At 38.2% G+C, this 50,805-nt stretch overlaps 2 protein-coding genes across 3 annotated transcripts; one reads left to right on the forward strand and one right to left on the reverse strand.

Annotated features, from left to right (window-relative positions):
* Nucleotides 1–204: 204 nt before the first annotated feature.
* Nucleotides 205–23,869, forward strand: Pgk1 (phosphoglycerate kinase 1). Its single transcript, XM_047536286.1, has 11 exons — nucleotides 205–363; nucleotides 6,757–6,807; nucleotides 12,257–12,412; nucleotides 12,527–12,671; nucleotides 15,712–15,815; nucleotides 16,697–16,816; nucleotides 20,261–20,375; nucleotides 21,219–21,398; nucleotides 22,571–22,748; nucleotides 23,005–23,103; nucleotides 23,479–23,869. The coding sequence occupies exons 1-11, from the start codon at nucleotides 299–301 to the stop codon at nucleotides 23,517–23,519; spliced, it is 1,254 nt and encodes a 417-aa protein (XP_047392242.1). The 5' UTR covers nucleotides 205–298; the 3' UTR covers nucleotides 23,520–23,869.
* Nucleotides 23,870–26,007: 2,138 nt separating this feature from the next.
* On the reverse strand, nucleotides 26,008–35,502 carry Taf9b (TATA-box binding protein associated factor 9b). 2 transcript variants are annotated; one of them, XM_047536287.1, is made up of 8 exons: nucleotides 35,303–35,483; nucleotides 34,589–34,670; nucleotides 33,952–34,088; nucleotides 33,739–33,873; nucleotides 32,811–32,886; nucleotides 29,711–29,791; nucleotides 28,866–28,976; nucleotides 26,008–27,969 (listed from the first exon to the last, which is right to left on the reverse strand). In XM_047536287.1, exons 1-8 carry the CDS (start codon nucleotides 35,351–35,353, stop codon nucleotides 27,806–27,808), a joined length of 837 nt encoding a protein of 278 aa, XP_047392243.1. In that variant the 5' UTR covers nucleotides 35,354–35,483; the 3' UTR covers nucleotides 26,008–27,805. The 2 variants fall into 2 exon arrangements, with proteins under 2 accessions (XP_047392243.1, XP_047392244.1); XM_047536288.1 differs by lacking the exon at nucleotides 28,866–28,976 and having other exon boundaries at nucleotides 35,303–35,502.
* Nucleotides 35,503–50,805: the final 15,303 nt, after the last annotated feature.

Genomic DNA, 50,805 nt, shown 5'->3' on the forward strand with positions numbered 1-50,805 from the left:
GTGCCGGACGTGACAAATGGAAGCCGCACGTCCCACCAGTTCCCTCGCAGACGGACAGCACCTCGGAGCAATGGCAGCGCGCCGGCCCCTTTGGGCCGCGGCCAATAGCGGCTGCTCTGCTTGGCGCGCCCTGATCCGTGGCCGGGAAGGGGCGGTGCGGGAGGCGGGGCGTCGGGGGGCGGTGCGGGCGCGCTCCCGGTCCGCGAGGTGCTCGGCATTCTGCACGCGTCTGGACTGTACGTCGGTCGCATTATCCTTCTCTCAATCTGCGACCTCTCGCCCTCTCCTTATTGCCAAAATGTCGCTGTCTAACAAGCTGACTCTGGACAAGCTGGACGTGAAGGGAAAGAGGGTCGTTATGAGGTAATTTTACAAATCTGCCCGCGCGCCCTGTAGGTTTTGCCTCAGCCTTTTTGGCCTGGGCGGACTTGCTTTCCAGTCTACCCAAAGTTACTTTCACCTCTCAGCGGGATCCCTGGGGTCTTAGATTTGCAGGACGAGGCTGCCCTCCTTTGGGGCTGAGACTGTGCCCAAGTTTGAGGGTTCCTAACCATTTTTCTTTTAGTCCAGGAAGCGCCGTAGTCACCTTTTGGGAATGGATCCTACCGAGAAAGGGCTCAGATTGCCCAGATCTATTTTTCCTCTTTCCTGCTCCTGAAATGCACTTACAGCCCCTCATCGGCGAATGGGACCCAATTCTTACCCCCAAAATCTTTAGGCCCTAAGAAAGGGACCTTGAAAGGTCATTTGGGTAATCTCCCTTCCCCCACCATTCTAGACCTTCCCAGACAAATGAAAAAATGACCCTCATTTTAAAGGTCCTTGCACAAAAGTGTATGTTTCCCAGAGGATGTTTCTTTAAATGTGTAAGTATGGAACCCCCATAAAGAATTGGGGGTGGGAGGATGGGGCGCACCGGATGAGGCCCTGCAGAGTTTATGTAACAAGCCTCTGCTGCCCTACCGTGTGGTTGGACTTCGGGCCAAGGGGTTTGCATCAGGATTGTGACACATACTGGGTAATGGTAGCGCAGGGTGTGGTTGTTCATACTTGCTATTCTTCAACCTCTCTCTGGCATGTGGGTAGCGAAACAGGACATTAGAAGTGAGGAAGCCTCCCCAAGCACGTGGGGTCTCTTACCCTGCACATGTGGATCCTTGTTCATTTACCAACATGGCTTCTCCCTTATCTGCCAGAATTACTAGTAGGGTGTATGGAATTTATACATGTATCCTTTTTGTAATGCATGATACAATTCTGCATGCCAAGAATAAGGTGCATGAAGATGGGAAGATGGGTAGGGATGAAACTTGATAGTTCATGTACTGTTAAAAAGGGCCATAAGAATTTGATTGATTGCAGCCCTGACCTTTTAGGGAATGTTGGCAGTTGATGGGTATGTATGTGAATGGTGTGATTCAGCCCCTTTTACAATTGGACCAGTTAAATGAGGTCATCTTTTGGATATTAATGGATGCACAAGGCAGTAGGAGATCTTCTTTTACTCCAGCTTTAAACATATGAGGGCATTTATGAGCTAGAGAACTGTATGTGTACCCTAAAAGTCAATGTAGCTCTCCTCTTCTCATTTCATTATGGCCAGGACTAGTCTGCAGTTTGCCTTCTCTACCTTCCTACGGAAATAGAACCCAATAGGAATGTCCATGAAAAATCCTGATATCCATATTTCCCCAAATGGGATAGCCTTTGTAATCTGAACAAAGTAGGAATCCCAGCCATCCTAGTATTAGATAAGGGCTCTCTGTGGACCTTGTACCATCATCCTATGAAAAGGTGATAGTCTATCTGGAATACAGAACTGGTAGACATTGGCCTGCAACTACCTCTTAGGTTTTAATTATTCTTTTTCATTTTCACTGTGCTTAAGGCTGACCTTTCCAGATGCATGTATCAACAGAAAGACAAGGAATGGGGCATCATGCTAATCACTTGCTATAATGGCAGTCAGGAGCTTTATCTCCTCTCTTTGCAGGTAAACTGGCTTGAGGAATTAATTTGGCTGGTTGCGGGTGGGAGCGGAGGAGGAGTTGCTTATCTTTTTTGCCTCTGCACCCAATAAAGTTTCATTTAACACAGATTAACCCTGAGCCACGAAATGATTGGCTAGTCCTGTTTTGCTGATGGAAGATGACCTGTTCAAGGTTACTGAAGTAGCAAGTTGGTGGCAGAGCCAGGGCTACAATTTGGGTCTCTTTGGCTACCAATCAGATCCTTTACATATTTGAACATAATGAACTAGGACAGGTTAAAATAAACCTTTTGTCTGCTGAAGGTTACAGTCAATAATTTTCTCACAGTAAATTGTATTTATTTAGGCTGAAGACAGGAAGTTATTTTGTTTCCTGATTATTAATGTATCTCTTTTTAACAGAGTCACATTGTAGATTTTTTTTGGAGGAGCCCAGACAAACCCTGCCTGCTCAGCTCAATTCCTTTTTGTTTCAGTGCCTTTATGTGGTGGTGGCTGGCAGTGTTTCAGAAATGGGGACTCCTGAGTAGTGGCTGCTTAATTTGCCTCTTTGTCCTGTGGAAGGGACTGTGTGTTTGCTGACAGTCCCCTGGTTTGAATTGCCAAGGGAAATCAACTGTCTTGTTGGGGGAACTTTCCATAGCCAGAAACTTGACTGGTTAATTACCAGGTTCCACCTCAGTTTTTTAGGACTCCCATTGACTTTACAGTCTCTTTGAGTAAATTTCCTGCTTATTATTGCCATGTCATTTCCTTTCTTCTGTCTCATAGGTTGCCAGTCATCTTTTGCTTGCTTGTAAAGCACTTCCCCTTTCCTTGTTCCCTCCTGTTTTTTAAACCTCACTGGTTTTCTCTAACTTGTTATAACTTGTTAAGCAACAGCCCTGATGCTGTGGAAAGAGAAAAAACTGACAGCAGAAGAAGAAATGCCTCCAAAACAGCTATAATACCCCAGTTTTCTAATCAGGCACAGTGATACTATGATGGACATGGTTGCTTTGAGAGTTTTTAATGGAACTGAGTCTGGAGTCCTGAGATTTCAAGTCATAAGGACTTGATATTCATATTCCAAACAAATCAATGATTTAAAAAATTTATTTTGAAATAATTATAGTTACAGGAGTGTTGCAAAGATCATACAGTGAGGTATTGTTCATCCAGTTTCCCCTGGTGGATAGATCTTACATTAATTATAGTACAATGTCAAAAGTGGGAAACTGACATTGGTATAAAGTGTATATAGTTCTGTTATTTTATCATGTGTAGATTTGTGTAACCACCACCATAATCAAGATACAGATCTGTATCACTACCAAGATCTCCCTCATGCTATCCCTTTGTAGTCACACCCCATTCCTAACTCCTAGTCATTACTGATTTCTCCTGTTTCTAAAATTTTGTCATTTCAAAAAAGTTATGTAGTTGGGTGAGGCAGTGCAAACCTGTAATCCCAGCGGCTCAGGAGGATGAGGCAGGAGGATCGTGAGTTCAAAGCCAGCCTCAGCAACTTAGCAAGGCACTAAGCAACTCAGTGAGACACTGTCTCTAAAATATAAAACAGTGCTGGGAATGTGGCTGAGTGGTTAAGTACCCCTGGGTTCAGTACCTGGTACCAAAAAAGAAAAAGAAGTTAAATAAATGGAATTATATAGTGTGTAACTTTTTGGTATTGACTTTTTCACTCAGCATTATATCATCAAGATTTCTCCAAGTTGTCACATATATTGGTAGTACATTCCTTTGTATTGCTGAGCAGTTTTCCATGGTATGATTATATCATAATTTGTTGAAACATTCATCCACTGAAGGACATTTGAGTTGTTTCTAGTTTTGGGCTATTGTAAATGAAGTCAGTATGAACATATGCTGTAATTACTCTGGGATAAATGTTAGGAGTGGAATTTCTGGGTCATATTTAACTCTCCTCCCTTTTTTTTGTTTTGGGGATTGCTTTTCAAGTGCCCTGCAATTGAGATATGCTCCTAACTTGTATTTAACCTTTTGAGCGAATTTCCAGATTGTTTCCCACAGCTGTGGCACCACTTTACATTCCTACCAGCAGTGTACAAGTAATCTCTGCATCCTCACCGGCATTGGTGTGTCATTTTTTTTTTATTTTAGCCATTCTGATATGTGTGCAGTGATATCTGAATTTATTCCTGTGGCAAAGCTCAGGAATGTTTCAGGGAAGTGCAAAAGGAAGGGGTGCAGATTTTACATAAAATGGAATGAGTAGAATGTGTAGGCAAGAGCAGTTACTGTGTTGGAGTCTTAAGAGGAGAAGCTGAAAATAGACTTGCTGAGAGTATAGACGATGACGAGGGCAGTGAGGAGAGAGTACAAATCCAATTTTCATCAGTGAGCTGATGCCATGGCAACATAGATAGAGGAGACAGATTCTTGGGTGTTTCTGCCCAAAGGCATTACTTCCTGTAAGGTCTAGGGGTAGGGAACAGTGATGCAAGGGGTGGTTTGTGCTCACCCTCTTGCCATTAGCTCTTGCCTTTCTGGGAAGCTGCAGTGATGCAAATGACCCATGGTAACAGGATACCCGATTCTTCGGAATGCACTCTGAGGCTGGCAGGGGCCTTGTTCAAGATATTTAAAGAAGATGCTTAGAATCAGAATCAAGTGGCCTGAAACTAAGCAGAGTATATTTCTTTCTTTAGAGGCATACTGCCTTTTAGTTTTGAAGGCTTTCTTCAGAATGGTTGAATATAGAAGAAATATTTCCCTCAGTCTACCTTTGGAAAAGGCTCCTCAGGCCTAGTACATACAGAAAATGTAATGGTTTTCTCAGTAGGTCTGAAGAATTTCATAGTCATCTCTCAGCCCTCAGCTGTTGAGAGGAAGCAGGTGGTACAAAGGGCAGAAGGAAAAGATGGAGTTTTGTGATGGAGGACAGCAACAGTTTTCTTGACTATTCATAATTCCCTGTAGTCCCTTAGCAGTTGTTTGTAGTAATATCTTCCAAATCACAGAATTATAATTTGAAGAAGCATTAACATATATAAGAGCTAACACTAATAACACATAACTGTGTGCCAGATACTCTCCTAAGCACTTTACAAATTGGTTATTTAATTCTCTTAATGACTATGAGGTAGATACTATCACCCCCATTCTACAGATAAGAAAAAAAATATGATCTTGGCAGGCAAAACAGACCTTAAAATAGGAGCCACAGATTATTGCTTTCAGTCACAATAGAAGTAGGCCGAGGTTCCAATTTTAAGAATTGGTTCTTAAAAGTGGTAAAGCAGTAATCTGTTAGGTTAGAAGGGAAAGCTTGTGACATTTGACTACTTCCCTTGTAATTGTCTGTCAGGTGGGCTAGTGTACATGTCTCATGGTTATCTTACTTGTATTGTCTGCTTGAAGGATAATGTGTGAGCTTGGTACTTGACCCTGGGTTACTTCCTAGTCTTAAGGCCACAGGTTTTCTCCAAAATAAATGATTGTATCTTCTTGATTTTTTTTTTTTTGTTCCAGGAATTGAACCAGGGGTGCTTTACCACAAAGCTACGTACCCAACCCCTTTTTTAAAAAATATCTTTTTAGTTGTAGATGGACACAATGCCTTTATTTTATTAATAGTTTAATGTAGTGCTGAGGATTGAACCCAGTGCTTTACACGTGCTAGGCAAGCATTCTACCACTGAGCTACAACCCCACCCTCCAGACCTTTTTGTTTTTATTTTTATTTTGAGACAGGGTATTGCTAAGTTGCTGCAGTTGGCCTCAAATTTGGGATCCTCCTGCTTCAGCCTCTCCTGCGATTATAGGCATGCACCACTGCCACCAGGCAATGATATTCTCTTAATGTGTGTGAGTGTTTTCCAGTATTGGGGATAGAATCGAGGAGTACTGTGCCCCTGAGCTATATCCCCAGTGCCCCCTACCCCTATTTTATTTTGAGACCAGGATTTGCTAAGTTGCTAAGGCTGGGCTCAAACCTGAGATCCTCCTGTTCCAGCCTTCACAGTTGCTAGGATCACAAGTGTGCATTATCATTACTGACTCTTGATGTGTTTTTATTTAAATATTAATTTTCATTATTTTAAAAATTAATATATTATAATTATATATAATAGTGGGGTTCATTACACCATTTATATATGCACATAACATAATTTGCTCCATTTCATTCTTTAGTATTTCCCCTTTCCCTCCTCCAACCCTCTTCATTCTACTGATCTCCCTTCTGTTTTTAATTGGTTAATGTGTTTTATTCTTCTAATTAATTTTTCCTTTGAGTGATGTTAGTTTCACAAGGACCCAGAAATAGAATCAGAAGCATTAGAATCATGATTCATTTCTTATTTTTCTTCATCCATGAGGATGCTACTCAGATAGTCATTCCAGACCTAGATGGAAGTACTTTCAAATGGAATTGACTTTAGCTTCCCAGGTCTTCAGGTATAGTTCCTGTGATTTAAGTTAGGTTTTTTATTTTTTGAAATTTCTTTTAAAGTGTGAGGTCATACTTAAAAGGGTATAAATCATAATCTCAACAAAGTATCACATAATGAGCACATTTATGCAATCACTCAGGTCAAGAATAAGTAGAACATTACCAGAAGCCCCCTCTGGTATTCTATCTCAGTGGCTAATTATTATCTTGACTTTTAACGTCCCTGATTATTTTTAAGGTGAGATTTGAACTTCTGGCTTACTTAACTGGTTCAGTAAAAGTGCTTCTCTTGATCTTGAGGGAATGGTAAGTTGATCATGGTTCTGAAACTGAAATTTTGTTTCTTTTTTAGAGTGGACTTCAATGTTCCTATGAAGAATAACCAGATAACGAACAACCAGAGGTAATGTCTTTGCTAAATCTGAGCTGGGTTTAAGAGGTGTATTGGTGTGAATATATAGGATAAAATGGTTTTCCTTTCATATTGTTAAGTGATAGCAACTTAAGCCATATGATTTTGGCTTTCTTCCAATCTGCCATCTGATCTGCTTTCTTCTTTCTTTTTAAAAAGATTTTTTAGTTGTAGATGGACACAATATCTTTATTATTTTTATGTGGTGCTGAGGATCAAACCCAGTGCCTTGCACTTGCAAGACCAGTGCTCTACCACTGAGCTACAGCCCCAGCCCTGGTCTGCTTTCTTATGAGAATGTAAGAATTGCAACACTCTAAATTTTGTAAAAATATTTTTAGATGGACATAATAACTTTATTTCGTATGAGGTGCTAAGGATTGAACCCAATGCCTCACATATGATATGCAAGCGCTCTACCACTGAACCACAACCCCAGCCCTTGAAACATTCTAAATTTATGAGAAAATACAAATTGAAAAAAAAGTCGTCCTAAGAAAGTGATTTTCCTCTCTTCCCTATTTTTTTAATTTGAAGAATTTGGAGTTATTCCTTTTTAAATAATATCAAAGTTTTAGGTTCATTGACTTCTCTTGAGAAATGAAGAACGATACAAGAGGATTTTTAATACCAATAATTATTAAGCTTACATGTATTTTTACAAGATTATTCCAGATAGCTTTAAAAAGTCAGCTTTGGAGAATTTTGATTCATTTTTACTTTAAATTTAAATTTAATTTAATTTAATTTAATTTTGAGACCAGGTCTTGCTGTGTTGCCTAGGCTGGGCATGAACTCATGATCCTTTAGCCTTAGCTTCCTGAGTAGCTGGGAATATAAGTGTTCATTGCCATGACTGGCTTTGATTTGTTTTTACTTTTAAAAAATGAGGGAAAAGACTTTGAAAGTAATATTTTCAGTCAGTTTAGCTGTTTCAGTGTCTTGGATCCTAGATTCAGAAGCAGAAGTTCTTTTTTTTTCTTTTTAAAAAAATTCCACATTTTTTAAATCAGTGCAGAATAATTGTACACAACAGTGGATTTGTTGTTATCCACCGTTGACACAATATGACACAATATGATAATATAGTTTGTCTAATATCATTCCTTTGCAGTTCCCCTTTCACTCCCCTCCTCCTTCTCCCTTGTTCATTTCCTCATTTCCACTGATCTCCCTTTGATTTTTTTGAGATCCCCCACACACCTTGTTTTCCCCTTTTTTCCTCTCTAGCTGCTATATGAAAGAGAAAACATTCGACCCTTGATCTTCTGAGTCTGGCTTATTGCATTTAACAAAATGTACTCAAGTTCCATCCATTTTCCAGCAAATGCCATAATTTCAATTCTTCTTTGGTACTAGGCATTGAATCCAGGGCCACCTAGCTACCGAGCCACATTCCCCCACTCTTTTTTATTTTTATTTTGAGACAGGGTATCACTAAGTTGCTTAGGGCCTTGCTAAATTGCTGGCCTTGAACTTGTAATTCTTTTTCCTCACTCTCCAAAATTGCTGGAATTATAGGTGTGTGCCATTGACTCATTTTTCTTTATGGCTGAGTAAAACTCTGTTGTGTATATATAACACATTTTGTTTATCCATTCATCTATTGATCAACAGGTAGACCAATTCCATAGTTTGGCTTTTGTGGATTGTTCTGCTATAAACATGCATGTATTGCTACAGTATGATGACTTTAATTCTTTAGGGTAAATAGCAAGGAGTGTTCTAGTTGGGTCATATGGTGGCTCTACTCTTAGTCTTTTGAGGAACATCCATACTGATTTTTGATAGTGATTGTACTAATTTATAATCCCACCAACAGTGTAAGTCTTCCTTTCAGAGGCAGAAGTTTTAAGTGATAATATGGTTCTCGCTTCTAACGATTATAAAAGGTTTTTATTTTAAATTTTAAATGAAAATTTGATCTTGAAAGGTGCTTCCCAAGGCCAGTGTTACCCAAAAGAAATGTGATATAAGGCATATTTTATTTAATTCAGTAAGTCTAAAAAATTATTTCAATATGTAATCACTATAAAATTAATTAAAGGGCAGTTAATATTTTTATGGTAAGTCTTTCAAGATCCAGCATATATTTTACACGTATATAGCACATCTCAGTTTGGACTAGTCTCTTTCCTAGTAGTCAATAGGCACCATAATGACTGTTGGCTAATTACTAATGGCTACCATATTGGACAATGTAGGTCTAGATCCAGAATATTTTCAGGTATTGGGCCAAGAATAGGGCCTGGCATTTTATCATACACATCCCTGAATTATCATGGTGATAAGATCTTTGTACACAGCAGCTTTGAACCCTCCCCCATTTTTGTGATGCCGGTGGTTGAACCCTAGACCCCAAGCATGCTAGGCAGGCACTCTTACACTGTTCCACATCCTCACCTTTGACCTCTCTTAATTTTCATTATACTGCAGTATGCCGGGAAGATTGGACATTTGTCTATCAAGGTATTTAATGAGTAAAAGCAGAGAAACAGGTCTGGGTGCATTTAGAAATTCATGGGGTTGATTAACAAATGAAGTATTAGAAGCAGTAGAACTTATGTATAAGATAGTTATACATAGTTATGTATAAGATGGTTCATTGGGTCAAACTATATATGATACAGTTTTATTTATTTTATATAAACAATTTTCTATATCTGTTACATAGCATAAAATATTTTTGAAACATTACTTTTTTGTTTCATTTTTCCCTTCTTTGCTCAATTATCACTTTATCACACTTTCCCTGGGCAGCCTATATAAAATCTCCTCCACTGTTATTCTTCAGTCATTCTTATCTTTTATCCTCCTATATTGCTTTACTTTATCTATAACTCTTTAACACGATCTCAGAGATTACACATACACATACATTGTGTGCATGCTTTTACACATACACACATTTAAAAATTTTCTCTCCCTCCATTAGAATTCTACTTACATGAGAACAGAGACTGCTTATTTTAATTTTTATTTATTTTTTGCTACTGGGGTTTGATCCTAGGTATGCTTTACCACAGAGCCACATCTGTAGTCCATTTTTTGAGACAGGGTCTTGCTAAATTGCCCAGGCTGGCCTTGAACTTGTAATCCTCCTGCTTCACCTACTGTGTTGCATGTCTTTTTTTTTTAATTTACTTTTATATTCTTTGCACCTGGAATGATGACTGGCCCAAAAGAATCATTTAGTAAATATTGTTGAAAAATAAATGTTTTGTTTTGTTACCAGGTTGATTTTGTTTTGTTTTGTTTTGTAGCAGGGATTGAACGCAGGGGCACTTAACCACTGAGCCACATCCCCAGCCCTTTTTTTATTTTATTTAGAGACAAAGTCTTGCTAAATTGCTGAGGCCCTCACTGAACTGCTGAGGCTGGCTTTTGGACTCGTGATCCTCCTGCCTCAGCCTCCCGAGCCACTGGGATTATAGGCTTGTGCCATCAGTTTTAATTTCTTGTAAACTGGGGAAAATGGAAAGCAGCAGGTTTGTAACAAAACTTGTAAATGTTTAAAGGAAGCTGGGCAAGCTGGTGCACACCTGTAATTCTAGCAACTTGTGAGGCTGAGGCAGGAAGGTGATACGTTCAAGACCAGCCTCAGCAACGAAGTGAGACCTTAGCAACTTAGCAAGACCTTGTCTCAAAAAATAAAAGGAACTGGGGATGTATCTCAGTGGTAAAACACCTCTGGGTTTAATCCAAAGTAAAAAAAAAATGCTTAAAGTGAGTTTTTTATTATTGTTTCTGTTTTTGGTGGTGGGCCTCATGCAAGCTAAGTACACACTCTACTGCTGAGCTTCTTTTTACTTTTGTGGTACTCAGAAATGAACCCAAGGCCTACATCCTCAGTCCTTTTTGTTTTATTTTGAGCCAGGGTCTTACTGAGTTGCCCAGGCTGGCCTCAAACTTGTGATCCTCCTGCCTCAGCTTCCCAAGTAGCTGAGGTTATAGGCATGTGCCACTGTGCTGGCTCAGCCCCAGATTTTTAAATTAAAATATAATATAATAAATGTGATACATTATGGAAACCAAGTTCTATATGTGTTTATTTTGTCTACATAAAAAAAGTGACTTAGTATATATTATGGGTGCAGAAAAGTTGCTACAAATTTATTTTTTTCCAAAATTTCCTTCGTGGTTTCAGGATTTGAAATATTATGTCTTCTGCCACCACATAAGAGTGCTGTTTTAGGAGTCTCCAAAAATACCCACATATTCCATAGTGAGGACTTGGCATATAATCGTTCTAATGGCCAAACTATATTTCAGTGAAAGAATGGCATGACAAGATCAGCAAGGGGAAAAGACACAGGAGGAGTCTGGAGAATTCCATGGCACAGGCTTCTAACATACCATGAGGGGACTATCAGATGTGCTCACTACACAGTGTCTTAAGAATGTAGTAATTGTGTGCAGTGATTCTTTCCAGAGAAGGCCATTAGAGACTCATTCCAATATTTTTTCTTTCTTTATTTTAACAACCACATATTAGTTGTAAATATTAATGGGGTTCAGTGTGATATTTCCATATGTGCATATAAAGTGCACTGATTAAATCCAATCACCCTTTTCTGACCTCTCCCACCCTTCCCAATCTTTAATAATCACTATTCTACTTTCAAGATGATTTGTTTAGATTCCACAAATGAGAGAGAACACACAGTACTTGTCTTTCTGTATTTCATTTTATATGTTGTCTGCCAGTTCCATCCATTTTGTTGAAAATGATAGAATTTCATTCTTCTTTATGGCCAAATAATACTTTTTTGTTTGTGTATATACATATATGTATGTACATATGTATTTTTTTCTTTATCCGTTCATTTGTTGATGAGGGACCTAGGCTGATTGCCATATCTTAGCAATTGTGGATAGCATTGCAGTAAATGTGGATATGAAAAAATCTTTTGGATACAGATTTCATTTTCTTTGACTGTATACCCAGGGGAACTGGTTACATAGGTACCTTCTACCTAGCAACCACCCAAATTTCAGACTTCTAGAAGGGAGCAGATGTTCAACATAAATTACCTTGTTTATACAGTTTAGGGAAGGAGAACAGCCCTTGCCAGTTAGAGAGCTGAGGGAACATTTCAGAAGCCAAGTTCTTACATACCTGTCAAGGGCCAGCCTTCCAAGCAGGTCCTCCTGTAGATAGCAAATTCAGGCTGGCTTTGCAAACTCTTTTCTGCACAAGGGACAAATCCATGATGACACTATATTATCCTGGGTGGAAGATTGGCATCATATTTAATTTCTTCCCTGGACATGAATTTTAGGACTACCACTGAGTTGCTGACAGTAGATTTGAAGGAACTTAGAAAGGTAAAGGGGCTTTAGGTTTTTTTTAAGTCATGAATAAACTATCTCCGAGTAATCCCTAGGAATAACATTGCTCTGTCAACTGTATTTATTTTATTTTATTTTATTTTTTCAGGATCAAGGCTGCTGTCCCAAGCATCAAATTCTGTTTGGACAATGGAGCCAAGTCAGTTGTCCTTATGAGCCACCTGGGCAGGCCTGATGGTGTTCCCATGCCCGACAAGTACTCCTTAGAACCAGTTGCTGTAGAACTAAAATCTTTACTGGGCAAGTAAGTGTCAGGCTTTGGTGCTGGTTGGATTTATAGGACAGGTTGGTCAGGCATGTTGTTATTGGTTTTTGATTTTCAGACTGCTTAAGTGGCTTCATCTCTTGCTCTCCCGAGGGATGTTCTGTTCTTGAAGGACTGTGTGGGTCCAGAAGTAGAGAAAGCTTGTGCCAATCCTGCAGCTGGGTCTGTTATCCTGTTGGAGAACCTTCGCTTTCACGTCGAGGAAGAAGGGAAGGGAAAAGATGCTTCTGGGAACAAGGTGGGTCCTGTGATTTTGACATTATTGAGGATAAGGTCCTTAATCTGTCAGAGACTGTGATTGAAGAATACAAGAAGCTCTTGTTTATTTTTCCCTAGACACCTTTTATTGAAGTATAACATACATGTAAGAATGCACAAACACAGCTTGATGCATGAAATTAACACACCTTTGTAACTACCACCTGGGTCAAGTAATAGAATACTACCAGCCTCCCAGAAGTCCTCCTGGTACTCAAATGGTTTGAAACACATGTGAACACACTTGGGGTCTAAGATTATTCAGTGAATTTGATGGTCATGGTGATATTGGATTTAAGGTATTTTCCTAAGAATCATAAAATCTTTTCCTTTGAATCTGTCTTTAGAGTCAAAGGATTCTAGGTTTCATCCTCACTTCATAAAGAAACTAAGTCTCAGGAAAAAGATACTAAGTTATAGAAAGGTAATCATTTGACTAAAGTTAGTGGTGCTATTGCTAGACTTATAGCTGAGGCCATTAGATCAACAAACTTTTTCTGTAGTGGCTAGATAGTAAATATTTTAGGTCTTGTGGGTCATAAAGGCCATATAGGCTCTGCTGGCTCTACTTGGCTCTGCCATTGTCAGGCAAAAGCAGCCATAGATAACCCACAAACAGATTACTATGACTTGACAACCAGAATTCTATTATTAAATGATCTTTGAGCATGATTTTTTTCTTTATTCTTTTTAGTTATGGATGACAGTAGAATCTATTTTGATATATTTATACAAGCATGGAATATATCTTATTCTAATTAGGATTCCAGTCTTATGGATGTTTGAGCATGATTTTGAATTTGATTCAGTAGAAGGGAAGCTGAAGGCACTTTTCAGTACTTTCCACTCTGCTGGTCTTTAGCATCTGAGAACACATGCCCTGAGGCTGGTATCTCAGTCCCCTTTCGACTTCTGACATTTCTTAAGGTCATTGGGAGTGCCTGCTTTCAAGCAGTTTCTTTTCTTAGCAGCACAGGCCCTGGTTTTGCCTTATCCTGCCTTTGGCATGGTCTTGATGAAGTACTAGGAGTCAAATGCTGACCTAAAATTTGATGCCCTTTTAAACTGAAACTCAAGATGCACAAACTCTAGGGCTTAGAAGTGATGGGAGGCAAACTGGCAAATTGGGGCAAAATGTTTTATTCAGTATACGATGAACTGCTTAAGCTATTCTGTGATTTTTTAATAGTTAATTAATTTGGCATTTAGTGTCTAATGGCTTTCAATATCAGAAATTTCAGGAGCCTGCTGATAAATTCAAACTGGACACAAGAATAAAGTGAGAACATAAAATTTTAATTTTATCCAGAGTGACCACATTGATCTTTCAGAATGAACATCGTCTTCCTTTTAGTTATTGGCAGATTAAAAATGAGGAATGAGTTATGATTATTATTGTTTGATCGTGTGGCATTTTTCCCCCATTTTTCATACATATATATCTATTTATATATTTATATTACATCATTTATATATAAATATATTGTGTGTGTGTGTGTGTATTTTTTTTTTGGTACTTGGGATTTAGCCCAGGGGCACTTTACCACTGAGCTACTGAGGTACATCTCTGGTCCTTTTTAGTTTTTATTTTGAAAATAGGGTCTCACTGAGTTGCTCAGGGCTTCACTAAATTGCTGTGGCTGGCCTTGAACTTGCAACCCTTCTGTCTCTCCCTCCTTAAACACTGGGATTACAAGTGTGGGCCACTGTGCCTGGTGGCTCCTTAAACAGTTCTTAAAATGGAATGATTATCATGCCTTTTTGGTCGATAGGAATATTTGAAGGACAGAGAGTTCAACAGTTATATGGTGAATTAGTGTAAGAGCTAGTCCTAGAACCCAGGTCTCCTGATGTTTTAGTAGTGTTACCATTACTACATGTATCTTCCAGTCACTAGTGGTAGATGGTTTTCCACCCTAAAGAGATTATAGGGGCTCCACCATCCTTACTTTTAGTATTCATTCCTCTGTAATTCTTTGGGTCATTAGTGGAAAATGCCATTTTTTGTGGTGGCCTTCTTCACCTCTTGATACGTACGAAAATGGGAGTGGGCACTTACTAAAATGAGCATCAGTTTTGTGCCGTGTACCCCTTCATCTGGCATGTTTCCTGTGCATCCTTGCTTAGATACCTGCCAGAGACTTCGTTTTGCTCCCTTTGCCATTCTGTTTTCTGTCCTTTGGGGGAATCCCTGGATGGTGAGCTGCTACCTCATAACCCTGTGTTTTCCTTCTATTTTTTTTCCCTCTCTCTTTGTGGAAGTGTATGTCTTGTTTTCTCAGATGTCTAACTTTGAGGGAAGGCTATAAAGGACCTCCTTTTAAACCAATATAAAATTTTTCTGAAGTACTTTTCTATTGTCATGTGTAATTTGCCATCTGTGTCCAAGCCTTCCCTTGTTGCTTTTTTGAGGAATACGTATGAGAGCCACTTTGCCTTTGCAGAAGGGCCTTGGTAGTCAGCACCTTGAGTGAAGTATAATACTTTCACAAGGAGAATATATTAAAATGAGGAAATGAGTCAGCCATAAGGAGAGGGAAGAAAAGTCAGAATTTTGGCCTATAGTTTGGAGAGAGGCCAGTGGGATGTGATTAGCCTCATATGATTAGAGGTTAAGCTATGGCTCAAGAATATTAGGTTTGCAATTTTGATGGAGGGTGAGGGAGTGCAGGATCATGAAGAAATGGCAAAAGGATGTGGAATATTTGGGAGAAAAAAACAATCCTGTTGTTAAAAATTTGCTGTCCCATCTATTCAGGGTCTTTAGAGGGCTGGGGATATGGCTCAGTTGGTAGAGTGCTTGCCTTGCAAGCCCAAGGCCCTGGGTTCAATCCCGAGCACTGCACACAAAAAAAAAAAAAAAAAAAAAAAGAAAGAAAGAAAAGAGAGTTCTCTCTATATACAAGGTCTTTAGAGAAGTTCAGACAGACTCCTAGTGGCATGAAATGCTTTTACAGTTAGTTGTGTTTGAAGCCATCAACACTTCTGTGTTGGTTTTCATCTTTTGCTTTTCTTTGCAGGTGAAAGCCGAGCCAGCCAAAGTAGAAGCTTTCCGAGCTTCACTTTCCAAACTAGGGGATGTCTATGTGAATGATGCTTTTGGCACTGCACACCGAGCCCACAGGTACCAAGAGCCTTATTGGATACTGGGTTGGGAGCAGTATTTTTGTTTACTTGAGCAGCTCAAACTCTGGGCTGCTCTTAAAGATTGCTGTATAGTATTGTGATCATTTCAGCTTCTATCTCTAATTGGAGCCACTATTGTGGCTCTTATTGAGTATCCCTGATCTAGAGAGGAAATAAAGGTAAAAAATGTTGGGAATTGTCAAGCTTTTTATGTAGCTTTAGGAAGAGGTTTCTCTTTCTAATGGATATTCCTTTGGGAATGTTATGAGATCAGAATCTTACATTCCTATCAGCTGGTTGATTATTTATTGTGTATATATATATATATATATATATATATATATATATATATATATTGGTATTTGGGATTGAACCCAGAGGGGCTTGACCACCGAGTAACATCCCCAGCTGGTTTTTATTATGAGACAAGATCTTGCTAAGTTGCTTAGGGTCTTGCTGACTTACTGAGGCTGGCTTTGAACTTGGTGATCCTCCTGCATCACCTCCAAGCTGCTAGGATTACAGGTGTGCACTACTGCACCCAGTTTATTGTATACTGTAATTCAGCCCTTGTCTGGCTGAAGACTATTGGTGGTAGGTATGGATGCCACAGCAGATTGAAGGAAGATCATAGTATTTATTCCCTGGATCCCTCCCTACCTAAGTTCATTGCCTTTTACTCTTTCTGCTTGACCCTGTTTATCAGTCAAAAACCTTATCTTGTACCTATGTGTTTTTTATTGTAGTTTCAGGATGAAAACCATGATCTCTTGGAGACTTAGAAGAGATAAAAGCATTTTAGTGATGAGGAGCTGGCTACTAGGACTGGGAGAAATAGTAGGATTTGATGAGAATTTGATTGTCTTTGGTCTTTTCTAGCTCCATGGTGGGAGTCAATCTTCCACAGAAGGCTGGTGGTTTTTTGATGAAGAAGGAGCTGAACTATTTTGCCAAGGCCTTGGAGAGCCCAGAGCGACCTTTCCTGGCCATCCTAGGCGGGTATGAAGTATACTTCTGGATTATGTTTTAAGTACTATTTGCATGGTAGTAGGCCATAACTTGGGTGGTTTATTGTCAGATAGCATAGTCCTGCTGGGTAATTGTGTAGAATTTAATAAAGGGATATCTATACAAGTGAGGGTAGATTTAGGGACACTCGAAAGGGACGTTACAATAATTGGACTACTAATAGGCATCACCATCCCTAGGCCTGAGGGGACAAAGGAAGGAATCCAAAGAGGGTAGTATGTGGAGAGAGCCTTCCAGTTAGAATTATATAGTCTTTGTTCAAGGGATGGATGATCGTCTGGCAGGGAGGGATCCAGGGAATAAATACTGTGATCTTCCTTCAATTTGCTGTGGCATCCATACCTACCACCAATTGCTGAAACCCAACTGGAAGCCAGAGGATAAGGGAGTCCCTTGATGTGGTTCATGCAAGTCAGCCTCCTGGCATAGAGCAGGGTGGAGAAGGGTTGAAAATGGTTGTGGAGGGAAGAATGCGGAAAATCTGCTAAAGGTGCTCATTTCATAATTTTGGAGTTTTGGTGAGGCTCTTACATACAACCTGGCTGGGAATAACTAGGAAAATCTCCTATGTGTTCAATATTATGTCTTTATATCATTTAGACTTCATGTTGCACATTAGATACCTATGTGGATAGTGATTTTCTCATGGCTTAGTAAAGAATAAAAATTTCAGAATGGATGGTTGAGAGAATACACTTTAGGTGACAAAGGACTGGGAGTGCTTGGATGAGAGAGCATTGTGTTATTTGGCATGGCTGTTTGGTTGCAGCTTCTTTATGGTTACAGGACTGTGACCCTTCTGTAAGCAGGTTTTTTTCCCCCACGGGGCTAGACACACTCAGCATTTCCTGATGAAAACTGACTCTGGAGTTGGGTGTTGATTTCAGGTAGTATAGTTGCTCTCTAGGCTTTATGAGCCCAGTTTCAGAGTCCTAAAAATGATCTAGGTGGATTCAGGTTGTTGTGTTTTGTTCTTGCAAAAAGGTAAATTATTGGAGTCATTGCCCCTCTTGTACACTGGATTGTGAATGTCAGACTCAGCTTTTTTTTTCCTGGAGATTAGGATTTGAGCTGACTGGCTTTGTAGACTTTTTATAGACTCGTAATATGGGAGAGTGCTACCTAGTGGTTATGGTTAGATTTATATTCCCAGTGAATATAAATATGCTTGAAATCAGGGATAGCTTGGAAACCTCATATATATATATATTTTTTTTCTTTCTCTTATGTACCTATGATAGTTTAATTTATAAATTAGGCACATTGAGAGATTAATAACACTAATGAATTATAGCAATATACTATTATACAAGTTACTTAAAACTTACAAGTTGTTTATTTCTAGAATTTTCCATTTAATAATTTTGGATTGTGTTTGACCACAGATAAGTGAAACTGGATAAGGGGGTGCTACTGTAGCCATTTTGGTGAAGTTGATGTGGAAGATTTTGCCACATTCTTATAATGTAGTCTTCTGAGGCAATTAACAATTTCTGGGAAATTTTTACATTAAAACTTTACTGTGGAAACAAACATGTACAGAAGTTGAAAAGAATATCATCATAATAAACTCCTGAGTATCTGTTTGTTACATTGCTTTAACAATTGACATTTTTGCCAGTCTTGTTTTATCTGTGAACCCTATTTTGTTCAGAATTTTTTTCCCCCAGTGCTTGGGGTTGAAACCAGGATATTGAGCTATATCCCCAGTCATTTTTTATTTTTTATTTTGTAACAAGGCCTTGCTAAATTTCTGAGGCTGGCCTCGAAGTTGAAATCCTCCTGCCTCATTCTCCAGATTAGCTGGGATTAGAGCCATGTACCACTGTGCCCAGCTAGGAATTTTCTTTTAAATAACCACCATATTATACATAAGTTACTTTGTTAAGTATCCTTTATTCTATAATAGTCCCCTTCTCATTTTCATTCCAATAGTGTATTGAAGAAACAGGGACATTTGAGCTGTACACTGACCCTTAGAAGATGAGCATGTATTTTTTGTGTGCAAAGATGCCAGGATGGTGTGAAGATGATGTATATTCAGTAGAAACTGTACTTTGAATTTTGGTCTTTTCTTGGGCTAGTGATGTGCAGTATAATACTTTATTGGGATGACATGCTAGAAGTGAGCTGCAGTTCCCAGCCAGTCATGCAGTCATGATGGTAAACAACATTTAACTCTATAGTGTACTGTACTGCTAGGCTGTGGTGTTTGTCACGTTTAGTGTATTAACTGCATTTTCAACTTATTATATTTTCAACTTATGGTGGCTTTATTGGATGCAAGTTTAGGAGTCTCTGTGTGTGTGTACACATTTTAAACAAATAATCAATTCTTACCCTTAGTGGTGACCAGTCTATACAAGTGAAATACAGAGCCTCTTGCCATCCATTCCCCTGCATCATTGTTGCTTTATTCCATAGGATCTCTCAGGGTAGGCATCATCTTGTTTATTGAATGAAAAGGGAAACAGTCCTGAAGTGATTTGGCCATTTAAGTGGGATTTAAGTATATGGGAACATTTATGGAAGGTTGATTTTGTTTGTTTGTTATTTCCATAATCGCAGAGTGCTGGGGACTCGAACCCGGGCCTCCAGCATGAGAGACAGGCATTCTACGAGATGGGCTGTATGGCCTGCAAAATATATGGGAACATTTATGGAAGGCTAACTATTTGTTTCTCTTAGGATTTTTTTTCTCTCACAGGGAGGTAAGAGGTACATGTATTTATTTTCCTCCACTGGAAAATAAGCTTCAAAAGGGCAGGAATCTTTCTTTTGCCCACTGAGGTTTCTTAAACACCTAGAACAGTGCTTGGCACAGAGTAGGTGCCCAGTAAAGGTGTTGAATTAAGTGGTTCAGCAGAAAAATACCTTAAAGAAATTGTCCCCAGCAACTGAGCATGCGTGTGAATTGAGACTAGAAATATATTTTGTTCAGTATATATTTGGTGTACAATCTTATCCCTGTTCTAGGATTAAGACAGTTTTGAGTAGATGCAGGGATCTCATGATTAGCAACCTTGCTCAGGTACAGTTGGCAGTCTGGATCCTGTGAATTTTGAGGGGGGTATATGAGGAATCCATGGTTTATTTGGATAAGGGTTGGTTTTCCTTTCCTTTTTTCAGTGCTGAGGATTGAATCTAGGGCCTTGTGAATACTAGGCAAGTACTCTACTACTGAGCTGGATCCTCAGCCAAGGTTTTCTAAGTCCTTCTTGTTTTGGTGCCATATCCTCAAAGATTTCTTTGAAATGGATTGGGCTTTTGGGTTGGAGAAACACAGGGCAAAGTTATGCAGTACTTGTTCACTTTGGGGCATATTTTTGTTCCCTGCCTTAGCATAAAATCTCAAGCTCTGTTATTACTTCCCCAGTTGATCATTATTTTGGTGGTTTTTGCTTTCTCTTCTAGAGCTAAAGTTGCAGATAAGATCCAGCTGATCAATAATATGCTGGACAAAGTCAATGAGATGATTATTGGTGGTGGAATGGCTTTTACCTTCCTTAAGGTGCTCAACAACATGGAGGTAGGAAACCAATGCCAATGTGAAGTAGCTCTTCATTATAATAGCAGCTTATCTAGATTTAAAAAAGAAAACCAGCTTGATATGAAGCCTCCCTAAGAACTCCTCTATTTTTTCTTTTTTTTATTATAATTGGTTATACATTTTGACACATTGTACACAGATGTAGCATAACTTCTTATTCTTCTGACTGTACATGGTGCTGAGTTACACCAGTAGTGTAATCATACATGTGTATAGGGTAATAATGTAATTTATGTGTCATTCTACTGTCCTTCTCATCCCCACTGCCCCATCCCTCCTCTCATCTCATTCCCTTCTGCACAATCCAAAGTTCCTTCATTCTTCCCTACCCTCCCCACTATGGATCAGCATTTGCTGATCAGAAAACTTTCAGCCTTTGGTTTTTTGGGACTGGCTTATTTTGCTTAGCATGATATTCTCCATCTCCATTCATTTACCTGCAAATGCCATAATTTCATTCTTCTTTAAGACTGAGTAATATTCCACTGTGTATGTGTACCACGTTTTCTTTATCCATTCATCTGTTGAAGGGCATCTAGGTTGGTTCCATAGTTTAGCTATTGTGAATTGAGCTGCTATGCACATTGATGTGGCGGTGTCACAGTAGTATGCTGATTTTTAAGTCCTTTGGGTATAAATTGAGGAGTGGGATAGCTGGGTCAAATGGTAAAAACTCCTGTTTTTATCCTATCAAGTTGTTTTCTTTTTGCAATTGTTTCTTTATATTGTATCATGTCTGATTCCTATCCACTTTTGTGAGGCAATCATGTTCTTAGTATAGAGGCTAATCTTCATCATCTTGACCCCCCCCTCCCCGTACAGATTGGCACTTCTCTGTTTGATGAAGAGGGATCCAAGATTGTCAAAGACCTTATGTCCAAAGCTGAGAAGAATGGTGTGAAGATTACTTTGCCTGTTGATTTTGTCACTGCTGACAAGTTTGATGAGAATGCCAAGACTGGCCAAGCCACTGTGGCCTCTGGCATACCTGCTGGCTGGATGGTGAGTCACTTCAGTGGTTGGTAGTATGAGTGAACAGAAACTTTTGTGTCATCTAGCCAACCAACTAACATTTTTTGTGATGCTGGGATCAAATCTAGGAACTTGTTCTTGCTAGGCAAGTGCTCTACTGCTGAGCTACAACCCCAGTTGTCCAACAAACATTTTAAAACACTAGGCTATCAGAGAGGGCTCCAGATGTTGCAGTGAAACACTTTTTGTGGTAGAATTCATGGGCTGAAAGCAGTGGTATCAGATTGCTGCTGTCTTCAACCTGTATGAGAAAACTTACATGAAAACATTAACATAGAAGTATACTAATTATAATGAAAAATGTATGTATTAGAGATTAATATAAAAAAACTAATATAAATAGTCGATCATAGTCTTCTCCACATATTTTGATAGCTGTACAGAATTGTATCATGTTGGCATGGCCGTTTGCTGAGTCATTTTTCTTTTGTTAGGCTTTTGGGTATTATTTCTCAGTGTTAGGCATTTGGGTTCATCATTTCTCAGTGTCCCTAAGACCAGCAGTATAGGCATCATTTTTGGAATTTGTTGAAGAATATACTACTCCACACTTACTGAATCTGAAACCCTGAAAGCCTGGGAGAGGGCCTCAACAAATCGTGTTTGAACAAAGTGTCCTAGTGATTCTGATGCATGCCAAAAGTTGAGAACTACTGGTCTAGTTCAGTATTTCTCAGTCTCAACATTGTTGACATCTCCATTTTTATTGTGGAGGTCTGTAGTTTCATTGTGAGATGTTTAAAGCATCCTTGGCCACTAGGTGCTAGTAGTTTCCTGCCTCCCACAGTTTTATCTTTCAGAAATGTCTTCAGACATTGCTTCATGTCTCTTGTGGAGATGCAGGTCTGACCCAGGTTGAGATCCACTGATCTTGTTCTTGATTGTCATACATAGTGTGGCCAGAATTGTCTGCATTAAATAACTTGAGGTTTTCCCTTGTACTTGATCGTTCATAAAGTAGAATTTTTGAGTCAAGGGGCATGAATAAGTTTATGATTTTAAAGACTGAAGGGTACCTTTTGGTTTTAGAAGAAACTCTGGTGTTTAGCCTTGTGTTCGGACTTGGTGAAGGTGGTATTTGCTCTTCCAAGTAACTTTCCTCTCCTCGGCAGCTCATCTTCTCTTTTAACTCTACCCCTCAGGGCTTGGACTGTGGTCCTGAGAGCAGCAAGAAGTATGCTGAGGCTGTCAGTCGGGCTAAGCAAATTGTATGGAATGGACCTGTGGGTGTTTTTGAATGGGAAGCTTTTGCCCGGGGAACCAAAGCACTCATGGACGAGGTGGTGAAAGCTACTTCCAGGGGCTGCATCACCATCATAGGTAAGGTGTCCTTTACAAAACTAATACTAAGGTGAACTGGCAGAATTCTAATCAGAGGAAAGTAGAAGGGGGAATGGTTGACTTTTCTTGGCCTCTTGGTGTTAGGTGAATCTTTAGAGCCAAATGGGTATTGTAGGAGCATCTTCATGAAAGTGTTGGGACTTCATACAACTACTTTTGGGTTGCCTTATAGTTTTGGTGCTGATCAACTTTTTTTCTTTCTACTTTCCCTTTTTATCTGGCTTTCATTCAACAGGTGGTGGAGACACGGCCACTTGCTGTGCCAAATGGAACACAGAGGATAAAGTCAGCCATGTGAGCACTGGTGGTGGTGCTAGTTTGGAGCTCCTGGAAGGTGAGGTTCTTCCTTGGTTTTTGGCTTATTTGGTGGTAGGGGGGGACTCTTCACTAAGAAGTGGGTAGAATGGAATAAAGAAAGTTAATGGCTAGTACTGTCATTAGCAGTCATTATTAGCTGGGCAGTACAAATGGAGGAACTTCGAATAAAGCTCTTATATCCTTTTCAGGAGGGGAGGGGCAAAAAGGAATTTGTTCTTAAACATGTCACATTCTAGTAGACCTGGGACACAAAATGCAAAAGTTGCCCAATTCCTGGCTAAATTATCTTAAAGAAGAGCTGACATGTTATTGGGAAGAGAGAAGGGGGCAGATCTGGCTTAGTGGGCCCTATAGTAATGCTGTCTATGTGTATGTGCTCTCTCAAAAACAGGTAAAGTCCTTCCCGGGGTGGATGCTCTCAGCAATGTTTAGTACTTTCCTGCCTTTTGGTTCCTGTGCACGGCCCCTAAGTCATCTTAGCATTGGCATTAGCTAAAACCTCCCCCCACATCAAGATTCAGCTAGTGGCCAAGAGATGTAGCACCAGGAACCCTTAAACAGTTGCACAGCATCTCAGCTCATCTTTACTGCACCCTGGATTTGCCTATATTCTTCAAGATCCCATTTAAATTTCTTAGTGACTAAACCATCGTGCATTCTAGAGTGCATCTATTTATATTTTGCCTGTTAAAACAAAGCGAACTGTGTTAGCTTAGTTTTCTTTTTGACGTAGCTTATTTTGATTAGCTTGTCACTGTTCACTACTTGGCATGGAAACAAGATGAAATTCCAGTTTTAGGGAGAAGCAATTGATGATCTATTAAATAATCAATAAAAGTGTCCATTGAAACTGGAATTTTTTTCCTGTCATACTTTGTTAGGAAGGGTAAGAACAGAAACTTGAAGGGACCAAATATCTACATTTCTAAATGTAAGAAATGGGGTGGCAGCAGTGGGGAGGTGGGGGGATTAGGTGAAGTCTACTCCTTATTGAAGGGCTACTCTGTGGCAGATACTGCTAGTATTTTGTTTTAAAATATTATCAGTTTGACATAATCATAATTTAAATAGTCAGGGTTTCTATAGCAGCAAATAGAGCCCCAGCTCAACTCGCATTTGTGATTCCCATTTGCCAGAGGTGACCACTGTTTTTCTAGTTATTTACCTCCATGTTTCTAAATAACATCCTGTTGACTTCTTGAACTTTTAAAAAAGGTACCTATTAATTTCATACCATGGACGATTTAACTTATTTCTCTTTTTTTCTGTGTATCTATCATTGATTCATTCCCAAATCTGCCAGAAGTATAAATGTTTCAATTTATTCAAACACTTTAGACAATCTTCATTTTTACTGGAGACATCCAGTTGGTGCTTTTGCTCCAGTTTGTACTGGCTGCTCTCTAGGTTTGCTGTACAGCTGTTGCTCTGTTGTTTTTCTGGCCGCCCTCTGGTTTGAGCAGCAGGAATTCTAGTCATGTATTTGTAGATGAGACCCAGAGATGCTACCTACAGGTTCAGCAAATTAATGTTACAGCTGGGCTAGAACTTTAGCAGTATGATCACTTTTATTTCTTACTGATTACATTTTCTCCAATATTTTATTATTTCAAGTACATAGAGATATTGAATGAAATGTACAACGAACACCCATATACCCAGGATCTAGACTATGATTGCCAGCATTGTCCATCTATCCAATCCCTGATTACCTCTTAAGTACTTCCTACTAGAACCCACTTCCAGGTTGTCCCCCATTGATTTAGGTTTTTAATCTCAAGAATGGGGAAACTCCAGTTTTAAACAATTTGGTAATTAGCCAAATATTTGTATACCTGCTATGTGCTTAGGTTATGGTGGAAGGAAATGCGAGATAGCATTTATGTTCTGAAGGAATTCGTAACTTAGTCAAGACAGTAGATAATATACAACTTAAGAGCATATGAAGTAGAATAGTGTGAGGATATGTTTCCTGATTTAATATAAAATTATGCACTATTGATAAAAATAATTGCAAAGGTATAGGCCTTCTTTTTTAAAAAAATATTTTTAAATTTATTTTTATGTGGTGCCAAGAATTGAACCCAGTGCCTCACACATGCTGGGCAAGCACTCTGTCACTTAGCTACAGTCCACTAAACTCCCTATTAACTTCCACAAATACATATGTATGCCTTTATATGGGGAAAAAAAAACCCATGTTATAAATGAGGAATTGAAATCTATTCTTTAGCTCAGTGTTTTCCTGCTTTCCTTTTCATGTCCAAAATTTCCCTCTAGCATAGGGGTTTGCATGTGAACAAAAAAGGGTACAAAGAAAGAAGAAACCATCCTACCTCAGTTCCCTACTGGCTTTAAAACCAGTTTTGTTCAGTCTACAGCTACTTAATGCATATGAAGCACATATCCATGTATTATATATTAAAATATGAATGGTGACATACACCCTGCTCCAAACCACTCACTGGCTGACCTGTTAAGTGAATGAACACTCAGATTTTCCCCAAAGCTCTAGCAGGTCAATTTTTTAAATATATATTTTTTTGTACTGGAGATTGAACCTGCCAGGGGTACCCTACCACTGAGCTACATTCCTAGCCCTTTCTATTTTTTGAGACAGGGTCTCAGTTGCTTAGGGCCTAAGTTTTAGGCTGACTTCAAACTTGCAATCCTCCTGCCTCAGCCTCCCAAGTTACCGGGATTATAGCTGTGTGCCACTGTGCCAAGTGAGCTTAAGTGTTTTATAGGTTTAAACCTACATTCTTAACACTCATTTTCATTTTGCTTTATTATGAAAAGTCAAAAGCAAGCAATTTTCTGATATATAGTAATTCATCCATTAAATAAATGTTAATTGCTTTTTGATCCTCAAATTAGCATTACTCATTTTCTTTGAATCTCTTCAGTCAGAAATGAAAGGTCACTGATAAGCTTAAATTTTATTAATAACCTTGGAACAAATACATTAATAATAATTCATTATAGTTATATAGCATTTTACAATTTTGAAAGAACTTTCACATACACCAATTAAACCCTCACAACATCCCTGTGAGGTAGGCAGGGTAGGTGTTATTTTCCTATTACTAATGAGAACAAGGCTCAGAGGTGAAGTAAGGTCACACAGTTGGTAAAGATGGAGCCAGGACTAGAACTTAGGCCTTCTGACATGCTGCCTCCCTGAGAACATTCAAGTAATGATATCCATGCTATATAATGAAAATTTCTCTCCTATGATGTTGATCAGATCCATTTTTGTTAAGTTTTTTATCACCTTTCTCTAATGTCCCTAAACATTCAAACTGATAAAGACATTTTTTCCCTGTTTCTGAACTATTTCTTAGATGTGTCAAGCACCATCCTACGGTGAAACTTATGACTAAGTTTTGAGGATCCCTGGCTACAAATGCTTAGACTATGATATGAAGAATTGTTTTAGAAAATTCTGCCTAACTATTCCCAGGCTGTTTATGTCAGACTGAAACCAAACAGGCCTATTTTTATTCTCAAAAGCTTTGCAATTTTTCCCAATAAGACTTTTATGTGTATAAATGGAAAATATGGGAAGGTGTTCAGCAACATTACTGGGAAACCTATACGGAATGCACCTAAATGCAAGTCACATGACATTAATTTGTTTTCCTTGGCCTTAACAGAGAAGGAGAAGAACCATTATATTCTACTTTCAAGTTTGATCCCATCTCATGTGTGAAATCCTTAGCAACGAGCTAGGAAAATGATCTGAATTATACCAATAGGAGGACTCAAGCAGTAGTGACCAAACCATATATGCATGTGGTATGAAGAAAACACGTGCTCTTCAGTGGTTTGTCTAGGTCCAGTGTAAATTATCAAGGCAGATTTTAAGCTATACCATTTCTGTTAAATTTTAAAATGTGAAATATGGTGGAGTTATCAACTTGGACTACAACTGACCCCCAAACTACCTGTTAAGCACACTGAAGCTCAAAAGGCATGAAAGGCAGGGGATAAAGCCCTGTTGCTATAGTATGGAGTGAAAAAGAGCAAATGCAAAATTACAGGTTCAAGTGAATCACAGAACATCAAGCATGAAGAGCATGTTTTAAACACATGAAAATGACACCTGTATTATCAGGAATGATATTTTGAAAATTCCAGTTATGACCTTTTCCATTTAAGAGCAATGGGGATAAACTTAAGCCTGTGGGGGTGAGTACAGAAAATGGGATCTAGAGAGGGAGCTGGGGTGGGAAGTTAGGGAAAACTAAGAAGAATACATTCAACTTTCCAAAAGAAATGTTTCCTAAATAGACTTGGTCAAAAAAGTTAGTGACAATGAAAGTGACTATTTTATAAGACAAAGTAGAACTTTAAATGGAGGTTAGAAATTAAAGATTAGTTCACTGACTGGGCTGTAGAAACTGAAACGTAAGTGCTGCTGTCAGTAACACGTGGCAGAAAACTGCTTCCAAAAATAGAATTGCTGTGGTAGGACTCCATATTAATGAAACTATTAAGAAACAAGTACTTAACTTTTGCACTTGAAGCCTAATTGAAAAACATTTGTAACAATTCTTAATTAAAGAAATCTAACAGTTTGAACTAATGTGAAAAATACTGCAACTACATTTAAGTTTTCTAAGAAAAAAAGTTAAGATCTAGAATGTTCTAGTCCAGTATATCAGCTCAAAACCAAGTACACACTTTTTAAATGGATGTAGACTAGACTATACTCCTTACATAGTATCATTGTCATCATCATCTTCATGTTTCCTCTTCAGTGGGTTTGAGTCATTACCTGTGTTCTGTGATGAAACCATGTTGGTGGTAATAAGAATATTTTTGGGCCCAATCATTGAAGGATTAATCAGAACATTTTGAACTGCAGTTGTTGCAGGAACTGTAAACAGAGAAGAAAGCCCCCCACAAACTATGAATTACCCAGAATATAAAATATACAGTCAAAAGTACACAACAAAGCTGAATTTAAGTCTAATTGAAATTTCAGTAGTATGGAGTGCAACTACATCATAGAAGAAACAAAGGTAATTACATTGCACTGAGTTGAATTAAATTGTTAAAATATTTTGTTTTTAATTGGCAAATATGTGATTTAGGGTACAATGTGATGTTTGATGTATACATAAAGATTAAAATGTATCTAATGCAATGTTAAAGATGTTTTATTACATTTTAACTACATGAAATTTCAATTAGTACAGTGAATTGGTCATGAAAAGTACTACAGGCCCATGTTTAAGGCTAGGAAACATGCTTACCTCACAGGCCAATATTTATAAGTTGTTTATTTTAAGTAGTTAGGTTTAAAGGGTGTGCAAATCTAAACATACTTATTAGTAAACTATGCTATACTAGAATTCTATTATGCCAAACAATCTATATTTTATGAAGTGAGTAAAACAATTTCCATTTGAATTTACATTTACATTCTGGATCACACACACATTCATTACTAAGTTTTATCATTTTGAGCTTTTATTATATGTGCTTTTCCCTGAGGATGCCTTAGATTTGTGGATGCTGACGGTTTTTACTTCATCATATTCTTTGAGAATATGATAAGTATGTGGAATACTCTCCCCTCCCCTGAAAATGTATACACATGGAAAAACTTCATACAATTTTAGAGGACTCATACACCATTTCTGAAGAACATTGATTTACAGCATTACTGCCAACTTCCTATTGTGATCAGTTTATTTCTTGCCATAGGAACACTAACTGTTCTATAATTGCAATTACTCATGAATTCTGCCCCCCACCCAATTGTGTTACCTGGTTTGACAGGTGTGGACTGAGAAGGTGGAATCTGCACCGTAAATCTTTGGCTTGTCACTGACACTGGAGTTGCAACTTTATTTGGGACAGACACTGTTTGTGGGGTTGCTGTAGTTATAATCAACAGATTGTGTTAGATGAGTTTTCAGATAAATATTCTATACTCCTTAGCTTACAACAAATTACCTTCAAAGCACAGAGAACTAGGGTAAAGTGAGAAAGTATCACTAGAAATAAGAGCAAAGTGATTTTTATTTTTAAAAAATTGTGATTCTGGGAATTGGGCCAGGGATGATTTAACACTGAACTACAACAAGCCCAGCCCTTTATTTATTTATTTTTTTAAAAATTTTTGAGAAAGGGTCTCCCTATGTTGCTCAGGCTGACCTCAAAATTTTGTGATACTCCTGTTTCAGTCTCCCAAGTTGCTGGGAAAAGAGCAAAGTAATTAAAAGCTTACAAATTTGTACAGATGCTATAAAATTGGACTTGGGGTATATAGCTCAGTAGTAATATACTTGCCTAGTACGTGTGAGGCCTTGGATTCAATACCCAACATTGGGGAAGAAAAACCCAAACAATTCCAAATTCAGAATAGTGTAGTAAAGAATAGGGCTCTGGAGCTGAGCGTGGTGGCACATGACAATAATCCCAGCAGCTCAGGAGGCTGAGATAGGAGAATCACAAGTTTGAGGCCAGCCTCAGTAACTTAGACCCTGTCTCAAAATAAATAAATAAAAAGGGCTAGCAATGTGGCTCAGTGGCAAAATCACCCCTGGGTTCAATTCCCCACCCCCACCCCCACCCAAAAAAAGAAAAAAAACTTAGGCTGTGGATCCTACCTGCTTGAGATTGAATCCAGGCTCTATCACCTACTAGCTGGGTTTCCTTGGGCAAGTTCTTTTGTACCTCAGTTTTCTCATCTGTAAAATGGGGACAGTAGTACTTATTTCATGAAATTTTAATGAGAACTAAGTAAAATAATCCATGTAAAACTCTTCAAACATCATCTAGCACACAGTAAATACTAAATTTAAGCTACATGAACCCATGAAATAGTTTACCAGAACAAAGACTCAAATTTTCTCTAAATTACTTTAGGTGTCATTTTTAATATGTGTCACTTGCTGAGAATTAGGAAACGTCTACTATGCTTATGAAGGTAAATCAACATGCACCTAACAAAAAGAAGCTGATTAAAATCATACCTTGGGGTCTCCAGGTGGGAAAGAAACTACTACTCCTTTTCTATGTTCAGAGAATTTTTAGGCAGAAAGGGATCTTGGCTTTCATCATCTAAATTCTATTATTCATTTTTATGGTGCCTGGGGATCAAACCCAGGACATTACACATGCTTGGCAAGTGCTCTACCACTGAGCTATAGTTCTAGTCACCTACTCCTTATTTTAAGGTATACCTCACATAGTCACCCTATTTTATAAAACTTTCCTTGACTTGCTCAGTTATGTCCTTTTTTTTTTGGTATTGGGGATTAAACCTGGGGTGCTTTACTATTGAGCTATATCCACAGCCCTTTTTATTTATTTATTTTATTTTGAGACAGGGTCTTGCTGAGTTGCTGAGGGTCTCACTAGTTGCTAAGGGTGGCCTTGAACTTGGGATCCTCCTGCCTGAGCCTCCCAAGTTATGGGGATTATATTAGTTAAAAGCCTTATCTCCTGCCTCTGTACTTCCTCTAACATGTCACAGAAGTCATATTATTAGTATCTTATTTCATTCACTAGCATAGAAGCCTTGGCTAACATTTTTTATCCTCATGAGCATGTGGCTCTTGTGCCTTTCTTCTAACAGGTCTTCAACAAATGTTTGCTTAATGAATGGATTTTTCAAGATTTAATATCTATACTGGCAATGCCCTCTCAAAAAATGAATTTGTGGAAGTGTGTCTGCTTCCAATTTTTTCCTTTGGTGATGCAGGCTACCCATACATCCCTCCAGAACCAGTAGTCTACCCAGAGTTAGAGTTGCTTAAGGCAGTATAACTAGCATGATCTCTAGGGACAAAGGGGAAGAAGTCTAAACAGAAGAGAGCCCAGAGGTACCCAGAAATCTGGTTCCAGTGACTCCTCTCCCAAAAAGAATGTGAGACCTTCCTGATATATCTCCATTTTAGGCAAGTTTTCTCATGTTAAGTAGTCCAGAGAATTTGGTGAATCTTAATGAAGCAATATATTTTATTTTGTCAAGAAAAAATTTACAGTTGGTTGTTTTCTTGGTGATTAAGGAATTAAAACACTTAAATTAAGTATGAAGTTTAGTCTTTAGAACTGAGTAGATTAGATGCATAGATTTAAGATCTATGTTTATACAAGTACTTCTTAATTTTAAGATTAAAACTTGCATCTTTAGTAGTTTTTGAGTAGCACCCTCACTCTAGATTTTAAAAAAGTCTCTTAAGCATGTACAACAAATGACTAGGAATAAAAATCACAATTGATAACTGAAATTGGTTAACTCACATAACATATGTAACTGATTAACACATCCTAGAGGTTTAAAAAATTAGTATTGTCACTGGGTGTGGTGGTGCATGCTTATAATCCCAGTTGCTTGGGAAGCCGAGGCAGGAGGATTGCAAGTTCAAATTCAGCTTGGCAAGTTAGTGAGGCCCTAAACAACTCAGTCAAACCCTGTCTCAAAATGAAAAATAAAAAAGGGCCAGGGGTGTGACTCAGTGGTTAAGAGTCTTTGGTTTCAATCCCTGGTATAAAAAAAATTAATATTTTCAAGTGAGGTAGCATGGTCCTGTAGTACCAGCTACTTGGGAGGCAGAAGGCAGGAGGATGACTTGAGCCCAGGAGTTTTTGACCAGCTTGCTTAATATAGCAAGATTCTCCCCCTCAAAAAATTAAAAATAAATACACATGTATTCATAGATAAGAAGTATATGATCACAAAGTTATACAGATTATATATGCAAATATCTATCCACAAAAGTTATATGTAGGTAATTAGAAGTGTACATTTGATTCTATACCACGCTGGTTTTAAAATGCTGAAACTAAATTTATATCTTAAGAATAAGAGATGGTTCACACCTCAAAAATCAAATTGCTTATACTAGAGTTATATGACAGCTATAAGATACAAGTTATAAGCAATGAGAACCATGGAATTGGGAAAGAGATGGGGATTTTTCTGAAAATATTTAAATTAGGTTACTTAAGAACCACAGCAAGGGGCTGGGGATATAGCTCAGTTGGTAGAGTGCTTGCCTTGCATGCACAAGGCCCTGGGTTCAATTCCCAGCACCAAACAAACAAAAAAAAAAACCACAGCAAAAACATAGGGAACCCTGATTACGTTATTTGTTTTCCCTCATCTAAATAATGATGACATTAAAAAATTAAATAATGGTTACCAGTAAATACCATTCTTCACTAAAAGAACCAAGTCTCTTTGGAAAAGTGGCTGATTCTATATCTGACACAGCAAAATATAAGATGGGCTTTGAACATCTTGTGTTAGAAAGAAAGAAATGTTTAAAGTATGATGGAGATCTATCAAGAAGGATATATAGGGCACTGCTTGATGGGGCTCTCATTGACCACTATAGGACAACCAATAAAGGATAATTGGTACATTTATATTTGTATTGAAAATGAAAATGAAAATACCACAGCCTAAGAGTAAACTCCTGTTTCTGGTATCATAGTTTATACCAACAACAGTGTTGGGCAATGTCCAATTTTATACTCATATGGGATTTTATGCTCATATGGGATCAGATGAACCTTGTGGCTTTCTCATTTTAAAATGAAGTAAAATATGTTTACAGGTTTATTAGAGGATGAGTACAATTATGAATGGCAACATACACATGGAAATTTGAGTCACATTTTGACTTGGATTATAGTTCAAAACCAAGTGCTGCAGCACTTCTTTACCAGTCAGAAAAGCCATTTCCCCCTTTCACTCACCAATAGTAGGAGTAGTAGGCCTGCTACTAACAGTACCAACACTTAACCGTGGAACTAGTCTTCCTTGGTTAGGCCCCTAGAAAGGAATTTAAACACAAGTTAATTTCCATGTTGTTAAGATTTGATACCTAAACTTAACAAAGAGTGAATTTGCAATTATTAATGCGAGTTATTAGTGGATAACCCATGATAAGAATGTCTTATTTTTGTTCTATTTGTGTTCTAAATCCAATATTTAAAGTTTTCACAAATGTATATACATGTACATATCTATATAAACATAATTATGACTCTATCTTAATTCTATACAGTGCTTAGAGTCTTATCTGAATGGGGATAACAGCTAACTTTTTTGTGATTTTTAACCTTCACTAGTCAATGTCTTAACCCCCAATGAAAGAAAAGTCTCTTATAGCAGAATTTCAGAAAACAAAGGCAGCTGAATGTGGGGAGAACTATTTTCAATGGAGGGAGAGCCTTACATCATATTTCAGAAAGCAGGCCTAATTCATGACAGTATAATATTCACTTTTGTTATTGGATCTTACTAAAAAACTATGGTATAGTGGAAAGATCAGTAGTTATGAGACCTGGGAATCATTTCTAGCTTTGAAACTAATTCCACAAATAAGTCCAGGCATAATTTCCTGATGTGAAAAAAAGTCTACTGGATTAGATGAATACTAAAGTTCCTTCTAGCTCTAAAAAATGTTCTAAAATTCTAGAAAATTATCTTAATCTTTAATTAACTGTTATCAATAGGAATTTGCTTTTCCTCTATTCCACTTTTGTTTTGTTTTGTTTTTTGCAGTGCTGGGGATGGAACTCAGGGCCTCACTCCTGCTAGACAAGTCTCTGACACTGAGCAATATCCCCACCCTCTGTATCCCACTTTGTTTAAAAAGCAAAGTTGACTAAAAATTCTTACCTTTTTAATTAAGGACTTCAGTCTGTAGTTTGGAGCAGTTAGGCAGTATCTATCAGGTGGCAGCCTCGGTCCCGAATATGGCTTAATCAGTGGCAAAGGTGTTTGATTTTTCTGCCTTGCAATATCCAGTAAAAACTAAAGAAAAAAACCTTCATTAGAACTACAATTTGAAAAATTCTAAGTAAAAATAACTTGAAATAAATGTTTGCTCACATCTCTTGGTGGAGGAGAGGTAAAAGATTGGTCTGCACGACACTGGATTGCAAGTCTCACATCATCTGCATCAACATTAGGTTTCTTAGCATGGCTTGAATAAATTTTTGCATCATCCAGAATTGTAGTCACATATCCTTTAAGAACAAATTTTTTTTAAGTATATGAAGACAGCTTAATATTTATAGAAACTTGTCTTAGTTCCCACTAATTTCTGGGAAGCTTACAAGTTTTGATTTTAATGGCTAATTTTTCTGTACATATGATAAATTTTAAACAGGTATTACAATGTAAATACTACTGCCCCTAGCTTGAGCTTCTTTTTAATGACTGATTTATTTACTTATTTGCAGTACTGGAGATTGAACCCAGGGCTTCACATATGAGCACTCTATCATTGAACTACATCCCCAGCCCTTTTTATTTTGAGACAGGGTCTGTCTAAGTTGCAGAAGCTGTGATCCTCCTGCTTCAGTCTCACAAGCATCTGGGATTACAGGCATGTGCCATCACATCCAGCATTCTAGTTATTTTTATATTAATAATTCAATATAATTTGGTTGAAAAATATTCTTATAATAAAATGATTTTTTTTTTAATTCACAAGTTTGGCAAGTTTTTGGTGTTTTTAACTTACGGAAAGCAAATTCCAACATTTGATTTATAACTCTTGGTTCATACTCTGTGATTCCCATATCCTTCAGGATCTGTGCCATCACCTGTGGATTCAAATAAAAACGCCAGATGTAAAAACTAGGTACTGGAAAATCAAGGCTGAACTGAAGCTAGTTGTTTATATTTACGAGACAATATCCCCCTTCTTTGGGCTCCAAACTCCTACTTCTCCTTGTCTTCCCAAGTGTCAATGATCACACCAGACCGACTGTATGCTCTGGCTGAAAACTTTTTTGTTTTTGGCAAGGCTGACAAAAGAAAAAGGTCGGGTTGGCTTTTTCAGCAGCGGTGGGGTGGCTCCAGCTGGTTGTCATTTTCAGATGGAGCGGTGGGGGAAGCTAGCATCAGAACGCTGGACGCTGAGAGTCAGGGCTCATAGATGGGGCGATGGGATAAGACGAGGAGGTGACGGCGGCGGTACCTAGAGGCCCAGGAGACAAAGCCTGGCGGCCGCCCGCGCACTTCATTCAACCACAACCCTTCAGAGGGGCTACGCGGGAGCTGAGGGAGAGCGACCCTGGGGCCAAGGCAAACCCCCATCGCCCCCTCCACCTGGCTGCCTCGGCTGTGCTGAAGCAGGCGTGCGAGCCCACCCTCTGGCCCTCAGTCTGGGCCTGCCTCGCAGTTCACAGGCCGCGCCAGGCTTCGCGCCCCGCCTCTCATCCTTCGCACTTACCAAGGCATCTCTAGGAGCGTTCTTGGGAGGCGCCATCTTGCCCGACTCCATGTTATCCAGGCTCTCGTCATCCGGGGAGAGAGGGCAGCTCGAGGACTCCTCGCTCAGGCTCCACCTCTGTAGGGGCGGAAGGCGGGGTTACCGCGCAGGCAGGGCCTGTGGCAGTTTCACAGCTGCTATTTCTGGCCTGTGCGGCCCGCGGGAAACCAGGCTCTCCAAGAGGCTATGCGAGCCCTGCGTCGGCGCCCCAAACAGTGGGGGCCAGCTGGGAGGATTGGAGGAGGCGGGTAAGCCTTTCCCTGGGAGCCCTATCGGGAGCTAAATAATACAGAAGAGCCTCGAAGCTTCCAACGTTGTTCACTGGCAAAGCACACCGAGTGGGCTGCCCTCTGGACTCCCTCCTCACACCCTGCACTACCACCCTGGCCCATTCCAGCTCCTGGAATTACTGCAGAGGCCTGCTTCAGTGTTAGGATTTCCCGGCCAAACAGAACAACCAGTTATATTTGACGAATTTGGGATATACTTTAGTATAAGTATATCCCAAAGATTGCATGGGCCATACTTATACTACAAACTTATTTGTGGTTGATCTGACATTCAAATTCAATTTGGTGCCCTGACTTTTTATTTGCTAAGTCTGGTAGCCCTACCCAATAAGCTGTTCTCCACACCCAGGACTTTGGTCAGTGGAACTTTGGTCAGCTCTTGTTGCTCTCCAAGCTCTGCCTTCTGCATATTTCACATTGATGGAAAGCTAAACTCTTTTTTTTTAAGGCACTGGGGATGTAACCCAAGGGTGCTTTACCACTGGGCTCCATTCCCAGCCTTTTTAATTTTATTTTTTAAAAAATTTTGAATCAGGGTCTTGCTAAGTTGCCTAGGCTTCCCTTGAATTTAGGATCCTCCTGCCTCAGCCTCCAGAGTGGCTGGGATTATAAGCTTGTGGGAGCTAAAATTTTTAACCACCTGTCTCACTCAAGCCCCTACAAACTCATCTCTTGGTCTGAGTAGTTGTCACCAAGGAGGCCCACACAAGGACCTTCCTCCTCGACACCCTAATTCTTAGAAGAACCCTAGTGAAGTTCTTGAGAGTCAGTCATCCAGCCTGAGTTATTTTAAAAAGACAAACATCAGTTAACCATTTCTGGCTTAAAATAGCCCAGAGATCTCTGTTTTACTCCTGCATCCATCGATGCCCTAGCATCCTCCATATCAGGACAAAGCACTATGACTGCCCCACACCGGAAAAGGAGCAGGTAGCCATGTTGCTGCTTTCCCTCACAATCTACATGTAATTTAGCAGGAAGTCCTATCGGGGCGACCTCCCAGAGTTACGCATCTGTCTGTTTCTCTGCATCTCCATACAGTGCTATCATTCTAACAAGTCCGAGACAACCACCTTACTAAAATTACAGAAAGGGGCCCCTGAAATAGGGGTCCCCCACATACTTCATACAACTGGAGGGATCTCTGATTTATAAATTAAAAAATATTGTTTTCCTCCAGTAGTTTCTCTCTTTCTGTCTCCCTCTCCCTTTCTGATTCCTGGGTTTAGTAGTTCCTTCAGTTTACCTCATCTGAGTCGTCTGACTCGTCTGCCCACCAGGTAGCCATCTTGAACTTTGAGCAGGTCCCTCAAAAACCACGTGTCTCAATACATTGTTTCCAGTGGGAGAACTTTACCCACTTCTAACCCTGCCAGACTTCTAAAAAACTAACAACAATCCCTTTTAAAGAGGTACTATATAAACAAGATACAAAATTAAAAATAAAGGAGAAAAAAGCTTTCCCCACCTTCAGCCACTCATTTTTCTTTCCCAGAAGGTATCACTGTTTGTTTTTTGTTTGCATGATTAATAAATAGTTTATATCTTCTTCCACTTACTGAATTGTACTATATTCTTAGGGTGCCCAACTTTTAGAGAGCCAAACAGTAATATAGCTGTATAAGGTAGAAAACCCCATAACATAATAAAAAAAATTATTGCACTCATGTTGATACTTGAAAGTAATTGTTCATCTAAACTTTGTTATTTATGTTTCTGTTATATAATACTGTTATCTAAACAGAACAGGATTCCTTAACAGTTCCAATTATTGCTACTTAATTGTAAGACTAATTAAATAATAGGAGGAAGAGCATCTGCAGGGAACCCATCTGTGTGATTTCTTATGGGATGGTCACAGTGGCCAGGAAGCACAAGCCAAGAGAGAGAAGAGAGTAAGGGAACTAGTAGTATACATTGGGTAAAGGTGTGGATAATTTTAAGTTCATTGTTAAATGAGTAGGAAAGCGAGGAACCCAGTCTTAGAGATGCCTTTAAATTTTTATCTCTTGCCCATTGACTTGAACCCTTGAGGTATAGTGTAGAACTGGAAACTGTAATTTGCAAGTGTGATTGAGCCCTACCTCTGACATGAGAAAACTAAACTTGCATTTAAAATGGATGTTAAGGCAACATACAGGACTGGGGTTGTGGATTAGTGCTAGAGTGCTTGCCTGACACATGTGAGGAACTGGGTTCAGTACTCAGCACCACATAAAAAAATAAAATTTTTATGTCCATCTACAACTAAAAATAAAATTATAAGCATCCAGCACTGGGACACAAAATTAGCTCACTTCTATTGCACAGAATGGTACTTATAGTCCCAATACAATAGGTGCTTTACTAGGATATATCTTCTTATGGGGACATCAGGGTTATACTTGTCTGCTGCACACTACCTTAGCCTGTGTATTTGGAGTATTTATTAGAGATTTTCAGATATTCACAATTACTATCCTGTAAATAATTTTTTTTTCTGAGAATGATATCCAGAATGCCTTTGAAATGGGACAAGCACCACTTATTTGGGAGAACTTTCAGGAGAAATAACTGATTTCCTTTTCATGTGAACTTTGTGATCTACAGTGTCCTGAGTGAGAATAATACAACTAAAACTGGTTCTAAGTTTGTCTCTGACCTTAGCAGATATCATATATGACATTATTTCTTTTCTGAAAGTCCACCAAACTAGTCTAAATCCATTATGTATAATAAAATAATTTAAAAACTAGTGTTATTCATTAGTTACACTTGTCATGGACAGTTGTATAACCCTTGATTTCCTCTTGAATAGTTAAGCAAAATTTTGTTTGATCTAAATAAATTCCACAGGACTTTATTAGCCACAAACAAACAAACAAAAATTTTGACTCTATAAGAGAGACCCTAGCTGGATTCTGGAACATGCTTTAGTTGCCTGGGTTTTATAATTGAGGCCCCTTGACTTTGAGATCTGTTGGAAGGACTGTGTTAGCTTTTCGGCAGTGTGACCAAAACGCCTGATAAACAACTTAGTGGAGGAAAAAAATAATTTTGAACTCATGGTTTCAGAGGCTCAGTCCATGGTTGACTGACTCCATTGCTCTGGGCCCAAAGGGTGAGGCAGAGGAAGAGCACTCAGCTCCTGTCATCTGGGAAGCGGAGAACTAGTTGAGGAACTAGAAACAAGCTATGGGCCACAAGGGCATGCCTCAACTGACCTACTTCCTCTAGCTATGCCCCAGTTGCCTACAGTTACCAACCAGCAGTCCATTCAAATTATTAATCCATCAAATGGATTAATCCACTGATGAGGTTACAGCTCTCATAATCCAGTTATTTCACCTCTGAACAATGTTACATTGCCTAACAAATATGCTCTTTGGGGTGTGTTTTTATATCCATACCACAACAAGGACCAATAGTCATTTTGTTTCTGATAATAGCCTGTGTTAGTTTCACAAAGTATCCTAGTTGGTATTCATTTCATTTTGATCAGCAACATTTTGGCAATGGTGAAAATCTGGTTAACGTGGATTAAAGTTTTCTGGTCTGACTTTATTTGCCTTTGACCAAATGAGGGAACTGACAAAAAAGTATATTCTGACATCCAGGAAATGGTCTAACACAGGTAGTCCTCAGTGTTGTTAGAAACTTGCCTGGTACAAAGTTAGGTCATGTTATTCTCTTGGAAAGACTCTCAAGGAACACCAATATCAGACAGAGTCACTCTGGTAGTATGAAAAAGTGAGACATACCAAGATCTCTTTGTAACTTTGTCTAAGTGTAGACAAAAACAAGGTCACTATGACCTATGAAATACCAAACACATTTCTTGCTCAGGTAGTATAAGTGACTACTATTTTACCAATTACAACTTTATCCTTGAAAACCTGCCTTCTCTGTAGGTGAGATTTATTATGATACCTAATCAAATTTGTCCCCTCTTTCTTCCTTCCTTCCTTGTACTGGAGCTTGAACCCAGAGGTGGTTTAGCACCAAGCTACATCCTCAATCCTTTTAAAATTGTTTTACTTTGAGATGGGGTCTTGCAAAGTTGCTTAGATCCTTGCTAAGTTGCTGAGGCTTTCCTCAAACTTACAATCCTTCTTCCTCAGCCTCCCAAATCGATGGAATTACAGGCATGTGCCCATGGAGTTGTCCCTACATTCTGGTAATAGTTTCTTCCTTAGATTTTCTAATGCTCCCTGAGATGTCCAGTAGCTTCCCATGGTGCATATTCTCTCTTGCTACAATGAATAATAAGCCTAGCTTGTTTAATGAGAAAAGATGTCCATGTTCTAATCCTGGGAAACTGTGAGGGCTATCCTTATATGGCAAAAGGAATTTTGTAGATGTGATTAAGTTGAAGATTGAGAGATTATTTGATATTACCTACGTGGACCCTGAATGTAATCACAGATAACCTTATAGTAGGGAGGCAGAGGAATATTTGACTATAAGAAGAGAGAGGGGGCTTGGGATGTGACCCAGTGGTAGAGTGCTTGCCCAGCATGCACAAGGCCCTGAGTTCTGTTATATCGCCAGCACTACAAAAAAAAAAAAAAAAAAAAAAAGCAAGAGAGAAAAGAGAGAAGGTGATGTGAAGATGAATGGAAGGAAGAAGTTGAAGTAATACAAGGGAAGGAGTCAGGAGCCAAGGAATCAGCATGGCCCCAGAATCTAGAAACAGCAAGGAAATCGTTTCTTCCCAGAAGCCTCCAGAAAAAAAAATTGCTCTCCTTGATTGTTACCCACTAACACTGATTCTGGACTTTAGACTTCCAGAACTAAAGATATATTTATCTTATTTTAGGGCATTAGGTTTGTGGTAATTCGGTATCATAGCAATAGGGAAATAACTTGTTCATATACGTTTACCCATTTTTCTACTTGATTTTTATTTTAGATGATTTACAGCTCTTTTAAATACATCTATTCACTGCTAGTATATATATCTACATATTTATAGGGTCCATATATATATATATATATATATATATATATATATAATACATATTGAATTATTTTCTTTAAATCTGTAACTTTTCAATTTTATTGAAAAGATATCTGGTCTAGTTGAACAAAATTTAACTTTTAAAGTTTCAATATAGTCAAATTATTATTATTTTTTACAGTTTATTTGGTACTGGAATTGAACCATTGTGCTACATTCTCAGTCCTTTTAATTTGAAATAGGGTTTTGCTTAGTTGCTGAAGCTGGCTTCAAACTTGTAATCCTCTTGCTTCAGCCTCCTGAGTTGCTGGAATTACAGGTGTACACCATGGTACCTGGATAATATTTATTCTTTTTGTATCATGTTTAAAAAATCCTTTCCTGTCTTGTCATGAAATAATAAAGATGTATCATGTTTTCTTTTCAAGTCTTAAAAGTTTTGGTTTTCAACTTTAGGCCTGCAATCTACTAAGAACTTAATTTTTTGCATGAAAATAAGTTTTACTTATGAGTAAAACATTTCCCTAGTACTACCTGTTGAATAGTCCATACTTGATCAACTGACTCGTTTTTGTACTAGAAACGTATAATTCTATTATCTTTGGCTTGCTTCAATCCTTTCTGTTGAAAACTAGTTATTGCTCCTTCAAGTGATTTTTGTTCTGGCTGCTTTTAGTGTTTTCAGCACAATTACCATAATGCACACACATATGGCTTTATTTTTATTAATTCTGCATAGTCTTTTTTATTCTGTCTTAGACTTTATTTGGTCTGTGACCTTATGTCTTAAATAATTTGTAAAGTCAGTGTTATGGTTGGATATGTGGATATGATGTGTCTCTCCAAAGCTCCTTTTAACATAGGAATATTCAGAAGTGAAAGGAATGAACAATGAGAGCTGTAATATAATCAGTTCATACTAGTTTGAATGGACTGACTGGGTGGCAACAGGAGGCAGGTGGATGTGGCTGGTGGAGATGGGTCACTGTGGGCATGCCCTGGAAGGGTGCATTTTCCCTGTGGCCTCTTTCTACACTCTCTGCTTCCAGATCCTGTCATAATTTGAGCAACTTTCTTCTACTGGGCCCTTCCTCCATGGTGTACCACCTCATCTTGGGCCTAGAGCAATGGAATTGGCCATGTATGGACTGAGAACTCTGATATCATGAACCCCAAATAAACCTTCCTTCCTTTAAGTTGTTATTTTCAGATATTTTGTTTATAGTGACAAAAAAGCCAACTAAAGCAGTCATTATATAGTTAAACTATCTAATTCTCTTTCTCTTCTCTGTCACTCCATATGAACATATGTTAGAGCTTCTTACTATGGACTCTTACACTCTGTTTTATATTTTCTTTTTCTGTCCATGCTTCATTGTGGATATTTTCTTCTGATTTATCTTCTAGTTCACAAGTTCTCCCTTTAACTGATCTCTCTATATTTAAATCTGTTAATTTATCAATTTCAGTTATTGTACATTTTACCCTTAGAATATCCATTTGGTTTTTTTTTTTGTACTTTCTGGTTCTCAGCTAAAATTATCAGCCCTTTCTTTTATCTCTTTGGTAATGGAAATGTGTTTTAAAGTTTGTGGCTAACTCCCTGTGAATATATTTCTATCTATATTGTTGTCTATTTTTTTCTGATAGTTTTTGCTTTTATCATCTTGTCAGCCTGGTTATTTTTATTGCATACATTTAAGGTGAGCAACATGATATTTTAATATACATATACATAGTGAAATGATTGTTGTGGTAAGCTATTTAACATATCCATCATCTTCCATAGTTACCATTTTTGTCTTAAGACCACATAAAATATACTCTACTCCTTTAGCAAATTTTCAATATACAGTACAATATTATTAACTATAGCCCTCCAGCTGTACATTAGAGCTTTAGACTTATATATCTTATGTAATTGCAAGTTTGTACCCTTTGATCTATATCTCTATTTCTATGTATCTGACTTTGGGGATTTTTTGTTTGTTTGTTTTTAGATTCCACATACAAGTGAAATTATGTACTATTTTCCTTTTTGTGTCTGGCTTATTTCATTTAGCATAATACTTTCTAATGTTCATTAATATCACAAATGGCAGTATCTTCTTTTTAAAAGTCTAAATAATATTCCATTATATATATGTATACATATATATGTGTGTGTGTATATGTGTGTGTGTATCTCACAATTTCTTTATTAATTCATATCTTGGCTATTGTGAATAATGTGACAGTTACCTTATAAGTTTTTACTAGTTCTAGATATTATATTTAAAAATCATTTAAAAAAATAAAGAAATATGAAAATATATATTTTTCTGTAGAAAAGATTTATATTTCTTCTGCCATATGCCTGAGGAGATCATTTCATTCCAGTTTTGGGTCTTGAGATGGTTAAAAGCTGAGTTGTATCCCTGGAAGGAACTGTTTCCTTATTACCCTTTTACCCTTGGTGGACTTTGTACTTGAGTCTCTGTCCCTTTATTCCCATTAGACTAGAAAATCACCACTTAGCCTATTAGCCTCTTAGCCACCTCAAAAGAATCAACAAATATTCTAAGAGAACATAGCCCCAAATGTTGGTTTTAACTTCTTGGGCTTCCATCCTCCTCTGAATCTTGGTTCAATAGCTCATTATCTTGATAGTTCTTCAATGACTTCTGGCTTCAAGAGACTCTGAAAAAATGTAAATTAAAAATTTCTACATTTTTTAGTATGGCAAAACACACGGAAGTAGGTAGGAATGGATGTTGACTATTAACTATTTAACATGAAGATATAACTTTCAATCTGTACTTAAACTTTCAAAGAACAGTCATGATAAAATATTCCCTTATAACATAATTCAGGTATTTCTTGTGCAATCAATAATGTACTCATCTTCTCCCAATAGGAAATGCCCAAAGTCCATCATTTACTGCTTCCATCACTGGATTCTATTCTTTCTCTTCTAATTCAGTTAAAATTCTATTAAACATTAATGCATAAAACTTGAGAACATTAACAAGATTAATTTATAGCCATTGAGAAAAGTGAAAGGGAAATTAAATTAGTTAATATGTAAAAGTATACATACTAAAGAAGGAAAACATTGCTAGTTTATAGAAGCTCTAGTTTGTGTAATTTGGCATAAGACTATCTTTGGTATTTGCAGATTCTTTTCTCTATTGCCTATTCCATTTTTCCTTTTCTTTCACTTGAATGGGGTTCTTTGTCTCTTGGAATGTCTCTGTGTTTCATTCCTGAGGAATCTGAACACATGGTGGGGCCTCCTGTATATGGTTGCCGAATCTTACACTTTTTTTTTTTAACTACTGGGCATGGAAGTGTATTTGGAGATTATCTGATTTCCAGATATACTCATCTCTTTCCTCTTCTTTTGTTCCTTTTATATGTGGCAGCAATATTCAGAAAACTTGGAATGAAACCAACATTTTATCCAGTTTATCCCACTCCTTGGTATATACCCAAAGGACATAAAATCAGCATACTTCAGTGACATGACCACATTGATATTTATAGCAGCTAATTCAAAATAGCTAAACAATCTCATTTCCTTTTGATGATCAGAATTAATTTGGTCAACACAGCAATTCCTCTCCCCCTTTCCTTGTTTATTCACTGGCTGAAGTAACTAAAAAATGCCAAGTGGTAGCCTCAACTTCTACTTCAATTGAACCTTTGAAGTGTCATCTATGGACTCATTCTTCCCTTGGAGATAAGACCCCCGAAGCAGAAGATCCCAGAGTCAAAGTGACAGAAATCAAATATTTTATTGTGAGTCATTATATAAAAAAATTGAAAAGTCTTTCCCTCTCTTTCATTCTTGGCTTCTCGATCATTCAGTTTGCATATTAAACAGAACAAGCACGTAGTTAGAGCTTTGTAGCAAATATACTGCATCCTATGGGATACCTTGCAACTTTGCAAAGGGTCTTTTTTCTGTTGACATTACAGTTGAGCCATATGTAGGCTATTTCACCATCTTTCAGGTCAGCTCCTTATATATGATGTTATACATGGTAAGAACAATGAATTCCTAGGGCATTGACCATTTTCCTCATTCTTTTGTTGTGAAACAAGATCCTTGGTCAAGAACAATGTTGTGTGGGATACCACACCAGTGATCAGAGTGTTCATTATGTCTATGGATGGAATTTCTGGGAAACCCATATTGGTTATAGGAAGTAAATTCATATCCAGAATGATTTTCTATTTTATTGAGGATAAGTCATTTTCCCCTCCATGATAGAAGTTTTTCAATATAATTAATTAGCTTTCAATTTTGGCTTCCTAGAATATAGTGCTATATCAGGGATTGTTGTCAGATTGCACACTGTGGTGGACACTGTGATGCCCCTCTCAATTCCTTCTTCAGAAAAAAGAATTTTCCCATATTGCTGGAAGTGCTGTTGGAAAATGATCCTTACCTATCAACCCTCTTTGGGATTGTCTTGGCTGAAAAAAACTGTCTTACCCAAGATTGTGCCTTCTTTCATGGACAATGTGTAATCATTGAGTAAAGTGGGATTATAAGGTTCTGACACCCTTGCCCAACTTGGGACAATGTTGAGGGCCTTTCCAACTACATGGATCCCTGTGGAGTCACTTGAGGATCTTATTGGGACAGCATGACAGCTTGACTTGTTGATATGCTAACTTTCATATCATCACCTATATAACAGATTCAGTTCCATCATTCCACAGGTATGGATTCTTAGAGCATTCCATAATAAGTATCCTGCTTGTTAATCTCTATGTCAAGTCTGATTCTTTGGGAGCCTAAACTGCAACAGGCATTCAGTAGTTAAAGTAACCAGATCAGTTTTGATGAAGCTGATGTTGCCAGTTTTATGGTTACATGTATAACTTCTCTCTCTGCCACCATGGCTACTTTTTTCATGAGCACACTGAGAAAGTGCTAGAATAGATGGAAAAGATGCTGGTAGGTACCTTTGTAACAGATCAGAAAACTGAAATAGGGATTCTGCTAGTTACAGAATGTCTATTCCAAATATGCATTCAGGAACTCAGGAAGTAATCATAGGATGGAGTCACATATTCATCAGCTTCATTGTGAGGTAGGGTTGTTAAGAAACTCTTTATCACCTGATTTTCCATTAAGCTTCTGCTCTGTCCAGTAGACAACTGGTCTGGGATTAACATAACCTCACAGCTAATGTTCAGCAACCCCCAAATAATGAGTTATTTCTCTTTCTCCAATGTAAAGTAACCTGATAAATGACTTCAAACATCTTTGGAGAGGATTAGGAGAAAGATTTATTGTATATGCCTTATGATGGTGTATAGAGTCCTTTCTCAAGAGTACTTGCTCTCACCTTAATAATCTCTACGTTTTAAAAATAACTCAGATTTGGAAATTGAGTGAAGGATAATGTCTCTCCAAAGGATAAAGATAAGTATAAAACCTTGAAATTCAAGAAAGTAAATGCCTAAAGAAACCCCAATGAAATGTCTGAATTACAAGTATATAGGAAAATTCCTAAAATGTAGAGAAGTTTATTTGTTCAACAAATATTGAATATACATATTGTATATCAAGTTCTGGACAAGTCTCTGGGAATCTAAAGGGGGTACAGAATGCTAATAGTTTCAACCTATTTTTTCTAACCATTTCCTTTTATTATTTCCCTCATACGTACTTGCATTCTAGTTTTTCAGTTTTCTTCAAATGTTTCTTGCCCTTTTCTGATTTTGCACTATTGTTCATTAATGAATGCAAAAAATATTTATTGCGTACCTTCTTGTAAAGGAATTAGTCTAACAATCACTTTGCCAAGATTTCCCTAGAAAGAAATATTCCCTTCCTTCTTTTTAAGGCCCAGTGCAATGAAGTCTTATTGATCACCCACACCATAAACCCTTCTTGCATGAATCTAACCAAAATTGATGGCTCTACTTTCTGAGTGTGTATAGCATTTTGGTTGTACTGCTATTTGTTTACTTATTTTATATTGCCCTGTGGTAGTATTAAAGTCATCCAGGTATGTCTTTTTATTACAATTATTAATGCATATTTATCATACAAGGTAATGTTCCACTGTAACATTTCAATGTATGCGTACATCATGTGTTGATTTGTTCCCTTATCTCCCCTTTCTCTCTCTTCCTTCTAGTTCATTCTACTTTTCTGATAATTCCTCTTCTCCTTCAAAGTCATTTTGTTTTTTAGTTTACACATGAGAGAAAATATACAATAATTTTCTGTGCTGACTCATTTTGCTTAGCAAGATATACTCCAATTCTATCCATTTGTCCTGCAAATGACATGATTTCATTCTTCCTTATGGATAAATCATACTCCAATACGTGTGTGTGTGTGTGTGTGTGTGTATATATGTGTGTGTGTGTGTGTGTGTGTGTGTATGTTTGTATATGTATGTATACATATGTTTATATATATATATGTTCTGTTTTAGTCAGTTTTTTCTCTGCTGTGACTAAAAGGACCCAACCAGAACAACTGCAGAGGAGGAAAGGTTTATTTGGGGGCTCATAATTTCAGAGGTCTTAATCCATAGAAGGCCAGCTCCATTCCTTGGGGCTTGAGGTGAGGCAAGACATCATGGTGGAAGAGTGTGGCAAAGGGAAAGAGCTCACATGATCAGGAAGCAGAGAGAGACTCCTCTCCAGCTACAGAATATATACCCCATAGCCCAGCCCCCAATAAACCACTTCCTCCAGCCACACCCCCACCTGCCTCCAGTTATCACTCCGTTAATCCCATCAGGGATTAATTCACTGATTAGGTTAATGCTATAGCTCAATCATTTCTCCTCCAAACCTTCTTGCATTGTCTCACACATGAGCTTTTGGGGGACATCTCACATCCAAACCATAACACATATATACCATATTTTCTTTATACATTCATCTGTTGATGGACAGGTAGACTGATTCCATATCATGGCTATTGTGAATAGTGCCTCTATAAACATGAATGTGCACCTATCTCTTTTGTGTATTGACTTCATTTTATACACACACACACACACACACACACACACACACAAAGGAGTAGAATATTAGAACATATGGGAGTTCTATTTATAGTTTTTTGAGGAAATTACATAATATTTTCTGTAGTGGCTATACTAATTGACATTCCAATCTAAAACCTTACCAGCATTTTTTTTTTTTTTTAGTTTTTTAAAAAAATAATAACGATTCTGGTTGGGTGAGATCAAATCTCAATGAAGATTTGATTTGTGTTTCCCTGATGACTAAAGATGTTGAACATTTTTTCATATATTTATTGGGCATTTGTACTTCTTTTGAGAAATGTCTGTTCAGATAATTTGCCCATTTATTGATTGGATTATTTGTTCTTTTGTTATTAATTTTATAGAGTTCTTTATATATTCTTGATATTAATCCTCTGTCAGATGAATAACTGGTGAAGGTTTTCTTCTATTCTATACATTGTCTCTTCACTCCGTTGATTGTTTCCTTTGCTGTGAAGAAGTTTTAAAATTAGATGTAATCTCAATTTTGTCAATTCTTGCTTTCGTTTCCTGAGTTATTGAAGTTCTATTCAGTAAATTGTTGCCTGTGCCAATCTCTTTCAGTGTTTTCCCTATCCTCTTGTAATTTCAGAGTTACAGGTTTTACTTTAAGATTCATCATCCATTTTAAGTTGATTTTTGGGTGAAATATGTACATCTGGTTTCAGTCTTCTATAGGTTAATATCTAGTTTTCTCAGTACCATTTATCGAAGGGGTTGTCTTTTCTCCATTTTTGGCATCTTTATGGAGAATCGGGTGGTTGTGGATCTATGGGTTTATTCCTTAGTCCTCTTTTCTATTCCTTTTGTTTATATGTCTATTGTTATGCCAATACCATGCTATTTTTTATTTTTATAGCTCTGGAGTATATTTTGAAATCAGGCATTGTTATGCCTGTAGCATTGCTCTTTTTGCTCAGGATTCCTTGACTATTTGTGATCTAGTGCTTCCATATGAATTTGGAATTTATTCTAATTCTGTGAAGAATGTTATTGGTATATTATTTGAGGGGATAGCAGGGATTGAACTCAGGGGCACTTGACCACTGAGCCACATCCCCAACCCTATTTTGTATTTTATTTATAGACAGGGTCTCCCTGAGTTGCTTAGTGCCTTGCTTTTGCTGAGGCTGACTTTGAACTTGCAATCCTCCTGCCTTAGCCTCCTGAGCTGCTGGGATAACACATGTGTACCATCATGCCTGGCCTGTTATTGATATCTTGATGGGAATTGCACAGGATTTGTAGATTGGTTTGGGTAGTATGGTCTTAAGTTTAAGAAATATTAATTTTTCCAATCCAAGAACATCGGAGGTCTTTCCATCTTCTAGTATCTTCCTCAATTCATTTTTTCATTATTTTCTAATTTTCCTTGTAGATTTATCTCAACTCCTTGCTTATGTTTATTTCTAGGTATTTTATTTTTTGAAATTATTGTGAATCAGATTGCTTTCCTAATTTCTTTCTCAGTGAACTCATTAATTAAAATGCATTCTGGACACCAAGGTTGGATGCCATTGCATGGAGTGAGCCAGCCCGCCAACCCCTACACTGAGGTTGGACGCCATCGCTGAGTGAGCCAGCCCGCTGACCCCCACACTGAGGTCAGATGCCATCGCTGAGCCTGCCTGCCTTCCCCCCTACTGCTGAGGGACACTGCACTTGCAACTGTGCTGATTCAGTGCACCCTCGCTGGGGCTCCCCATCTTCTTTATAGGCTGGTGCAGCATTTTGAATTATTCCTGAGGGTGCAGCCATCATCAACTGAAGGGCATCTCCCTTCCTGAGACACCACAGGAGACTGGAGGCCCTTTGACAGGACTCAGGATTCAAGAAGCGGAGGTATTGAGAGACTCCAGACTAAATCAGAGCTGCCGGGTGAGTCTCTCCCACTGGGTGAGGCTCCCTAGACTGGTCCATAGTCCTGGAATGCAGGGAATTTCATGGAGTAGAGTTGCCCAGTGAGACTCCCCCACTGGAGACGTGAACCCAGAGAACCAGGAACATTGTAGAGGAGGACCACCCAGCAAGAGGCTTAGGCGCAGAGTGAGGGTCCCAGGACCGGTGGCAGGACTGGACCGCAGGCAGCTTCTGGGAGGAGGGCTGCCCAGCGAGAGGCTTTGGTGCAGGTTGAGCCTCCCCAGCCCAGGTGGTAGTTTTGGACCCCAGGGAACATCGCAGAGGAGGGCTGCCCAGCGAGAGACTCACTCGCAGGGCGAGGCTCCCTGGCCCAGGAGGTAGGTCCAGACCCCTGGGAACGTCACAGAGGAGGGCTGCCCAGTCCCCACTGGGTGAGTCTTTCCCATTTAATTCCAGGAATCAAATAGACCACAACACAATAATACTAGGTGACTTTAACACACCTCTTTTACCACTGCACAGATCTTCCAGACAAAAATTGAACAAAGAAACCATAGATCTCAATAACACAATCAATGATTTAGACTTAACAGATATTTATAGAATATACCATCCAACCAAGAGTGAATACACTTTCTTCTCAGCAGCACATGAATCCTTCTCTAAAATAGACCATATATTATGCCACAAAACTAATGTCAGCAAATACAAGAAGATAGAGACACTACCTTGTATTCTATCAGATCATAATGGATTGAAGTTAGAAATAAATGAAAGAGTAAAAAACAGAAACTACTCCAACACCTGGAGATTAAATAATACGCTATTGAGTAATGAATGGATAACAGAAGATATGAGGGAAATTAAAAACTTCTTAGAGGTAAACAAGAGCAAAGATACATCATATCAAAATCTCTGGGACACTATGAAAGCAGTACTTAGAGGAAAATTTATTTCATGGAGCTCATTCAATAAAAGAAGAAGAAATCAACAAATAAACGACCTAACACTATGACTCAAAGCCCTAGAAAAAGAAGAACAGAGCAACACCAAAAGTAGTAGAAGACAGGAAATAGTTAAAATCAGAGCTGAAATCAATGAAATTGAAACAAAAGAAACAATTGAAAGAATTGACAAAATAAAAAGTTGGTTCTTTGAAAAAATAAACAAAATTGATAAACCCTTAGCCACACTGACAAAGAGAAGAAGAGAGAAAACCCAAATTACTAAAATTCGGAATGAACAAGGAAATATCACAACAGACACGATTGAAGTACAAAACATAATTAGAAGCTACTTTGAAAATCTATACTCCAATAAAACAGAAAACCTCGAAGACATCAACAA

This window comes from Sciurus carolinensis, chromosome X, assembly GCF_902686445.1.
Source record: "Sciurus carolinensis chromosome X, mSciCar1.2, whole genome shotgun sequence".
NCBI lineage: Eukaryota > Metazoa > Chordata > Mammalia > Rodentia > Sciuridae > Sciurus > Sciurus carolinensis.

Coding starts and splice junctions, on each gene's coding strand:
- Pgk1 (XM_047536286.1), top strand. CDS start 299: ATGTCGCTGTCTAACAAGCTGACTCTGGACAAGCTGGACGTGAAGGGA. Junction 22,749..23,004: donor GGGCTGCATCACCATCATAG/GTAAGGTGTCCT, acceptor TTCATTCAACAG/GTGGTGGAGACACGGCCACT. Junction 23,104..23,478: donor TAGTTTGGAGCTCCTGGAAG/GTGAGGTTCTTC, acceptor TCTCAAAAACAG/GTAAAGTCCTTCCCGGGGTG.
- Taf9b (XM_047536287.1), bottom strand. CDS start 35,353: ATGGAGTCGGGCAAGATGGCGCCTCCCAAGAACGCTCCTAGAGATGCC. Junction 32,887..33,738: donor TGAAGTCCTTAATTAAAAAG/GTAAGAATTTTT, acceptor ATTCCTTTCTAG/GGGCCTAACCAAGGAAGACT. Junction 28,977..29,710: donor CTGGATTCAATCTCAAGCAG/GTAGGATCCACA, acceptor TTATAACTACAG/CAACCCCACAAACAGTGTCT.